The sequence below is a fragment of the Chelon labrosus genome (genome assembly GCF_963514085.1).
Source record: "Chelon labrosus genome assembly, chromosome: 11".
Taxonomy (NCBI): domain Eukaryota; kingdom Metazoa; phylum Chordata; class Actinopteri; order Mugiliformes; family Mugilidae; genus Chelon; species Chelon labrosus.
Genome location: NC_140344.1, coordinates 29,716,959 through 29,775,309, shown reverse-complemented (window position 1 = coordinate 29,775,309; position 58,351 = coordinate 29,716,959). Strand labels below are relative to the sequence as shown.

Sequence of the window (58,351 nt, the reverse complement as noted above, 5' to 3'; positions counted from 1 at the left end):
CACACCATAGTGGTCCTCCTCACATTCACACACTGGCACCTTGGTCTTTTCCAAAACAACACATTTACCTTTTCCTGGACCACCACACTGCAGTTTTTCACAGGGATCCTTTTTCATAATCTCTTCATCACTTTTAATCAGAACTCGATAGTGTCCATTAGGAAGGAATTTGTACTTTTTACATTTTCCCTTGTAAACATATGGTGTTGAGGACGGGTTGTCAAGGTACTCGTCTTCTGGTGCCTCCTTGGCATTCTTCGCATCAACGCTGTCGTGACTTTTGTCGATATAGGCGTGAACAGCTGTGAACGTTTCACTGAGTTTAGTTCCATCCACATTTTTGTTACAGCTCTTGAGCTTTTCTCCAACTTTATGACAGTCTGTACTTTTTTTAACGCACTCCTCTATGACCTTTTTAACCTTATCTGCTTTGGTGTGCTGGCCTTTCAGCTGCCTGGCTACAGCCACACTAACTTCTCCTATTGACACATTAGTGAATCCCTCCAAGACGTGCTTGTTCAAACCTGTCAATGTCTTATGCTTTGAATTTGTTGTTATAAAAGCGACAGCTATCCAGTCATACCGGTCGTATTCTTTCTCCAAAAACATGCGAACCTTCTTTGCTAGCTGTGTGCGATCCTTGCTTCCATCGATGAGGCCCTTTACATCCTTTTTAATGTACTCATCAGGGTTATCGATGCAGTGTTTGTGGATATCGAACATAACTGATGCAGCCTTAAAAGCTTTTTTAGCGAGTTCATCTACTTTGTTAACCCCCTTGAGTCCGTAGTAGATATAACTGGCACTGGTGCCCTTACGGAAGAGTATATTAATCAACAGAGTGTAGTCTATGATGCTCTTTTCATGACATCTGACATTGTCAGTCAGCAGCTTCCCAAAGTCGGTGGTAAAAGACGGTTGTCCTGCCGTCAGTGTGGTGTACAGCTTTTGAATAGCAGTGGGTTTATAATCCTCTTTAAATAGGTTTATATGATTCTGCTTCTCTTTTTGGTCAATCTTTGTGTTCTTACAAACATCTGAAAGTTCTTGTAACTCATTCCAGGCATTGTTAATTTTGGTTTCATAATCATGGTATACGGGGGCCCAGTTGTTCCATTTTATCTCTACGTGATATTTATCAATCTTTATATTGAGCTCATCAAACTTAGTCTTGATGAGCTCTTTTGTTGCATCTCTGTTACCTTTCATAATCAGTCCTACTGCTTTTAACAAAGCATTTAGATAAGGCCCAGCCACAGGTATGAGGCCAATAACTGGAAATCCTACAGAGTGAATCTTGTCTATATATTCTCCAGCTGTTTGCACTTTGCCTCTTTTCTGCAGAGCGTGCTCATCTCGCCGGACAGAGGACAGTTGAGTGCTGAGGCTGGACAGGACGAAGGACGAGGACATCAGCAGCAGCAGCAGCAGGCCAGCAGACGCCATAACTGACAACACAAGAACACAAAAGATTAATATTTCATTTCTCTTTCTCTGCAGAGACAGAATAGTTTTGACATTAAAGGTTCAGGGTTATAGTAGATGGCAGCTGATGAACATAAACATGTGGACCTTTCTAGTGTAAAACTGAACGAGAGTCTGAACAGAAAACTGGTTCATTAAGCTGCAGTTACTGTAATTATCCAACAACTAATTGATGCATTCAGTATCAACGTACAGAGCTGCTTAAAAGTTTAGCATCTTTCAGAATTTTCTGCTTTTATTCATTAAATTATTAAAAACATCCACAGATTTCACACAAGTCCTGAAAGTAGACAAAGATCAAATATGAGACTAAAATGAGCCAATATTACATATCAGAGAGCTGCTGAAGCCAGCCTTATCTTAGATAGATTAGTTTCTGGGGTAAAAAATGACATAAAAACCTTTAAGCTGCTGTAAATGAACTAAACATGTTAAGTTAAGTTTCATCATTATGTTGATTCAGTCTCATAGGAAACATTAGCAGCACAGACCTTATGTTAAGGAGACATTATCACAGAATTATTATGATCTGATCTGAATGTTAGAACTTTGTGTAACTGATGTAACTGATCATTAACAGATATTAGTTTCTAAAGAGTTCATTAATCATCTTCTACAGCAATGATGAGAAAGTGACTCATGTAACATGATGCATTATTAAGAGCAGGTGTTGAAAAGAAAAGAAACAATCTCTGGTCTCAATAAATGAATTAAAGCTCAGTTAATACATTCAGGAGGAATCTGTTCAGCTCAGAGCTGGAGACGAGGAGACGAGGAGACCTGGAGACGAGGAGACGAGGAGACCTGGAGACGAGGAGACGAGGAGACAAGGAGACAAGGAGACGAGGAGACCTGGGGCTCGTAGATGTCAGCAGGTTGGTTGGATCACGGTGAGTGAAGTCAGTCTGAGGGTGGATGGAGCTGACTAAGGCTGTTGTTTTTATGTAGGAGTCTGGTCTGACCCGCCTGATAGTCAAATTATTCTCATACGTGTTTGACCTGGAAAGAACGAAGACATTCATTTACTGTCATGTGTCAACGTGTCCTTTGGCTTCATTTGTTTAAATGTATGTGAATTAAAAACAGATGAAAGTAATTATTAACAGAATCTCAAGTCTCACATTCAAATCTGAGAATGAACTCACAGAGAGATATGATTCATTCCTGCTTGGAGAAACAAACTGTCACAGGTGTTCAGGTCAAACACTGCTGGTGTAGTAAGTGGGAAGAATGAATTCAGTGAATATCTGCAAAACACTTCTCCAACCTGCCTGTGATTCCTCATATATTCAGTCATTATAGCAGAGAACTCACCTGTGATAGAACATCTGGTTTATTTATATTCATTATCAAAGTGTCCTGTAGGATCATCAGCTGTATCTGGTATCATCATCAGACCTGTCCAGGGTGGACCCCCCCCCCCCCCTCTAGACCAATGACAGCTGGGATAGACTGGAGACCTGTCCAGGGTGGACCCCCCCCCCCCCCCCCTCTAGACCAATGACAGCTGGGATAGACTCCAGCCCCCATGACCCTTCACAGGACAAGAGGTTACACAAGGTGAATAAATGAATGAATGAATGAATGAATTGGTGTGAGTATATACCAACATATGGTGAAATAGAACTTTAGGACATTCTGTTTGTTCTGTCTATAAATGATCTGAAAACCTGAGGGGACGGTTGAGTATAACAGACAGCCTCCTTTCATTCTCTGAACAGACTTTACTTATCTGGTTGTGAAAAAGACGTTGGTGATAGAATGAACTGGAACTTAAACTGATCATCTCCACATTTGAATGCAGAGTTACAACGAAGCGTTCTATTCAAACTGCTTCAGAGATAAGACAGAGACTTCTTGGCTTCATGCCTTTGTAGAGTTGATTTAAATGAGGCTTTATTCTTTTATTTTCTAAGGTTTAAAGGGAATTTGATTCACCAAATGAAATTAAAAACTTTGTAAATTTAAACTCTGGTGTTCTGTGTCCTCATCAGTTTCAGCTGCTACAGTTTATGCCTCATGCTTTGTTTTAGGAGCTGTTACCAACAAGCTCTTGATTCACGTTTAGAAAAGATGGTGGTCGACTTTAAAACAGGAACAGACTCAACATGCTTAGTTCCTTTCTGTGTGTAGTCTGCATGTTCTCCCTGTGTCTGCGTGGGTTCTCTCCAGGTTCTCCAGCTTCCTCCCACCGTCCAAAGACATGCTGGTTAGGTTCATTGGTGATTCTAAATTGGCCGTAGGTGTGAGTGTCTCTCTGTGTTAGCCCTGTGATAGACTGGAGACCTGTCCAGGGTGGACCCCCCCTCTAGACCAGTGACAGCTGGGATAGACTGGAGACCTGTCCAGGGTGGACCCCCCCTCTAGACCAATGACAGCTGGGATAGACTGGAGACCTGTCCAGGGTGGACCCCCCCTCTAGACCAATGACAGCTGGGATAGACTGGAGACCCCCATGACCCTTCACAGGACAAGTAATGTAGTCTACAGTCACATAATGAATGTGTGCATCTTTAATAATCGTCTCCTTCTCTTGATTGAACACTGGACTCGTTCCTCATTGTCTTCATCAGTTAAACTGCTAGAAGGTCTGGAATAGTCTGGCACTTGTATTTTGAAACGTGTTAAAATGAATGTCTCTCAATGAAGAGTTATTTCCTGTTTTATTCTGTATTTAAATAGTATAATTTCGCTGTTATAATAAATTATCTTGTTATAAGTACACCTCTGCATAACGTTGCATCTTTATTAACCCCTTCATGAGCAGTGTCGCGAATTCGCGACGCACTGTTTCCGCTCAGACTGCAGCCGAAATAACGCATGTAATTTGTGCACATTCAAAAAATTCCTAGGAACCTTTTGCAAGCACCAGTTTCTTTATTAATTTTTTATATAATTGAAAAATCAATTCAGGCGTTAACGGGTCAACATTAAATAGCGCTAGCCAAGCGCTACATACGCTTCGTCATATTTCCTCGTCTTAGCTTTCGGGAGTCTTTCGGTTGTCTCATTATCTCTGTCTCTCTCTGCCTTTCTTTTCATCCTGTAAAATATTTTTCCATGGTGATTCTTGAGGGTTTGTTCACTACACTTCATATTTCCCGCTCTGTGCTGTGTGTGCGCATGCTCGCTGCAAAAAAACAAAAAACAAAACATACACCATAGAGCCAATACTCTCTGCGCACACTCTGACAATGCGAGCGTCACTGCCACCTGCTGTAGTGGATGTGCAATTACACTTTATTCTAGTAGAAGCATGTTCCCCGGGGTGTCACGCGCCCCCCCTGGCATCGCACCGTGCACTATTTGAGAAGCACTGAACTAACCACAGATGCTGGACTTTCCTGTGTTTATACTGAGATCTGACCTTCCTCCTCCTCCTCCTCCTCCTGTTGTTAACTGACCCTCTGACGACAGCAGAGACGTTTTTACAGATTTCTGTTCTTTTATTGAAATGTTTTGTTCTCTGTTGATCTGACTACAGGAACAATCTGAGACTGGAACTGGTCAGAATAAATAATAAAGCTGTTCTTTCTTCTCATGGTTCGTGTTCCTGGTCTCAGTCGTGGTCGTAGTAGCGTTTCTTCATGGCTCTGTACTTCCTCAGGTAGTAGAGCGCCTCCAGCTCTCTGGACACGAACTCTCCTCGGGCGATCAACTCCTTGATCCGCTCCGGGTCCTGGACCGACTTGTTTTTAGTGAACGCTGCTCTCAGACGGTCCCTGAAGTAGTCTCCACCTTTGGGATAGTCCCGTCCGAGGTAGAGAAGCTGTGGAGGACGACAGGATCACCGACATGTTACCTGGTAACAGCTGCTCTCTGATTGGTCACAGTGAACCTGAATAAAATGTAATCTGGTTCATTCATGCCCCCCCCCCCCCATGATGAACTGGATTAACTTTTAACAGATTCACCTGACAACAGAAATTTAATCTGCAACTATTTTTATTTTTAAAATCAACTCCTAAACTGATCTTTGCTCGTCGCTGCTCCTCCAGTTCAGGAGTTGAGCATCGTTTTGTTTTTTTAACTAGTTTACTAGACAAATTCAGTCATTTTCTGTGACCACTGCAAATAAAGACATAGTTAATTAATGCCAGTTAATAAAGATAATAATTATAGTTCATTAATAATGCTGATAATTATAGTTCATTAATAATACTAATGATTAGTTAAAGCTCATTAATTCATTAATTAGGTCTAATGCTGCGTTTATGACCAAATATCTGTAAAACTTAGCGACTATTAGCTGCTAACAGGCTAAACTAGGTTATAAGTGCAATGCATCATGGGAGATGAGTGACCAATCAGCAGCACAGCTGAGAGCTGAGGTTTCAGCTCAGACCTCAGATCAGATGTTAGTCTGATCTCCTGGAGGACCAGTTACCAGCTGAGTCTTATCTGAACCAACCAGCATCTGAAACCTCTCAGAGGAGACTTTAGAACTAAATGTTGGATATTAGTTTTATTTCAGATGAAACCTTAGAACTAAATGTTGGATATTAGTTTTATTTCAGATGAAACCTTAGAACTAAATGTTGGATATTAGTTTTATTTCAGATGAAACCTTAGAACTAAATGTTGGATATTAGTTTTATTTCAGATGAAACCTTAGAACTAAATGTTGGATATTAGTTTATTTCAGATGAAACCTTAGAACTAAATGTTGGATATTAGTTTATTTCAGATGAAACCATGAATCTGATCAATGAACTGAACGTCTTCAATCTGAAACACTCACGTTCTTGTAGAGTCGAACCACTTCAGCCCTCAGTGGGTTCGCCATCGGCCAGACGACCTGAAAGAAAGACGATCAGAGATCAGTGTTAGAGCAGCTCAGAGCCAGAAAGACTCCTCATCATCATCTTCATCTTCATCATCAATCATTATCATCATCATCATCATCATCATCATCCTCATGAAGCCAAATCAAATCCTTGTGAGTTTATAAACTTTATTTTCTTGTTACTAAAAACAGGTTGAGATTAAAGATTTAAATACAATAAGATTAAAATATTAAAATAAGATTATAATACAATCTGAGGAAATGAGCCAACATTTTTATTCATATTGTGTTTTAGAGAAAATAAATTTATAAAGGGACTAAAATCGACTGAATAAAAAATAAATGCACATACAATATAATTATTATTAAAGGTTTAACTGTTCAAATCAGATCAATTAAATAAGTTTTAAGCCTCATTTGATCCTTTTTTAGGTTTCTGTTGATGGATGTTATCTAATCATCACAGCACTGGGTTTTCACTCACCTGTCATCCAGGTGTTCTCACCTGATGTTCACTTTAACACATTTAATAAACTAAATATTTAGTTACATGTTTCTGCTGCCCAGTTAGAGTTCTGTTTGTCTGTGTAAATTAAATTAAATTACTTTGAAGACAAACTAATTAACTAATTAAAACTTCCGCTAGCATGGAGCTAACGTAGCTAGCTGCTAGGTAACGAGCTAATAACAAGAGGTTTAAAGGAGGAAAATATAACGAAGCAACCAGAGGCCTGTTAGAGAGCACAGCTGTTACCTGTGGCGTTAATAATAATCACATCAATGAACGTCTCACCTGTCCAGGTCCAGGTCCAGGTCCAGGTCCAGGTCAGGTCAGGTCAGGTCCAGGTCAGGTTCAGGTCCAGGTCCAGGTCCAGGTGACCTCTGCTCTGCAGCTGCTTCTAATCAAAGTTCTCTTCGTGAACTCGCTGACCGAGCTAACGGCAGCTAACCTTCCGGTGGCTAACCTCCCGTTAGCAAACTGCTAAACAATAAATATTCACCGTGTTTTCTACTTAATTAAATAAACAAATCTTTACGGAGATCGACGTTACATCGATTTATATATATATATATGTTTATGTATATATTTTAAAACGTTTAAAACAAACTCTGATTTTAGCTGCTAACATGTAAACAACCAAAGAGTCGCTCACGTCAAGATGCTAACCCCCACAAACCCTCTGATTCTGCACATGCGCACAACACCCCTAAACAGTAACCAGCGCAGCTTTTTCTTTGTTGGACCTTATCGATAAAAATGAAACTTTAACACGTTCATCATTTATCACTCGATGTTTCTAACACATGACAATGAAGCTGTGAACAGATATTAAGACTCTGAGATTCATCTTTTATATTTATTTCCTTAAATTAGTTCTTTGCATTCTGCCTAACCTCTGAACTTTAGTTTTATAACATTTATTCTTTTCTGAGGCACATTTAAAACATCCAGGCTGAGTGAAACATTATATTAATGTTTTGTTTCTCCTTCAGAGACAGAATCTAAAACGTTCATTTTATTGTCTGTAAACTGCTTTGATTGAATTCATTGTTAATTTATTTTTCTTAATAACTTCTTTTGTACAACACAATAATAATGAATCGATCATAGACGAACATTTTGTCCTTCCTGTCCAGTTACTTTTGGTCCAGTCTTAAACCTGCTCTTATCACAGTAAATGATTTTATCTCTGATTAAAACGCTGAAAACAAAAGAACAAATCAATTAGAACTGAACAAGTAAAATCACTGCCTGTAACAAGGAGACACTGTTGAGATTCCTCCGTTTAAAATGAAAACCAGACAGGAAATCTTCTTTAACTCGTTTTTATTCTTGAGACAAAACTTGAATAAAACATCAATACGTTCACACATGAAGCGAACACTTTCCCCACAGCTCCTTAAATTACATGTCCGTTAAATTATAAATCATTCATCAGTTTCAGGTTAGTAGTTGGCCTTCAGCCGGCGGTTCTCCTCTCTGAGCTTCTCGATCTCCTCCACCAGAGACTCGTTGACGGAGTATTTCTCCACCAGGCCGTGGATCTCAACCTGAAACAACAGACGTGAGGTTAGGTCCTCTGATTCTAGACGAGTAGAGATGCACCCAGAACAAAACTGATTCCAGTGGAAAAGACCTCATTTCAGTTAACATATCAATGAATGTCACATGATCAGAGACGACACTGAGCATGCTCAGGTCTGAGTGAGCAGATAAAAGAACCACGACGACACGGGCCTCGTACCAGCTGGATGTAAAACTGTCGGATCATTTCCATCTGGAGGTTGATGATGTCTTTGTGACAGGCGTCCCTGAACAGAACCAGACAAAACATCAGAGTCAGAAAAGATTCATCCGCCGCTGAAAGTAGTCCCAGAGGAATCAGGACGGGACTCTCTGCTGCTTCGTGTTTCTCAGTTTTCTCTCTAGTGTCGCTGTCTGTGCTGCGTTTAATGTTTAGATGTGTGGGAGGATAAAGTTCTCCCTCTAATTATTCACTGCTGGAGTTAGATGGGGTCAAAGGTCAGAGGCACACCTGAACTCTTCCAGAGTCTCGTGGATCATGTTCTGGATGAAGTGGATCTGCAGCGAGGTGAGAGGAGCAGCTCCCCCCCGTCCGACCACGTCTGCGATGTTCTGAGACAGAGACGACGACACGGCCGACGACGAGGCTGCACCTGAAGGCAACACAGAGCTGTCAGTCACCAGATGGGTCACTTCCTGTCTCTCACAGAACACGGGACACGCTCCGTCATCTTCTCTGTTTAGTTCACGTCTGTCAGGAAGGTGATCTGACGCAGACGTTCAACTGTCCCACGTTTAATACAGACAGTGAACTACCCACAGACACTGGACTGTCCTGCTGTTATCAGACAGTGAACTACCCACAGACACTGGACTGTCCTGCTGTTATCAGAGACAGTGAACTACCCACGGGTGAATTAACGTTGCCCCCTCTGAGTGGAATCGAACCCCCGACCCCAGCCGTGCGGTGCCTTGCTCTACCTGCTGAGCTGGTGGGCGGAGCTACATGGAGAGGTGAGTCGTAGCTCAGCTGAGCTTGAACGCCATTGGCTCTCCTGAGGCTGGGCTCTGGAGTGAAGAAGGTCGGCGCCGCCTGGCTGTGATTGGTCTGCTGGGCCGAGGTGGGCGTGGCCTGTCCCTCCCCCTCCAGACTGGAGCCGCTGGCCTGAGTCAGACATTAAAGGTGGAATCAGCAGCTGATCAGTGGCGTGTTTGATTTACGAGCGTGTTCATTAACACCTCATCACCTTTCTGGAGTCACATGGTTCACCAGCTGCTGCTGTGATTGGCTCCTCCGCGGTGACGGGCAGCGGCGACTGGAAGATGGACAGAGGGGTGTAGCACTTCCCTGCAGAGCCGAGCAGAGGAGTTCCCAGAGGCGTCTTCCTGTGGGAGCTGGTGCCTGAAGGGGCGTCTGAAACACAGGTAACCGTCTCCATGACAACGGCCGTTAAAGTGCATGACCACCTGAGCCTGAAACCTGAATCAGTTACGTTTCCTTTCACTGTGTTTATAAGTGGGATGGAGGTGGAGGATCACCATGGCAACGCCAGCTGAGATAACAGCTGAGCTACAGACCAACCAGCGCCACAGTCACTCTGAGAGGAAACCTTTCTGACCTTCTCTGACCGGGGAGAAGATGTCCAGACTGGCCCGGCCAATCAGCTGCTGACCCTCCCCTTCTCTGGACAGCATCTCCAAACTGGTAACTATGGAAACACAACAACATCCAGTCAGTCCCAAACCAGTGGCATCGCTGCAAACCAGCGTCCGTCAGACTGAGGAGAGACTTCCACCTGTACCGTGTGTTCGTGCAGGTAGAGCGTCTCTGGGCGTCCCGTGAGTCCTCGAGTCTAAAAGAAGAAGGTCCCATAAAGAAACCAGCAGAGACAACGTGGTTCATGTTTTATCCTCTGGTTTAAAGATGAAGGAGTTTAGAAGAGGCAGCATCAGGTCTGACCTTCTCGAGCAGGAGAGAAGATGTCCAGACTGTTTCGTCCAACGCTGGTAAACTTCTCCAGGACAGGAGGTAGCTCCGCCCCCTGCTGGCCTTCAGCCTCGCGGCTCGTCACCTCGCTGCCGGCGCCTCCTGCTGAGAAAACACGTTAGTCATGGACTGAGCTGCTTGTTTCAACTGAAGACAAAACACGTTTTAGTTCGAGATGGACGATGAGATCAGACTGATCAGATGCTGAACCAGATTAACTCATCATCAGTTTATTTCGTCTTCCTGCAGGTTAATCTGGATTAATGAACATTAACAGTGTCGTTAGCTGAGCAACAATAAAGCTAAACATCCCATAATGCAACGCTCCCTGTAGAAGCAGAGTAACAGTATTCAGCTGTCTGGATGAGAGTCATGCTCAGGGTCACATGAGGTGAACTGACCTGTGCTCGTCACCTGTCTGCTGGGGGCGGGGCCTGTGCTGGGGGCGGGGTCTGGCTGGCTGCTGCTGGACAGCTTGGTGGAAGATCTCTTAGCAGCCGAGAGCTTGGAGGAGCTGACTTTACTGGACTGAGAGAGAAACTGAATCAATCACCTCTTACACCATCTGACAGCTGCTTTATCTCAGTCGTATAAAACATGTTGTCACTGTAAACGTGTGAACCTTGATTCATAGATGTTAAAATAAGTCCTAATTATGTTTGAACTAAAGTTTATAATTTAGTGGTTGATTAAAGGATTAATAAACTAATCAGTAAATAGTGGACAGATTAAGCCTTAGTGAGGATACAGGTGAGCCATCAGTGTTTCAGTCTGAGGCCAGACCAGTATGACACTGTCCTCTGTCTGTCCTCTGTTTGTCCTCTGTCTGTCCTCTGTTTGTCCTCTGTTTGTCCTCTGTTTGTCCTCTGTCTGTCCTCTGTCTGTCCTCTGTTTGTCCTCCTTCATGTCCAGTGTGTCGGTACCTTGTTCCTGCTGGTGTTGCTCTGGAAGCGCAGGCAGGTGACGGATGTTTTATGGGCCACCGTCACCCTGGTGGGGGCGCTGGAGTTCCTCAGGTCGTACTGGTAGATCTTACCCTGAGTGGATCCAACCACCAGAGCCGTACCGTCCAGAGTGAAGTCCACCGAGGTCAGAGGACTGTCCACACGGATGGACTTGAGGACACTGGAGACACAGGAAGTTCAGTTTGACTAATGAACAGATAAACAGTCATGGATCTGATTTGACTTCTACAATATGAAGAGCAGCAGACAATAATAAGACGTTTAGACATGTTAATAAAATATAAAAAACTAGAGTCTGTAAATAAAATAAATGTTAAAGACAAGTGAATGAATGAAACGATAATCATCTGATCCAGTCCTGACTCACATCTTGCTGGCCGTGTCGTAGCAGACGATCTTCTTGTCCAGACCGACGCTGACCACCAGGAGGTCAGAGGTCGGGGAGAAGGCCAGGCCCGAGCTAGGAGCCTTGTGAGCGCCGTCGAACACGTGGAGTTCCTTCTGGGTGTTGGAGTCCCACAGCACCACGGTGCCGCTGTCAGAGACGCTGCCCAGCAGGGAGCGCTTCACCGTGGACAGCCTCAGGTCGTGGATGGGCTGAAACCAGAGGAGAGTCTTAATGTGAGTTTGACTTCCTGCTTCACCGACACAAGGCCTTTTCAGATACGCGTGGCCGGGCCCTGACGACAGGTAACAAAACACTGACTGGTTCCAGAGTCCCAACAGTTTGGGACAAAATAAAACTCAAAGTGTCACATTTAGCTTCAGATCTTTGTTTATTTGGTATAACCCCTCAAACCCTAATTACACTAATTAAACTGACACTGGGAATCCACTCTCTCCACAGAGACCAGGGTCCACAGAGACCAGGGTCACAGAGACCAGGGTCCACAGAGACCAGGGTCCACAGAGACCAGGGTCCACAGAGACCAGGGTCCACAGAGACCAGGGTCCACAGAGACCAGGGTCAGGAACATGGACCTGATGGTTCTGGAGATGTTCCTGATGTATTTGTCTTTTTAGGTGAAACTAAAGCTCAGTGTCACTTTATAAATGAAGACGTGGACGATCTGCACAGGATTAAGATCACAGACGACCTCTGACATTATCACACATCACCAGAGGTCAGATTAGACCAGTCCTGTGTGAACAGGGTTAATGAGGTTAATCTTAAAATATGAAAAAAGAAAAGTCTTGACTACCGAGCAGCTGCCAGTTAAATGAGCATCGACTGATTAGATTATTGACATATTTATTATTATTAATATTAATATTGGTGGTTTCCAGGATCCAGAGCAGCTGCTGACCTGGTTGCTGCCGTGGCCGAACGGTTTGCTGGACAGGTTGGTGGTCAGACTGTGGAGGACCAGGTCACCACTGGTGGACCCGGAGGCGATGTAGCTGTCGTTGGCGTTGAAGGACACACAGGTGACCTCTTCTTTATGGTCCTGAGAGACAGAGGGACACTCATTTGTACTCAGTATCTGGTGGTGTGTTTCAGGACGCTGAGCCACTGTCTGGTTCTTACTCTGAGGGAGCGGTGGAGCCTCTTGGTCTTCAGGTCCCAGATGTGAACACAGTGATCCAGACCTCCGCTGACCAGGAACTGAGACGACGAACTCAGACACACACGGGTCTGCTTCTTCTGCACACACAACAACACACAACTGTCACATCCAGTTTGAGTTTTAATTACTTGCAAAATAAAATATTACTTATGTGATACTGATGACGCCGGTTTAAAAGGATGAAACCGTTCTGGGGAAGCAGTAACAAAAAAAAAAAAAAAGATTTTCTGATTCAAACTGATCTTGATTTGATAAATCTGAGATCAGGACAGAAGCTCCAGCTCTGAGAGCAGCGTCAGGATTTAAGACGTCTGAGGAGATGGAGGAGACTCCACAAACCTCTGGAACCAGAGAGGACGTTAACTCTGAGAACTAACAGAAACTATTTCTAAACTGAAATATCCCTAAATAACTTGATACTGAATTGTAGTGATACCCAGCCCTGTGTAGAAGGTTTTAAAATGTTTCCCCATCATCAGAAAACATTGAGAAAATCCTCCTGTACATTAATTAATTCATTAATTAATTCTTAGTTAATCTTGCTCCTCTGAGCTGCTGTAGAAACGACCACCGTCACAGCGTCTTAGTCTAGAGATGAAGAACGACTCCTGACAGCGACAGTCACATATTCACCACTAAACACGTCCATCAGCAGAGACAGGACATTTAATATGTCAGCTCAGAAATGAACCTACAGCTGAGGACTCACCCCGTCGGCCAGTTCCACCACCGGAACAGGAGAGGACTTCAGGCTGGACACCACCAGTTTGTCTCCGCTGCTGCTGGCGCTGACCAGGTACTGGTCTGAGGGGACTGGTCAAGGATGGCTCAACTTTTACTGAGACAAGACACCTGACTAACGACGGTCAGAGTTTATCATCTAGATCTGCAGGTTTTAAAAAGCGTCTGAACTGAGCTCTGCTCCAGGAAACAAACGTCACCTCTGAACTGTTCCTCAGTCACACACACATTAAACACATTCAGATCTCTGTCATCATTATTATTGTCTCTACCAATATTCTTCTATCACATTTAACCCCCAAACCGCCCCTCAGGTGCTGCATGCTGGCTGCCTACAGCTGACTGGCTGCCTACAGCTGACTGGCTGCCTACAGCTGACTGGCTGCCTACAGCTGACTGCAGAGTAAAGATGTAATGTGATGTTTAATGTGATGATACAGCATCGTCTTCCTCTTTCTAACGCGTCGGTCAGGATACTGTTGGAGCTCCAGCAGGCCTGAGCGACGGGGTGACTGCTGCTGTGTGGGTTAAACTGCTCCAGCGGTGCCATGGAAACCGCATCCCAGATCTTCACAGTGTCCCCTGTGGACACCAGACGAGTCACCTCCTCCATGGCAACGGCTGCACAAAGACACAAACAGGAGAAAAACTAGTGGAGCGCTGAAATAGATCAGTAAGAGACTGATTTACATAAAATAATGAATTAACTGAAGAAAGGATGATCAGTGAGGTCAGTTATTATTATTATTATTATTTATTATAACTGACTCAGATTAAATGAACACACAGTCAGACTCTCTGGAGCAGATCAGGGTCTCAGCAGGTGAGCCAACTTAAATTTATAACTTTATAAAATGTTATGAAACCTGTTTCCTGGCACTACTTTTCATTATCTCAGGTGTGTTATACACAGTAATCCAATATTCTATAACCTGTATTTTATCACCTGGAGATTTTCTTCCTGATGAGCAACGTTGCTGATATTTTAAAAGCAACATTTTGACTAAAGACAAATTATAAATTAATATTAATGTAAAACTAAAGACTTTTTACATCAGGAAACTTAAAGCGGTGTTTTAGTGACACTATAGAAACAACATTAAACTAAACATAACTACTAATAACAGCTGGATGAACTTTTATAACAACCACCTGTTCACTTGTTTAACTTTATTCACATTAACCAGCAGCTCGAAGCTAAAGCTAACGACGCTAGCTAGACCTGAAGACAACATTAGCCCCGCCGGTTTCAAAGTTATTAAACAGCCGCTAAACACAAGTAAAACAACACCAAACAATCAGGAAACACTACAAATGTTTACATGCTCTCTGGAAGAGGAGTCACACACACTCAGGAAGATGAATTAATACCTGAAACTTGTCAAAAATGTTTTGTTTTGAGATCCGCCTGCAGCCAATAAACCGCCACTACGGAACACCGGGAGGGACAAACATGGGCGGATTCAGAAACGAGTTTTGAAACTTTATTCTACAAAAAAAACTTTGGACAATAAAGTTTATATTACTGAGTTTATTATTGCTATTATTATTATTTAAAGACTTTGTTTTGGTTACGTTTTATATTATATAGTTTATATATTTTTTCGTTTCAGGTGAGTCCGAAGTACTTTATCTTAATTTTATCATGTGATCACGTTTTATTTTAATATGTCTCTCTGGTCTAGTTATCATGTGTTAGCTATAGTCAGTCTCTTCTTGTCGTAAAACGTAAATAAGAGAAAACTGGACTAAAAACAATATAAAACAATATAAAGTGTTTAAAAGGAGGCAGGGAGTAAAAACTGAAGCGTTGCAATTACCACCAGTCGCCAGAGGGGGCGGAAAGATCGCTAGATGTCGTCACTTCCCAGAAGCGGGGGAAGAGAAGAAGAAATCTCCCGCCCCATCCGCTGTTCTTTTAAACCAAGGCGGGAGGTTTCACTGCATTCAGTCTGGTCGCTGTAGTTCATGTTGAAACATCATTAACTTGTACAGACCGCTGCCACAATGGTGAGGACTAAAGCCGACAGTGTTCCTGCATCATACAGGAAAGGTACGGTAACAATTTACAGACAACTGTTATGAATTCAGCCTTTAAATGTGAGTTTATGGAAGAACACGACGGGTTTGATATGGAGTCTGGCGGGGAGGGAGGACTGACACACAAATCAGACTAAAGAGACGATATTTATCTCCTGGACTATTCGTTAATGTTTGTTTCATGTGTTTTAAAATGACCTAAATGTTAGTATGTGACTGTAGAAGGTTCCTGCTCGTGTGTTAAGACCAGGTTCGGTCTTCTATCGACAGCCTCCCGCCAACACGGAGGCTGGCTCAGCTGTCCTCTCGGTTCCTCCTCGAACATTTTAAAGAAACAAATTAAAGTTCTTCTTCATCCACAGTATTAGCTCCAGCTTAGATTTGTGATCCGTCAAACGAGAGGTCATTTCACCAGGACTTTTCTACAGTTTGTGCGCAGCTTTCCGCAAACTGGCGCCAGTTTTGAGCGCCTCAGTGCGGCTTTGTGTGAATGCTGCACCAGACTCCATTAAACAGTTAAACTATTTTATTGCATCCATTAGAAGAAACGTGTATGACAGGACAAAACCGACAATATATACTTAATATACTCGCTGAATTCTGTCTTTTGTATAATTCGGCTAATCGTTCTTGGCTCAGGTTATTAAATACTTGATGTTTAAAGAGCAGATTTGAATCCTCGTCCTCCTACACCTGCAGACCATGCTGCTGTCTTCATGTTCAGCTTTTAAAAGGCTCGTTTGACTGTGAGCTTTTATCAAACTGCTCTCTGTCAGTCTTGCTCAACACACTTCCTCCACAGGTGGAAGTAGCATGTCTCATCTACATCTGACTTCCGGTTTTCATCCTTCTGTTTGTTTCTGTTTGCAGCTGTTGCAGCTGCAGCTCCCAGGAAGTCTCTGGGCTCCAGTTCAGCCAACGCGTCCTCCAGCAGTCAGTGCACCACGCCGGGTCAGTTTGACTCTACACCCTCAGTACGAACACACACACACATGACCAGACTCACTGAGCATGTTTGTGATCCACAGCTAAGGGCAAATACGCTGGAGGGAACCCAGTGTGCCCCCGTCCCACCCCCACCTGGCAGAAGGGCATCGGGGACTTCTTCGGCGGGCCCCCCAGGAAACCAGAGAAGGAGAACCAGAAGCCCCTGGAAGTGGAGGATGACGAAGAGGCTGGAGGCAGCGGGATGTCGAAGGCCAGCAGGAAGTAAGTCAGCAGCGTCACAAGATACTAAGATGAACTAAAACCTGGTCAAAGCGTTTACAGCCTGAGTGATGAGTGGTGTTTATTGATTACTGTTGATTGAACACGATCCGTCTGACGATGACGGAAACTCAGATCAAACCGTTTCCTCCAGCTTCCCTTCAAACCAGGACTCCAACGTTTTACTACATTTCTAATTATCAGCTGTTCATTAATCCTTTAGTTAACCAGTAAATTATAAACTTTAATTCAAACATATTTTAAGATTCAAACTTTTACCTGATGATGCTGTTGATTAGAAAAGATGAGTTCATCAGTTATTCTGACGACTGATCAGCTGCTTCTTTCACTCAGACCATCAGGGATGTTGTCGTACAGAACAAACGTCAAGTTGCTTTAATTTACTTTCCTCCACTTCTGGTTGGCCAGAATATGTGGTGTCCATTTTATTAGGAACAGACGCCCTGGTCCTCCTGCTGAGGCTCTGATGAGTCTAGACGTTAATGTTAAATGTGAACGTATCTAAAGGTTTGGAGCTTGAAGGGGACGACTGAGCTGATGCTTTAACGAATTAATAACTGATTAGAACAGATTAATGTCTGATTGTTGAGTTAAACATGTTTAAACTCTTGGATCTGTTTTGTGTTCAGGTCCCGACCGCTGCCTGCTGAGGACGAAGAGGAGGACAACTGAACGATGAAGACTTTGTCCCGTTTTCTGTCTTCTCTGTCCCGTTTTAATGTACATCTGTATATAATTCAACTCATTTCAGTTTGTATAGTTCATTAAACTTTTTCTATTGTTTTTAAAAACCTTCTTCTTTATCTTTTTATATTTTGGTTCATTTATCAGATTAACTGAGTTCTGATCATTAAAGTGTTGATCTGGTTCTGATCTTTATTGACCTGGTGGTTAAAACGAGTTTAGAAGAAATCTTCAGAAATAAAAACTAAATGTGAAAGTAGAGGCTTTCTAATGACTTTATTTTAAACTGATCAACAAATGATCAGCTGATCAGTGGAATATTAAAATAATAATGAACTTGAGACCAGAACAAGTTAAACTGAATCAGATCAGTGGCTATAAAACAGTTTGAGTTGGTTTAAAAGTGAGCTTTGAATCCAGATGTGAGCTAAAAGTGAATTATCTAATTATTTATCTCAGTTCTGATGTTTTATTTAAGCTTTGTAATAATGAGTCAGACTTTAATGAATGAACTGAACATCTGAAATGAGTCCTACATTAGATAAAGCTTTATAACTTTATATTTAATCATTCTGTTTCTTATTCCTTAATTTATTTTTTGACTTTTTAAACCATTTTAACTGAAGTTCGTTTGACTTTTGATTGACTCCGCCTCCTAATGTTCACCGGGACGTCCCGTTAAATAAATCGCTGCCTGTTTGTTCATAACTTCCTGAACTTTAACGTTGACTTTTTAATTTAATGGTTTAACTCGTTAAACTCCGCCTCGTCCAGACGTCCTTGTCTTGTTGCCTGTGACCATCACCGCTCCGCCTCGCCGAGAGGTCCAGAGCTTAAAATCCAACGCCACAGTTCGCATCCTACGGAAGCCTGCGCGGCCAAAGAGACGCGGACGGACGAAGTGAAAAGAAACAGAAACAACGTCTGAATTTATTTTTACTAAACTGTTTCACTTCAAAAAGTTTTAATTAAACTTTTACATAAACGGGGTCAGTTAGTTTTACTTCTATCCGTCTCCTGCTCCGCTAACTCCGCCCGCTGCCTCCGCGGCTGTAGCTAGCATTAACTGAGGTTAGCTAGTGGTCCGTGTCGCCGTTGCTGTGGTCGGTAACCGTTAACCGGAGATATCCGTGACCTCCGCGGAGATTCGGTTTGACAGTGAGCCGCTAAAAGATGTCGGAGGGCGGCGGGTTCCGGTGGACGGTGGTCGTTCTGACCTGCCAACACAAAGACAGCGTGTACTCCTTTCAGAGAGGTGAGGAGCATCTGCTCATTCTACGATCTTTGAGCCGTCTCCTCTGCAGTTACACGGATCCGCCTGCAGGTGTCGCTGATCGACAGGTTTAATGTAGATCAACGGGTTTTCAGGGAGAGTGCTGTGTTTTAGAGACCCAGACGACTCACAAAGGCGGAGTTTATGCTGCTTTAGTGACGTGAAAGGGTGGACAAAATAATAGAAACACCTGATAAACGATAAAACACCAGACAGAGGAGGAACAGGCTTTGATTCACGTTTGATTAAACGTTTTGAACTGTTTAAAATGTTGAATCAGAATTATTTAATGGAACCAGGCAGAATGTATTTGCTGTGTGTGTGTGTTTGTGTCAGAGCTGGAGCTGAGGCAGCAGCGGGGGACTCTGTCTCAGGGTGCGTTGGTTTTAACGGTGCGGGACCGCCAGGAGCCCCTGGGCAGCGGAGGAGCGACGCTGAACGCTCTGCTGGTGGCGGCTGAACACCTGAGCAGCAGAGCAGGACACACGGTGAAGTCCTGAGGAAACACACAAACCCAAACAATCATATTAAACCGTATATGTTTATGTTTGAGCCTTTCACTTCAGACTCCTCTCAGAGAAACAGGAACATTTTATTTGATGTCCTCCATCACGTCTCTGCTTATTCTCAGTTATTTGATGTAAACTTCATGACCTGCTGATTAGTTTCAGCTCCTCATGGACGAGTCCATGAAACATAGAAATGAAACACGCTAACTAGCCTAGCAAGGGCTGTATCTAGAGTCTAGTGGGGCCCAGGAGGACCGTCCTCACTAGACGTGGTCAAAGTTGGGGGTCCTTACTGAAGGTCTTATTTCCGTCGTCTCGTTTTGAAGGTGGTCACGGCCGACGTCCTGGACGACGCTCACATCCTCATCCTCCACACGGTGAGTCCAGCAGAGAAACGATCCGCTCTGATTCTCTGTGACGTTTCTTTTATTTTTAACGGTCCAGTTTCTCGGTGCAGGGTCGAGATTTTCCCTGGAGCTCCTGCAGCCGAGCGTTCTGCTGGCTGCCCCAGGACGAGCCCGACCAGGACGTCCAGGCCCCGGTCTGCGTCCTCGACCTGCTGCTGGACCGCCTCAGCTACCAGGTCTGCTACAAACAGATGGAATTATTATTATTATTATTATTATTATCATTATATAATAGAGAAGATGGCTCCTGGTGTCGAAACGTTTCTCCTCCTGCTCTTCATTCCTCCTTCTAGTCTGACATTTATCTTCTTATTTCTACTGTAGCTTAATTTATTTTATTTTATTTAACTTTAAATGACATTCAGGCTCTAAATGAGACATTGCAGTTTCCTTGAGACAAATAAAAACCTTGACCGTTGAATGTGGGGTACCTCAGGGTTGTATGTTGGGTCCTCTTCAGTTTTACTTTTTGTCTTTTGTGTCTGATTCAGATCTGTCCCGGTTCTCCTCCCGGTGTTTGGGTCTGCAGCACCGACATGATCCTCAGCGTCCCTCCTGACTTCGGTCTGTGTGCCGTCACTTCATTAACCGTTAAATCAAAGTGTTTTAAAGCAGAGTTGAAATCAAACCTGTGATGTTAAAATCCTTCTGTCTGCACTTCAGCTTTGTCCTGGGACGGTTTCTCAGGTGTCCGGGTTCTGGCGTTGCCGGGCGACGTCTCCTACGCCGCTGATCACGGAGTCTACCTGTCGGACTCACAGGTGCCGTCTCGCTTCGTCTCTGTCTGAGTTTCTCCTGTTGGTTTGTTCATGACGTGGTGGACTGATGTGTCACAGGGTCGGGTCAGAGACATCATCTACAGAGGAACCAGGGAGCAGATCCAACAGGCCGTGATGTCTGATGGGAAGGTCCCGCTGGTGTGTCCTCCTTCTTGTCCTGTGAAGTCAAATCAAACGCACCCGTAAGCCACTGGGACGTCCCAACGCTGTAAATGTCCTGTGTCCGTCTGCAGGTGTCTGGTCCGGTCTTCTTCAGCCGCTCAGTGTCAGAGAAGTTACTGCAGACTCACGTCACGCCTCCTCTGGACGGCTGCACCTACCTGGGCCTGGACTCTGGAGCTCCGCCCCTCCAGGTGAGCGCCACCTGTCCATGTGTGTCAGCGGAGGAGGAGTCAGACAAAATACTTAAAAGTCATCTCTATTTAAAAAAAGTGGAAAAAGTTTTAAAGAAATAAAAAATGTAAAATTATGAGTCAAGCTCATGAGAATAAAAGTATGAAATAAAACATCAACATTTAAAAATAAGAGAAAAGTTCAAATATAATAATAATAATAATAATAATAATAATAATAATAATAAATGGTCTCCTCAGATGTCTCTCTTCCTGGACGTGTTGAAGTGTCTCTGCTCCGATCAGAACCAGATCCAGTTTGTCAACGAGGAGCGAGTCGGCTGCAGTTCAGCGGTCGGACCACGGGGGGCGTCGGTGAGGAGCGGCAGGACGGAGCTGTGGAGGGTCCTGAGAGGAGCTCCCCTCAGTCTGGGTGGGGGTCCTCCTTGTTCTGGAGGCAGCTGATAGAACAGAATAATAAGAACAGGATTCATCCTCTTATTAAAGAATGTTGATGCTAAGCTAAGCTAAGCTAAGCTAAGCTAACTATCAGTTTCCATGTGGACTGGAGGTGGGGCAGCTGTCCCAGGAAAGTGAGCCAATATTACATATCAGTAAACAAGCAAATAATAAACAAATCTCTGGTCCTCAGCGTACGTCCCAGGTGGTTGCTATGACTACCTGACTCTGTCCGGGCGGCGACACATCGACCGACTGACGCGTGATTGGACGCAGAGGAACACTCTGTCTCACATCCAGGTGACTTCCTGTCCCTCGTTGTCGTCTCTGCTGCTGTCTCCTAAAGACGAAGGAGTGACGCTTCAACGCCGCTCTGCTTCCTGTGTCCCCTCAGAGAGAGAGCCGGGTCAGTGAAGGGGGTCGGGTGATGAACAGCGTCCTGGAGGGGGACGTTGCCGTGGCGACCGGAGCAGTGGTGCAACACTGCCACCTACAGGTCAGGATGTCAGCTGTCGGTTTGTGTCATGGAGGACGTTTAATTATTTATTTAACGAGCGGCTGCGTGACGTGTCACATACTCCTCAGATTTGTCTTTAAGTCCAGATCTACCTGTCCACCGTCCACCAGGGTCCTCTGGACGTCCCGTCGGGTTGTCTGCTGTCGGGTCTGGAGCTGTCGGCGTCGCCGTGCGTCAGGCAGCTGGCGCTCAGCAGTGACATCATCATCCAGGGACACCGCATTGAGCTGGGGGAGCTGAGGCTGACTGTGTACACGGTGATGGGAGCCCGGGACGAGCTGCAGGTAAAACAGAGACACGTGTCCTCTCTATATGAACACATCAGAGGCTTCTTCTAACAGACAATACGTGACTCCTTCCTCCTCCTCCTCCTCCTCCTCCTCCTCCTCCTCCTCAGGTCTCCCCTGACGACAGTAACGCCTCCTTCCTCAACCAGACATGGAGTCTCTTCTGCAGCAGGACAGGGATCCAGTAGGTTCAGTTATCTTCAGTAATCCAGACCATCTGTCCTCCTCCTCTTCATTACTGTCCTCTCCTCGTACCCCCCCCCCCCCCCCCCAGACCTGAGGAGCTGTGGCTCAGAGGAGAACAGCGCTCCCTCCTGGATGCTCGTCTCTTCCCGGTCCTCCACCCCAGAGGAGGTGCTGTGAGTCTGGAGGGAGGTGTGGGCTGGCTCCTGGGGGGCCCCGGCTGCGTGCGGAGGTGGAGGGAGGCGTGGAGACTCTCTCTGAGGGAGGTGCTGTCACTCACCCACCAGGAGGCGGAGCTCCAGTGGAGGGAGGAGTTGCTGTTCCTGGCGGGGCGGAGGAGAGTGACGGACGCTCTGAGGAGCCGCTCGGACGCCTGCCTGCTGCCTTGCTTCAGGGCCGCGGTGCTGGGGGGCCAGCAGGGGGCGCTGCTGGAGACTCTGGACAGGAGTGAGTCTTTTAGGACGGCGGGGGTCATAGTTCAGTTTAGAGCAGTTAGCTTAGCTTAGCATAAAAACAGAGCAAACAGCTAGACAGCAGTCTGACCAGTCTAAACATTAAGACCTGTGTTTATAATAATAATAATTATAATGACATCTATCTGTGATGTTCTGTGTTTTCAGTCGCAGCGGGGAGCAGGGAGGAGGGGGCGGAGTCTGGGGCGGAGTCTGGGGCGGAGCTGGGCGTGGCCGCTCGCTGTCTCTCCTGCATTGCTGATGTGTTGGTGTGCATGGCGGGGGGGCAGGGAGGTCTGAGGAGCGGACCGGCGGCTAACGAGGCCTGGAGCTCCGCCTACGTCCTGCTGGAGGAGGGCGACCTGGGGGGCGGAGTCTGTGCCCTGGCCCAGCAGAGGCAGCTGTGGCTCAGCAGGTGGGGGTCCCGCTCTGTGTCCCTCTGCTCCGTGTGGTGGTCGGGGGGTGTAATGATCCGCTGCCCCCTACAGGCCGGACCTGCTGGTGCGGGCGGCGAGACACTACGAGGGCGCCGGACAGGTGCTGCTACGACGGGCTGTGATGTCATCGCAGAGGTTCATCTCCATTGGCCAGGGGGAGGCCCCGCCCCTTGGGGAGTGGCAGGAAGTGCAGTGTCCGGCCAGACTGGACCTGGCAGGTGGGATTTATTTTACACACATCCCTCGTGTTCCTAAAGGATCATGTTCTAGATACAGATCCTGATGATTTACCTCCGTCCAGGCGTCTAACCGCAGCCCCCCCCTCCCCCCCCGTCATGGGACGGTCTCACTGGGTGTCCTTGTGTTTCAGGCGGGTGGAGCGACACTCCGCCCATCGCCTTCGAGCACGGCGGCTCTGTGACCAACGTCGCGGTGAAGGTTGATGGGAAGCGTCCTATTGGTGCGCGGGCCCGTCGCATCACAGAGCCCTGCCTCCGGCTGGTCAGCTGCAGCGGGGGGCGGGACAGTGGGGTTTCCACGGAGACCGTGTGTGAGAGCCTGGACGACCTGAAGGACTACTGCCAGCCCCACGCCCCGGGTACGACGCCGGCCGTTTACTGGTCACTGAGGGAGGGAGGAGCTTTCTGATGTGTGTGTGTGTGTGTGTGTGTGTGTTACAGGAGCTCTGCTGAAGGCCGTGTGTGTCTGCAGCGGTTTGGTGTCTCTGACTTCCCAGAATCCTCTGGGGCATCAGCTGATGCAGCGGTGGGGGGGGGGCGTGGAGCTCCACAGCTGGTCTGAGCTGCCGACCGGATCTGGACTGGGTGAGACACAGAAACACGATGTTTGTCATCTAATCATCTACCACTCTGCCTCAGTCAGCTGGAGCTGATGAAGACGTTGTCCTCCTCTTCCTCTCCGTCCTGCAGGTACCAGCAGCATCCTGGCGGGGGCGCTGCTGGCCGCCGTCTACAGGTGCACCGGTCGAAGCTACGACACAGACTCTCTGATCCACGCCGTCCTGCACCTGGAGCAGGTCCTCACCACAGGTGTGTCGTCGTTGTGATGAAGATGATTCCAGAGCCTTCATCTTGTCAGCTGTTGAGTGTCATGTGACCTTCAGGTGGACTCCTCCCACCTGCTCCTGATAAAAACCTAAACATCAGTCACTTAGAGCTCAACTCTTCCTCAGAGAAGTATTCTGGTTTATTATCTGACGTCACCTCCTCCTCCTCCTCTTCCTCCTTCTCCTCCTCCTCCTCTTCCTCCTTCTCCTCCTCCTCCTCTTCCTCCTTCTTCTCATCCTCCTCTTCCTCCTCTTCCTCCTTCTCCTCCTCCTCCTCTTCCTCCTTCTTCTCATCCTCCTCTTCCTCCTCTTCCTCCTTCTCCTCCTCCTCCTCTTCCTCCTTCTTCTCATCCTCCTCTTCCTCCTCTTCCTCCTTCTCCTCCTCCTCCTCTTCCTCCTTCTTCTCATCCTCCTCCTTCTCCTCCTCCTCCTCCTCCTCCTCCTCCTCCTTCTCCTCCTCCAGGTGGGGGCTGGCAGGATCAGGTGGGAGGTCTGGTGGGTGGAGTTAAGGTGGGTCGTTCCCGAGCGTCTCTACCTCTGCAGGTGGAGGTGGAGCGTCTCAGTCCTCCGGAGGACTTCCTGGTTTCTCTGGAGCAGCACCTCCTGCTGGTTTACACCGGGAAGACTCGGCTGGCTCGAAACCTGCTGCAGGTCAGAGGTCACTGCTCCCATCATCAGACTACTGTGGTGTTATTCTGGCTCCTGATGATGATGATGATGATGATGATGGTCTCGTCTGCAGGACGTGGTTCGTAGCTGGTACAGCCGTCTCCCCTCCATGGTGCTGAACGCCCAGCAGCTGGTGGCCAACTCTGAGGAGAGCGCCAGAGCCTGTTCAGACGGTGAGACGTTCACGGACGTTAGTCAGCGTCTGATTAACTTCTTTATGTTTACAGGGACGCTTAGGAGTAAAAGCATCCTTCAGAATTTTCTACATTTCTGCATAAAATCAACCAAGAACATTGTTAGATAAAGAGAAACTGATCAATTCAGAATTCATTGGTCCATCAATGAGGACAAGCCGTCCTGGTCCAGATGCAGCAGAACAGGCCCAAACCAGGACATTAGCACCCCCATGTTTGATGGAGGGATGAGGTTCTGATGCTGGAATGATGCAGTGTTGGTTCATCTCATTTAAACCAAACTATTCTACTTTGGTCTCATCTGTCCACTAAACATTGTCCCAATAGTCTTCTGTCTTGTCCACATGATGTTTAGAAATGTTCTTCTTGGAGAGCAGTGTCTTTGTCCATCACACCATGGTTGTTCAGTGGATTCATCAACATTAACATCAGCCAATGAGAGAGAGGCCTTTAGCTGCTTAGAAGTTCCCCTGGGTTCCTCTGGGACCTCTCAGACTGTCATGGAGTGATCTCTTTGTCTACTTTCAGGACTTCATCTGATGTTTTGAGTCATTTTTATTCAGAAATGTAGAAAATTGTGCAGGATCCTAAAACCTTTAGGTTGCTCTGTTTCCAGTTCCAGATGTCAGTGTTCCTTTATAATATTAGAAGACGTCTCTTTATCTGACACTGAACCTTTAACTAGAACCAGAGCAGCTGCTGTAGTTCCAGTTAATCATCGCCTACATTCCCCAGAATGCCGTTCAGACGGTGCTCACAGACCTGTCCCTGTCTTCCGGTCCAGGTTCTCTGTCCAGACTGGGTCGGTGTCTGGACTGCTCGTGGCAGCAGAAGAAGCTGATGGCCCCGGGCTGTGAGCCGGCCTCCGTGAGGGCCATGATGGAGGCCCTGAGGCCCCTGGTCCTGGGTCAGAGCCTGGCCGGGGCCGGAGGAGGCGGCTTCCTCTACCTGCTCACCCGAGAGCCTCGACAGCAGGAGGCCGTGCTGAAGGTCCTCCGTGACACCCCGGTAAGAGACGGGACGGGTCGGGGTCAGAGGTCAGAGTTTATTAAGAATTAGTCTCAAAGAGGAACAGAAATAAACTGTAGTTGGGTTAAATAATGACAGAAGAAAATAATATAAATGATTTAAAATATGAAACAGAGACAGAGATCTGAATCTACAGCTATAAATAAAACTCTGCTCCACCGTCACAGGATCATTTAAACCAGACTAACTACGACTGTTCTTAATTAACACCCAGCTGCTGACTCATGGTTCTGTGTTTGTGCTGAGTCATGATGAGCGGTGTGTTTCAGGGTCTGGGAGACTTCAGCGTCCACTCGGTGCAGCTGGACATGGACGGTCTCACGGTCCCGTCTCCGTCCACGGTCTGATGGACGAGGTCTGGAGGGAAACCACGGGTTCATCTCTGACGTCTGTTTGTAGTTCACAGTGAATCATGATAGAACCTGAACCAGTTAATAATGTTGTTATCAGTTATTATTATTATTATGAATCTGTTTCATAATGAAGGAAGTGATTGTCATCTGTCAATCACCATGACATCACTTCCTGTTTCTAATAACTACCTGAACTAGTTTAATTTGTTTACTGATGAAAATAAAAAACAGTCCAACATTAAATCACTGATTGTGAGACAGGAGACATGTAGTGGACATGTACAGAAGGTTTATTAGTAAATGTGAACTTTTAATCAAACGTCTTAAATGATGTAACTGTGACTCTGTTGATTCATTAAAAAGTCTCAATGAGGACGAACGTCTTCCTGGTCTGAGCGGCGTCCAGCAGAAACACACAGATCTTAACGGTCACAGCTTGAGTCCAGACTACAGACGTGAAGCGCCCTGAACCAAGATGGCCGCTCATGTTTCCACCATCAGTGGGAGGAAGCAGTGACACGTCGGCCATCTTTAAATGGTCCAAACACTGAATGATGTCCTCACTTCCCAGCGACCACAGACAGCTGGTCTCTGATGCGTCCCAGTCCGTCCAGGATGGTGTCCAGAGACTCCCGGCTCAGCTCCACCGTCACCGCGGAGACCGACTCACTTCCTGCCGTCGGATCCTCCATCTGAAAAACACACCACAGGTTATTGCTCTGCTGGGAGGAAGACTGACCGTCACTAATTAGAACAGAAGAAGAAGAAGAGACGACGTGGACGGTCTGTGAAATGATGAGGCCAGAGGTCACCAGAGGTCACCAGCGGTCACATGACCTCACACACACCTGAAGTCGAACCAGGCAGGTCGGCACCGACATCCGGCTGACTGAGTCTGAGCCCGTCACCATGTCCACCCTCCAGTCCAAGTCTGTCAGCTGAGGGAGGGAGACTGTACACACAGGGTTTAAAGTGTTAATGCATGTACACACACACACACACACACACACACACACACACACACACACACACACACACACACACACACACACACACACACATCTTCAGCAGATAAAAACATGAGATGAACTCACTCTGATCACTGACAGCCTCCGTCCTCCACGTTGGACTGAAAGACAGCAGAGACACGTCTCACGGGTTTGATTCAACAGAAAACATCCTCTGGTGTATTTATGATCATTTCCTTTTATAACAAAACCTTTATTTCTCTTTAATTAATTAAGAGTCAGATTCTTTCCCCCCCATGCGTTTGTCAGGAGGTTGGAGCAGAGGTGACTCCTCCAACCAATCAGAGACAGAGGTGGTTGTTTGGTATTTAGATCAGTCCCCCTTCAGGACTACACTAGAGGCTCCACATCAGACAGAAACCTGATACGTGAGGAGGATTTTTTTTAATTTAAACTAATTTCAAGCCGTCTGCTCAGCTGAGCGACCTCCAGCGGGACCCTGAGGAGGTTTCTGTGGAGCTGACCTGTTCTCCAGCAGGATCTTGGTGATCATTTTCTTCAGACTGGAGTGGAAGGACTCGGGGAAGACGGCGAGGATCTGCTCCGGAGCGCTGAGGTTGTAGAAGAGGACGTGACGGGACAGACGGTGGAGGGACTGGAGCAGCTGGAGGACGACACATGGCTCAGGGTCAAGTCCCAAACGGATCATTTAGTTCAAGTTCTTCTTTTAACACAGAAGGTTTATGAAGTCAAGTAGTTTTCAGCTTCTATTTACATCTTTTAATGAGATTCTAATGATAGAAAATGGGTTCCACTGACTTCTACTCATTTCTTAAAGACTTTGAGTTATAATGTAATGATGTGTGAACACATGGACAGTATTTATCAGGACTGGGTGGTTCACATTCAAACTGATCTACATTTAAAGTTCTGATTTATTTTAAAACCTTCCTCCTCTGGTTAGAAATCTTAGTCCAGAACCAGACTCCATCTGTCTGAATGTTCCAGCGTTTGTTAGTTTCCATTGATTAAATATCTGGAACATTATTCTTGTACAGTAGCTGCTCATCTCTGTCTCTGAGAGCAGCGTCAGGATTTAAAACATCTGACGTCAAAATCAAAGACACACGAAAGACGAGGAGACGGAGGAGACTCCACAAACCTCTGGGACCAACGAGGACGTTAGACCGGAGGAAAAACTGTTTGACAACTAAGAGAAACTGTTTCTGGATCCTGAATGACTCTACTGAGCAGCTGAGTGACAGTCGGCCCTGGCGCCTGTAGGACAGACAGGTGAGCTGTTACCTGTGCAGCCTGGGCTGCTGGGACGCTGAGTGCTGCTGCAGTGCTCTCCACCAGCCGGGGACTGGGACCCCGATGACTCTGAACACAAATGTCTCTCACTGCATCTTTAGACGGAGCCTGAGGAGACAAGAGACACAGAGACAGAGAGACAGAGACACAGACAAGAGACAAGAGACAGAGACATAGACAAGAGACAGAGAGACAAGAGAGAGAGACAGAGACAGAGACATAGACAAGAGACAAGACACAGAGACAGAGACATAGACAAGAGACAGAGACAGAGACAGGTCAGTCCACAACAACAGTCATGTGACCATCTGAGACACTAGTGAAACAAACTCACACTGAAACACTTTAACTCAATAATATTCAGTTTGTTCTTATTATTTTTTAATCAAATATTAACCTAAACATACTACATAGTTTAATTAACTGATTTAACCTAAACTGAGGAAGCAACACACCGATGCTAACAGGCTAATGCTAACTCTTCATAACGTTCATATTTGTGACTTTTCCTTCTTTTCTGCGGTGAACGAGTAAAACGCTGCGGAGCCGTTTAACCTCCGAGTCTTTACCTTGAGGAGAAGCTGCAGGTTGTTGAAGTCTTCGCTGGAAACAGCTGCCGCCGCCATGTTGACACGTGACGTTCACCGCGACGCGTCATGTGACAGAAACGTGTCGCTAGTGCTCATGGGAAGTGAAGTACAGTCTGGGAAACGTCACTGATGAATGATTGAACCAGATAAAACTACAAAAATAAATACTTTAAATGTGGTTTTATTTAATGTGAGCTTAAACATTTACAACATAATAATAAATAAACAAATAAATAAAATATTTGTAATTGTTACAGCTGATTTTACTCCATGTTCACTCAGAGCTCGTTAATCCCACATTTCTACAACACGTGAAGGCAACACCAGACCAAAGGCTTTGTCATAAATTAATAAAAGTCATTAAATCTGGAATAAAACACTAATTATAACCACACGTCATCAATAAATCTACTGATCATTAAGGTAAAATAAATATAATAAATAATAGAAAATGTGATTCAGGACACTTTTAGAATAGAAAACATTTAGTTTATTATCAACAACAGCAATAATAGTAATAGTTTTTATGCTAATATACCAGCTATATACTAGTAAATAATATTAATCTATTTCTAAAATAATAATATATTATTTATACTCTATTTAAAGATGTAAAGGAACATATATATATTTATGTGAGACTGGACTGAACGGAGCCTCCCGGTCCCGGTCCTGGTCCTGGTCGTGGTGTCCGGGGCGGCTCGTTGCAGTGACTCTCCGGGGGACGGAGCAGCTCAGACGGATGGAGGCTGTTCGGTAACCGGCGGCGGGCCGGTGAGCTGCAGATGTCCGTCTCCGGGATGAAGAAGCAGCTGCATAAAGCCAGCCAGGTGAGCGGGGGAGGATGGAGGGATGGATGGAGGGATGGGGCTAACACCTGGATGTCCTCTGAGCTCTGACTGCGACACCAGGCCTGGCTGTCCGCACGGGTACCGACCACCGGTACCGACCACCGGTACCGACCCATGTGATCAGCCCTGAGCTCTGTAGTGAGGGACAGATCACTGCTGCTGCTAAAAATACTTTCACCTTCATTCTGTTAGTGACGCAGCCTGATCATTGTTCAGAGACCACTTTAAATACACACACTGGCCACTTTATTAGGTACACTAGTGACAGCAGTCCTGCATTAAGGTTCTGGTCTTTAGCATTAGCAGCATGTTCGTAGTGTTGATCAGAGTTCAGTGACCTGCTCTAGTTACAGATGCTCGTGTTTCATCAGCTCAGACTGAGCCGCCATGTTTCTACAGAAGCCCAGAGAGGACAAACCAAACACACACTCTAAACACCTTCCATGTTTTTATGCTGAAGCCGTGTAGGTTTGACTCCATGACTGTACGGGGAGGGGCGTCCAGGGGGGGGCGTCCAGCTGGTTGCAGTCTGCAGCCTCACCCCTAGATGGCGCTAAACTATACACACTGCTTCTTTAATGGAAATGACTTCTGTTGCTGCAGCTGCTGAACGAGCGGCTGATGGGCGTCGAAGGAACGAAGCTGGACGGAGACTTCCTGAAGATGGAGAAGGTAAAGAGTGAATTCAGCAGAACGCTCAGAGAGAACGTCCGTCTGGTCAGAGCTGACGTCTGCTTCTCTGTGTCCGTCAGAGCGTTGCAGTGATCCACGCTCTGCTGGACGAGCTGCTGACCAAAACCACAGAGTTCCTGCAGCCAAACCCAGGTACTGGTCCACAGCTGGAGGTCTGATAGGACCAGACTAGACCAGACCAGACCAGAACAGACCAGGACAGACCAGGACAGACCAGACCAGACCAGACCAGATCAGACTTTATTGTAGTTATTACAGTTGTAGACACAGTAAAAGCACAAGTTAGATAAAAGATAGAATAAAGTTGAAAAAAAACGTAAATATATTAAATGTACAAGAAACGTTTCCAGTTGCTGTATCTTCTGGTTCTGATGGATTCATTCTAACAGGACAGAGGAGTTTCTGGTATTTCGATGAAGGTATGAAATGATTTTACTGTAGGTTTTAAAATAGACTACCTGCGATAGACTTAAAAGACTCTTTGAACCAAATGAAACAATCCAGCTGTTCTCTTGGACTAGTTGTTGACTCACTGACGCAGATTCAGAGGTTTGAAGTGTTGCTGAAAAGTCAAACTCTTAGTTTTATTTTTTTCCAGACATTTTACAGGACTTAGAAACCTCCTCCATCCTCCTCCTCCTCCTCCTCCTTCTTCTTCTTCCTCTCCTGTATCTGCTCTAATTCTTAACGCGAGGCCTCGTCTTCTTGCTGCAGGTCTTTGTTTTGGTCTTTGTGTTTCTGCAGCGTACAGAGCTAAACTGAGCATGCTCAACACCGTGTCCAGGATCCGAGGGCAGGGCAGGACGACGGGTTACCCACAGACGGAGGGCATGCTGGGAGACTGCATGCTGCGCTACGGCCAGGAGCTCGGAGCTGCTTCTGAGTTTGGTACGACGTCTGTAGTAAAGAAATAAAAACATCAGTTATGAAAGGGTTCCTACGTTCTAGGGGGCGGTGAGACGATACGTCAGCTGATCTGAAAACAACAGGAAGTGACTTCACCAGTTTCTAATGATTATGACATGAAAGAGAAACATGGAACGTCTTTGGTTTTTAAATGAGCTGAAACTTAATCATTTAACTAATGTGCTGCTGATCTCCTCCTCTGGTTCCTCCTCTGGTTCCTCCTACGGTTCCTCCTCTGGTTCCTCCTCCGGTTCCTCCTCCGGTTCCTCCTCTGGTTCCTCCTCTGTCAGGTGGAGCCCTTTCTAGTGTGGGTGAAGCGCTGCAGCAGGTCGGTCAGGCCAGAGATGTTCTGGATGTGAACATCAAGCGCTCCTTCGTCGACCCCCTGCAGGAGGTCCAGAACACGGAGCTGAAGGAGATCAAGGTGAGGAGAAGAAAACACAGAAACACAAACTGACCTGAGAACGTTTCATGATGAAACAGGTTCAGGTTTTTAGGACGTTCATGTTCTCCAGAGGATCAGTGTTCAGTTCATCAGGTTGGGTAGAAAACATGTCCAGACGTAAAACCTGCAGGACAACATTAGCATGCTAGCACACTACGCTAAGATGGTTATTATTGTAATGATTATTAGCATGTTAGCATGTTAGCATGTTGGAGACACTTTATCTACAACATTTAACAAAAACAGGAATGAGAGAAAACAGAAGCTGTTCAGATCTGTTCATGTTCCCCAGAGGATAAAAACCTTTGAGTGAATCACATGTGTGGTTAAAACCAGCTAACGTTAGCATGCTAGCACACTACAGTGTGATGGTGATGATGATGATGAAGATGACAGCTGGAACCTTTGACGTCTGATCGTTTCCTCAGCACCAGCTGAAGAAGGTGAACGGCCGCCGGCTGGATTTCGACTACAGGCGCAGACGAAGAGGGAAGGTCCGAGCAGACGACGTCCAACTGGCCTGGGACAAGTTTCTGAGCTCCAAGGAGCTGGCGGAGAGGAACATGTTCGTCCTGCTGCAGAACGACGTGAGGTTTAATGTCGAGACGTGATGTTTCCTCCAGGTCATCAACAGTCTGCTCTCAGCACGTCTGACCTTCCATAGATTCAGGTTTAGTTCTGATCCAGAGAAGAAACTCCTCCAACCAATCAGAGACATTTAAACTAATCACATGACGTCTATGACTACTGTTACTCTTTTGTCCATCACCACATTAAGCCCCACCCACAAAGGATCTGATTGGCCCAGCAGAACCAGTTCCCAGAGAGGCTCAGATGAGTTTCTGGTGGTCGGTTGAGGATCAGCTGATCGTCTCCACAGACTCATGCACTAATCACCGGTTCCTCCTGCAGGTGGATCAGCTCGGCCGCCTGGCGGCTCTGGTCGCCGCTCTGCTCAACTTCCACCGCAGCGCCCACCGCGTCCTGCTGGGTCTCCATGGCAACCTGCAGGCCAGGTGAGTCCCGCTTCATCTACTGGGACCAGCTCCAGAGGGCTCCTGGTGACCCGAGCCGCTCTTGTCTGGTCTTGACAGGCTGACTGCTGCCAGTAACAAACCAGAGCGACGCTTCAGGTCTAAAAGGATCCGGGTGAGGAGCGACCACAGCGGGACACTTGGCTTTCACTACCAGCCGTCTGTCCCGTCTACGGTTTCCTCAGGTGACTCTCAGACCTGAACAGGAATGTGACTTTTCGTTCCATCTAATGCTGTAAGAACTAAACGTGGTCTGTGTTCAGGGGAGCAGGTCACAGAGGTACCGTCCAGACCCGGCAGTCCCATCTCCTGTTACGGTGAGAAAACACACCGACCTTGTTTTAATGATCCTACAGGTGACCTCCAGATACTACTGATCCTCTCTCTCTCTCTGTCAGCTGACAGTCGGCTGGTCCTGGATCAGCCTTGTTGCCGGGCGATGTACTCCTTCCTCCCGAACCACGAGGGCGAGCTGGGCTTCAGAGAGGGCGACGTCATCGTCCTCACGGGCCAGGTCGACGCCAACTGGTTCGAGGGGGCGCTGGACGGCCGGGCGGGGCTCTTCCCCATCAGCTACGTGGATGTGCTGGTGCCTCTGCCGTTACCATGACAACGCTTCAAAGCATCCACAGACAGATCCACGCTGAAGTGGATCTGGACTTAGTGGTGGATCATATGCAGGTTTTCAGCTTCTTATTTGCACTTTTTCACGGGTGAATGAGCCATAGGTCTGGAGCAGGGGTTCCCAACCAGATACAGGCACCTCAGCTAGGATGAGAAGCAGCATCCTGAGACATCTGGTCCAGGTGTGAACACTGATCTGGTCTCTAGAGTCCAGGTTAAACAGGTCCAGGTGTGAACACTGATCTGGTCTCTAGAGTCCAGGTTAAACAGGTCCAGGTGTGAACACTGATCTGGTCTCTAGAGTCCAGGTTAAACAGGTCCAGGTGTGAACACTGATCTGGTGTCAGTCCACATGTGGAGGTGGTCTGGGACACATGTTGTTAGTACTAAGAGCAGAATGAGCTGAATCTAACGACATAAAAACAAAGAACTGTGGCGTTTGCTCCACGGCTCAAAGCACAAAGCAGGTCAGATGAGAGAACGAGACGTAGACGGGACAGGAAGAGAAGAGGTCCTGGAAACACAGACAGGACACCCAGTGAAAGCACAAGGTTAAATACATGTGGTGTCTTCTCTACGCAGACAGACTGATGAGGAACGTTGATCTGTTAGCACTGATGCCTCCCAGCCAGAAGGTTCTGGGTTCTAATCCAGGCCCACTGGTTCCTTTCTGTGTGTAGTCTGCATGTTCTCCCTGTGTCTGTGTGGGTTCTCTCCAGGTTCTCCAGCTTCCTCCCACCGTCCAAAGACATGCTGGTTAGGTTCATTGGTGATTCTGTCTCTCTGTGTTAGACTGGGATAGACTGGAGACCTGTCCAGGGTGGACCCCCCCTCTAGACCAATCACAGCTCCGGGTCAGACCCAGAAACCTTCTCCTCCGGCCTGGGAAGGCCTCGGCTGTCAGCTCATCTCCTCATTATTAATCCTTCATTGATTATTAATCTGCTGCTGATGGATGAAGGTCAGACTCAGGTTCTGGATGAAGGTTCTGTGGTTTGGGAACCGCTGCTCTGGATCAGACCTCGGTCTCAAGTTGTACTTTAAAGAATTTAAAGGTCTATGTTTTTATTATAGTCAACAAATCACACAAAAAAAACTGATATGAAAGAAAATATATTTAGAAAAAGCTCCAGAGACGTTTAGAGACGTGATGGTTATCACCTGTAGAACTGAAGAGACGCCGGTCTGTAAAGATCTGTGACTCTCTGGTGTTTCAAGTTTGGTTTTTGACTCTAAAACAAAAAATAAATTAGAGTTGATTTGATTTTCAATTTAAAAAGCAAAAAAATGCTGAACAGGTAAATTTACCTTTGGTCCTTTAATCTATGAAACCAGGAAGAGAAGTAAAGAAGAAACCAGCTGTTATTAGAAGAAGAAGTTTCTATCAGTGATTTCAGATCTTTTCTGTCTAAACGGAGCACGGACATGACTCTGGAACAATATGCAGGGGTAGTTTTAGAGGCTACTTCCTGGACCAAGGAGACCTGGACCAGAGACACCTGGACCAGAGACACCTGGACCAGAGACACGTGGACCAGAGACACCTGGACCGCTATAATATACATATTAATGATATTAATATGAGACTCCAGTGACTCTGTAAGTCTTGATAAAAGCATTTCCCTAACAACTACTTCCTGCTTCATTAAAGGACAACTAATCACCTCAGGAGAAACAACATTAGACTCAGATTAACTTCAGACGACACAATAAATTGGGTTTAAAACTAAAAATCTAACAACAGCTGTTTTTCACAGTTTTTGTTTCTGGTTTTAAAAACAAACTTGAAATACTAGAACAAGCACGGAGCAATAAGTATTAAATATTGTAATGTTCTGACACTGTTGCGCGTTCTCCCTTTAAACTTTTTAGATGCACATGTAGACACTGAAGCTGTAAATCTCTGTTCTTTGCTGAGAACCAGTAAAACTTCAGCTCTTTCTTCTCGTGTCCTTCTCTGTGTTTCTCTGCTCCGTCTGATTGATCAGCCTCAAACCGAACCCATCGACGCCAAAGCTTCAGAGGAAATAAAAATAAATAAAGTAAAGACAAAGACCTGCCAGTAGAACAAGATAATATATTATAAACCAATAAATCTACCCAGCCTCAAACTTTAAAAGGAGAGTTTCAGATCAGAACAGTTTAGTCAGTAGCAACAGTTTCTACTTTCAGGTCAGTACTGACAATAAAACAATGAATTACATTTGGTCATTATCTGTTTTTAATATGTTCAAATGCTGGAAATCATAAATTCTAACTTTTAGAGTTGTGGTAGTTCTCATTTTAAATATTAACTGAACTAAGAAGCAGAAATAAAACCTCAGTAAGACATTAGAAATGTTTATTACGATCAGGAACAGAACACTTAAAGAGTCAAACCTGGGAGACAAATAAAAACGAGCAGTTTTTGACCTTAATTAAAGATATTTCATGTTAGATTTCAGTCTGGAGCTCTTCCTGTTCTGGTAAAAACAGACAAAGATTCTAGAAAGCTTTGATTTAACGACGCCACAGGGTCAGACCTTATTCATCTTCTGACAGCTGGTGAAAACTAAACCAACTTCACCTGAGTCCATGGATCAAAACGTGATAGTTGCAATGGACAGAGCGAGGTCAGAGGTCGAGGACGTCCCCCAGACTCCAGCGCACCGAGCAGTGGACATTTCCAGGGACCCAGTATGACACCACTGATTTCATGCTGGCAGATTCACTGAAGGATGTGACTGCACTCGTCACCAAGTCGCTGCTGCAGGACATGAAAGGTGGAAGTGTTTCATCTGACGCACTTCCTCAAACCTCTGTCCAGGTCCTGGACGTCCCAGAGGAGGTCCACTCTGACAGCTCACAGGTTTTAATGAGTTTAACTTCCCAGGACGATGCAGAGAATTATTTCTGTGTCACAGGTTAGTAAAAAACACAACATACAAACAAAAAACTAATTAATAAATCAATGCAATAAATATATAAAAATGGATTTCCAAAAGTCTTAAAAACAAAAATATAAATGTTGAGAAATGTTTATCTGTTTTTCCTTAAAGAGTTTGTTACAGTTTAGTAAAATAATTAAACAAACAATAATAGTGAATTATTTCATTAAATATAAGTGGCATATTAACATGATCAACGCATTAAAATCATAAAAATATAAACGTTTACGATCTAAATGTTCTAACAGTTCATGTAAATCGAGGGTGTCCATGTTGTTGTAGTTCCGGTCTCCGCCTGACAGGGGGCGCTGCTCATCGTCTCAACTTCCGCCTGAGAGTTTAAACTTCCACCGGAAGTCTACTCGTCCTCTTCTACCAGGCCGATCCAACATGGTGGGTAACATTTATATAGCTACACGAGAAATCTGTGTTAATCCTGCCGCTATACCGGTTTATATGTCCCGCTGATCTCCTCCAAGGAGACCGGAGTCTTAGTTTTACAGGATGGCCGCAGTATTGATGATAGATGACAGGAGCGGAGCCTTTTATTGACACTTTAATGTCGGAGCGCTGCTGCTAACAGGCGGCGTTTGTCTGAATGAGCCGCGGTCCCTGTTCAGCTTTTTATCGGTTCTCTTGATCGACGAGGGCGAAATATCACCGTTATTATCTGTGTTTACATGCGAGCTTTTAATATTATCTGTGGATAATAAATATCAGTGGCCGTTAGCTAGCTTTGGAAGCTAAACCTGGTTAGCTTGTGAGCTGTGAACGCAGCTAAGATCAGAGAGGGGGGGGGCTCTGCTTCATGTTTCTGCTCTAAAGGGCTTCAAACTACACGAATGTACAGCTGCGTGTACTAAACTAATAATTCATTAGTTTCTTACTGTCTGAATGCAGATAAATCAGGCGTGACGAAGCTGGAATCAGGTTTTTAGTTTAACCATGAGGCTGCAGATGAAACCCTCAGTTACATCTAGAACCGTCTTTATCTTTATACTTTTAGTTAAACATTAAAACTCAGATTCTAAATCTCGTGTCTCAGCAGATTCATTTCATCCTCAAACAGTTTAAAGACGTTTAGAAGCTGAGGCAGAACCAGGTTCCTGTTCAGACTCGTTCAGTTTTTCAGCGTCTGTGTCTCCGTGTCTCCGTGTCTTCAGGGACGAGTCAGGACCAAGACGGTGAAAAAGGCCGCCAGGGTCATCATCGAGAAATACTACACCCGGCTGGGAAACGACTTCCACACCAACAAGAGGGTGTGTGAGGAGATCGCCATCATCCCCAGCAAGAAGCTCCGCAACAAGATCGCCGGGTGAGTCCAGCGCCGAGACGCCGAGCGCAGAGACGCCGCCCTGCTTCGAAAGTGTGGCCGCGGCTTCCTCGTAGCCCGGCCATTTAAACTGCAGGGACATGAACCTGGGAGCCTTTCCCGTGTCTGAAGGATGAACGGTTCCTCTCAGACCCTGGTCCTCCCAGACACTCACTGTGTAGACGAGCCGCTGGTTCTGAAGCTGATCTCTTGACTTGAACGTTTGATTTCAGTTCTTTATGAAGACGATCTTGTTGTTGATGACCTCCTGCAGGTATGTGACGCATCTGATGAAGAGGATCCAGAGGGGTCCCGTCAGAGGAATCTCCATCAAACTGCAGGAGGAGGAGAGAGAGAGGAGGGACAACTACGTACCAGAGGTCAGTGAACGCACCGCCACTGGTTCTCTAGGGGTCATGGTGTGAATGTTGACGGGGTGTCTGTGGTGATGAAGGGTCACGTCTCTGACCGTCCTCCGTCTCAATCTGCTGCTGCATCACGTCTCATTAGATGATGATGATGATGATGAAGGTTATTTAGTCTGTCAGACATCAGGAGGCTTAGAACATAGAACATGAAGGGAACATGGTGAGAAACCAGAGATAAATACTACGATGTAGTGGAGGACGGATAAACACTGGACATGATGAATATCAGGAATAATGACAAACTCCAACAGGAGGATTGATCCTGATTAAATAAAACATGACACTGCTCCTCTTCATCAGTTTAAAAGGACTGAACTGATGTCAGACGGTTTCTCAGGACCTGGTTTCATCTGAGCCGTCCCTGCGTCTCGTCTCTCTCTGTTAAATCTGAGCTGGTCCTGATGTGATCAGCTGTAGACGTCTCTGAACCGTCAGTCTGGTCGTAGAAGGCCTCGCGTCGTCTCCTGTATCGAAAGTGATCATGGTGTGTGTGTCGCCAGGTCATTGATAGTACAGGAACATCAACCTGAGAGCCTTTCCCGTGTTTGAAGGATCTGTTCCTCTTGAACCCTGGCGCTCTCAAACACTCCATCATGATGATGATGATGATGATGATGATGGAGAACGTTTGGTTCTTTCTGCTGGAAAATAAAAACATGACGATGTCTGGACGCAGGATGGAAAATGAATTAGTTAAATAAGATGCTGAGCTTTGGAAACGTTAGTTCTAGGTTTATTTTCAGGTCATTTAATAATAATTTATTTAGTCCAGCTCTTCATTCACCTGTTAACACCTTGAGTCACTAAACGTTCAGATCGTCTTTTACTGAAACACAAATAATCTGTTCATCTTTTAATAAACTTGTTCATGTGTGTAGAGACCAGGTTCTGATTTCATGCAGCACATGTGACAGAGGTTAAAGGTCACGGTGCAGAGGTTAAAGGTCACGGAGCAGGTGTGGTATCTTAACACCGATGGCTGACGCTGTGTCTGTGTGTGTGTGTGTGTGTGTTTACCTGTACAGGTGTCTGCTCTGGACCAGGAGCTGATTGAAGTTGATCCCGACACCAAGGAGATGCTGAAGCTGCTGGTGAGTCTGACTCTTTATTTAATGTCTTACACTGTTTAGTCCATCTGACGTTGGAGCAGCAGGTGTTAGCGCTGCTAGCTTTCACCACCGTCTCTGAGACGAGCTCCTCCTCCTCTGGTTCCTGCTGAGTTGAGTTGTTTTGATGCAGTTAGATCTACAGCATCTGGTTAATGAATCACTGGAGGCTGCAGCGCGCTGACCGGCGTCCGACCGGTGGACGTCTGTAGAAAAACAACCTCAGAGGAACTTGATCGGGACTCTGGAGCTTTAACGTCAACGTGTCCTGTCTCTGTTAACGAGGTTTTAATGGATCTGGTTCTGAACCAGAGAGAACGAGCTGAACTCAGACACCTTCACTGGTTGACATGTACCATCCTGTAGAGTCACATGACCTCAACACTCGGACGTCAACGTGAGAGTAAACACAAGGAGAACCTAGAACCTAGAACCCACAACCTTCTGATGTGATGCTAACCACTGCTAACAGTTGCTAACGCCCACTTAGAGCAGAACGTTACTGGGTATCTGCCTGGTTTAGTTTTAGTCTGAGGGCAGCACTGACATGCTAGCTGTTAGCACTAGTGTTAGCATCTGCTCTGGAGTCTTTCAGTTCTTAAACACAACAATGACTTCCTGGTTCTGACCCAACAACCAGCAGAGGATTCAGTTTTAGTTTCATCATCTTAGAGCTTCAGTCAGGTTTCATCCACTGGTCGTTTTGTTCTGCACCAACAAGTTATGAACAAACGTCTCTTTAATGTTTGTGTTCAGGTTTATTTTTATCCGTCAGCGAGTCGAGTCAGGACTAATAATAAATCAGCAGCTGGAGCTTTGAGGAGTGAATCTATTAACTTAAATAATCAGGAGTCAGTTTGTTGATGTTCAGTTCAGTTTTCCTCTTTAGTTTCTTACTGAGACTTAATTGAACCAAACATCATGAACACAGATCTTATTTTATTGGTGAGAACCTTCAGAGAAGTTATTTATTGTGTCTGATGGATGTGAAGTTGTTTTCATTTCCCTCCACCCTGTATCGAAAGTGATCATGGCGTCCTCGTGGCCAGGTCATTGATAGTACAGGAAGATGAAGCTGAGACTTTTCCCGTGTTTGAAGGACGTCTCTTCCTCTCAGACCCTGATGCTCTCAGACAGATTTGATCTCCAGTCAGACCTGTGAACGTTTGTGCTTTAAACCAGCTCTCACTCAGTCGTCTCTTGTCCTTCAGGACTTCGGCAGTCTGTCCAACCTGCAGGTGACCCAGCCCACCGTCGGCATGAACTTCAAGCAGCCTCGAGGAGTCTAGACGTCTGTAAAGTATCTTCCTAATAAAAACCCTTTGGGATAAAAACCAAACCCACCCTCTGCTGTGCAGGACTGTTGATTTGTCTCTGACCTCTGGTGTTAAATTATCTTTTTACTCTTTGAATAAACGTCGATGGAAGACGAGTCGGCTGTTGAAATAAACCAGGAGAAAACCCAACGCTTCATCAGTTCTTGGTTCGAGAGCTAAAACTGACCGACCAGGAACAGCCTGGTACAAGACTGGACCAGGAACAGCCTGGTACAAGACTGGACCAGGAACAGCCTGGTACAAGACTGGACCAGGCTGTTCATTAGAATAGAAAATAGAATCTGGTCACTTTATTACAAACAACGCTTCATTTAATTCCCTAGATGTTTTCACTTAGTTTCCAGAAGTGATTTTAATCTGTAGAACAGATTTTAATCTGTCGGTCTAATTCACACGTCACAGGGTTATTCTAAAGTTTAAACATATCAGTAAAAAGCAGAGTCGTCATTTGAAACGCCAGAAAACTCTTCTACCCCACAATCCTCTGCTCCACTGTGACATGCTGGGACTCATTAGAAACTAGAGGAGCTGCTCTTTCACATGGCTGGAGCTAACCAGCTAGCCTCAGCTAACCAGCTAGCCTCAGCTAACCAGCTAGCCTCAGCTAATTATTTTATTATCCACATGATTCTACATCAACTATGAACCACATGGTGACTGGACTGATAGAATCTTATTTCATTCATGATCCTTTACCTCCATCTAGTGGTCTAATGGTGGTACTACAGATAATAAACACAATACAGTCATCTAGTAGTGAAAGTTAGCTTAGCACTGATATGTAGGAACACTTTGGGTTCTTTGGTTCTCCACATGTCCAGATGGAGAGTGGGCCTGGTTCTGTTGTTACTAGAACCTTTGTGGTATTTCTCTAAACTCTTGGTCCAGGTCTAGTCAAGGGGTTGCTGAATGAGTTCAGAATGATATCATTGCTATCAGGGTGTTTTCAATCAGAACACGACTGAACCAGAACGTTGATCACATAAAGGTTTATTCACACTAACAGCTACTTTACAGAGTCACATTTATATATATTTATATATTTGTAAAATCTACAGCTGAGCTCTTCTCGTGGCCGTGGTCTCATCGGCTCATAAGCACTTGAGCAGGAAGAAGTTACAGAAAGCTCCTCTGGGACAGTCGCACATCTTCCCGATCCGAGACCCCTTCCTGACGGCGCAGTGTTCCCCGAGGTCGCACTAGAACACAACAGCACCCGGTCACTTCACAGGATCATAGAACACTGAGACCAGCTTCAGACTCTAGATCTGGTCTGACTTTAACAGTGATCATGGTTCTCTGCACTCTCTGGTGTTTCAAGTTTTAGACTATAAGTCTGGATCTTGTTCGGATGCCCCCTGGGCTCCTCCCTTTGGAGGTTTACGGGACACGTCCAGCCAGGAGGAGGCCCCGGGGGCAGACCCAGAACACCCTGGAGAGATTATATCTCGTCTGGCCTGGGAACGCCTCGGGATGAGCTGGGATGTGTTGATGGAGAGAGGGACGTCTGGAGTTCCTTACTTAGCCTGTTGCCACGGCAACCAGACCTCAGGTAAGCAGATGGAAAATGAAGGAATGAACTATAAATTAAAAAAATTCAAGAGTTGATTTTGAATTTAAAAGCCTTTTTTTAATTAAAAAAATAGAATTAAGTTCATTTCTGGTTTTAAAGCAAACTTGAAACATCAAAAACTACACGGACTGATCATCAGTTATCTGATCATCTGAGACTAGACCACTGAACCAACCAGCACATCGTGACCTGTTGGTCTGGTGCTGATTATTTTTATGTTGGTCAGTGATTTAAACCCTCGTTGATTGGTTTCTATATTAGTTTTAGTATTTTTGTTCATAAACTACCAGACAGACTCAAGTTAAATGCAGCAGATCTTCCTTCTTCACATTAATGTCCGCTCAGGTTTATCTGGCGACCCCAGAGAGGGCCTCCATCCAGGGGCTGAACCTCAGTGTCTCCTGGTCTTTACTCACAGAGGGAACCTGTCCATACTTCTTCTCCCAGGGGTTGATCCTCTTGGTCTGCAGCTTCTCCAGGACTTCATGCAGAGCGCCGAGCTGAGGAACGAGACACAGACATGAAGCTGAGAGCTAAACGGGACGATATCTGAATGGAGTTTGGTTGAGGAGGGGTTCACTGATCAGTCAATGAGTTGATCAGCAGTAGACTGATCAGTGATCTTAATTAATTATCAATAAATAATCTTTTAAATAAATGTGAGACAGGAACAGAATGTCTATCTGCTTCATAACAAACTGATCCATCAGTGAAGACAAAGAGAGTTAGAGATGAACCAGAGGTTTAATTAAATCACTGATCTGATCTGATCGTTCTTTTCTTCTTCTATTTCTTGTAATGTCCTGATTTATCTGATCTATTTAAATCAGTGAATCCTTTAAGAAACGAGTCACAGATGAACTGACGGAGCAGAAACAGAGTCAACGTTTAACAGCTGATCACTTCGTTTGGCTGAAACCTTCTTTTACGTGTACATCTTGTTATTGGTTCTTTACTCGAGTCAAATATCTGAAGAAAGAAAAGTCACATTTAACCTGAAATGTTAATAATGACTCACTTTTAATAATTATTTCATTTACATAATGACCTTAAAATGAAAAACAATGTCATGATGTCTCTACAAACTGAAAAGAAATAATATCTAATGATAAAATATATATAAAAGACAATAAATACTATTTATGGGTTGTTTTTAATACGTTTATATTTTACACAGATACTACATATTTTAAATTAAATTTCATTTATTGAGTTTCCATCATGACCTCTGAAGACAAGATCAGAAATATAAAAGTGTTTCATTTGTACTGTTTAAATAAAATAAGATGTGAATGTGTCTGTGAACTAATGAAAACATTATAAACATAATTTACTAAAAACATTTATGGCCAGAAAAATACATGTGACATGAAGATGCTCCAGAAATGTTTGAATAAAAACACGTAAAAATAGTTTTTTATTCAATATAATGCACTAAATTATTATCTACATGTTTTTATAATATGTTCAAGTAGTTTTTATACTTTTTAATTATAACAATTCACAGAAGAACAGCAGATGGAGGAGGCTACTAGTGACATTTTAGTATATTTTTAGAACATATTTCCACTAAAACATTATTATTATTATTATTATGATGATGATGATGATGATGAAGAGACAGCCAGCCTCTCACCAGTCTGTTGGAGTTGTACGGATACTCCTGAACGTCTCTCTCGTCCCTCTCGGCTTCCGTCCTTCCCGCCGGACACAGGGCGGACAGCAGCGCCGCGCACAGCACAGCTCGCGCCCACATGTTGACAAACAAACAAACAAACAAACAAACAAACCGCGTTTCTTTTAAAGTTAAAAGTCCCCGGAGTCCGCGCGCTGCCTTCACCTCTCTACAGGTGTTGCACCTCACGCGCTGTCTGCTCGCTCCGCGCCGGGCGGGATGTTTGGATGAGGAAGCCCCGCCCCCTCCACCAGCAGCTGACGGAACACAGGTATGACGTAGAGCGGCTGAACGTTTTAATTAACTTTATTAGTGATTCTATGTAATTAAACTTTATTGTCTCGTGTACAGGTACAACCAATGAAATCAAACCAGAAGAAAACATCAGCAAGTACAAAAGTGAGCAAGCTACGGCGACAACTGTATACTGTAAGTAGTTAATATTAATAATAATAATAATAATAATAATAACAATGTGATAATAATAATATAAGTACAGAACATGAATCTTTTACATTTCTGCATAAAAATGAGTTGAACATGAACATCAGTGGATTTTCTGTGGAACAAAGAGAACCAGTCAGACACATGGGACAGAAACATGAGACTAAAGTGAGCCAGTATTACATATCATGTCCTCCTTGTGTCCAGTATCTGCTGTGACCTCCTGGTAACTAAATGTTTCTGGTAACAGCTGATCAGTGGTCTACAGCAGCTTGGAGGAATTTTAGCCCATTCCTCAGAACAGAACCACTTCAGTTCTGAGATGTTGGTGGGTTTCCTCACATCAACTGCTTGCTTCAGGTCCAACAACAACATTTCTGTTGGACTCTAAAAGTAAATGTCAGGACATCTGTCCATGAGCTGAATGTGATGCAGCACGACAACGAGTTCTACAACAGAACAACTTATTTCCAACAAACAGCGACGAGTCAAAAACTCTGAACAAGCAGCGTCTCATCAGGTTCATCTTTGTTGGATCTTCTAGAAACATCTCTGTTGTCGTTTATTCTCTTTGTATTTGCAGCTGATTCATGTGTTTCACGTTTCCTTCCTCGTGTCTGGATCTGTTTTCTGCAGCCGCTCTGCGTTGAATCAGTCAGATTAATAAAAGCTCTTTAACACACATGACAAACAGGTGAACACTTCCTGTTTCCTGTGGCTTTAAGAAGCAGAGAGGATCTGACACGTGTTGATATTCCTCGTTAGTTTGGAGGGATGAAAGTATTAATGTCAAATAAACACAACTTAAACCCGTCTGACTCACTGAGACTTAAAAACCTCACGTGGAAAACAAACCAGCAGCAGATTATTAACAGACAGGAAGTGATGTGGAAATAACCACAACTCAGTCAAGATGGCTGCTGATACTAAGATGGCAGCCAGCGTCCATTCCTGCTGCGCCCTGGCGGCCATCTTTACATACAGTCTGTACATGATAAGTTCTGCAGGTCAAGCTCTGGGTTTAAAGCAGCTGTTACGTGATCATGGCTTTTTATTTCTTTAGACTCTGATAAGTCGACGAAGAGCTGACGTTTTATTTACGAGCAGATTCAGTTTGAGTAGAGTCGGACGTTTTAGACTCTGGTGTTGTCAGCGAGGTTTAAAGTCTGACAATCAGAGGAAACCTTCTATAAATAAACCTGCAGAGAGAAGTCAGGTAAGAGGTTTAGAGGCGTGATTCAGTCTCAGATTGTCTCTTTACAGGATCAGCTAATCCTGCTGACTAGTTGTTGAAATGAGGATGAAAGAGGTTTTTTTTTTATTTGGATCTTTTCATCGTGCCTTCTTCTTCTGTGGTCGTTTGATCTGTCTCTTTTAACGCCACATCAGACCACTCGCTCAGATTCTTTTTAGTTTTCATTCTGTTTGAGTTTGATTCGTTTAGGGAACAGTTCAGGACAGTCAGGACCAGGACAGTCAGGACCAGGACAGTCAGGACCAGGACAGTCAGGACCAGGACAGCAGCTATGCTATGCTGCTCTAAGTTTTAGGGGACGTGTCTGTTTTGATTGACAGGTGGGTGTCCTCTCAGGTTGCTAGCTGTCTTTGACCAATGCTGAATCAGCTGAGAGTCAGGAGGAGTCAGATAAAGATGGGACGACCAGAGAGGCCACGCTGAGCTCCACATCTCAGGAACAAGTTCCTCCATCTCCATATAGAGTCAGTGATCAGATAGAAAGCCTCTGGAACTACTGAAATAATCCAGATGAAGCAGTTTAATGTTCAACACACCACGCCGTCACTGCTGGAGCTAAACTGGTGAAGTCCTGACCTCGATGTCGGCTCCTCAAACGTCATCGTAGCCAGAATATTTGTCCTGTTTCTCTTCTACTGACACTGAAGAGGAACGAGGCCGAGCTGAACAGAGACACCTCAACTCAGAATCCCTCCGACTAAATCTGACCTTTAACCCATGAGCATCAGTCCATCCTCTGTTTCCTCTAATCTTCAGCTTCATTAAGTCAGACCTGATAAGTGATCAGTGTCTGTGTGAGCAGCTCCTCCTCCTCCTCCTCCTCCTCCTCCTCCTCCTCCTCCTCCTCTATCTTTTAATTGCTGTGACTGTTTGTAGAAGGTCAATAGAAGGAACCTCCAAAACCAAAAACATCCTGCAAAGAGACGAAGAACGAGGAGAAGACACACGACCATTTAGCAAGATGAGAGACGGAGACCAGGAGCTCTTCTTCATGTTGTCTCCGTCCGTCCACGCAGACAGGACTTTGTGTCATTTATGTCTCTGACCACAGAGATGCTCCAGCTCGGAGGATTTAAGTTTTTACGACGAGGCCTCTGCAGCCTGACAGCAGCTCTGACTCTGACGTAAAGCTGCTGATCTGAGCTCAGAAGACGAGACTCAGCGTGAAACATGGAGACTGGAGGAGGAGGAGGAGGAGGAGGAGGAGGAGGAGGTGGTTATGTAAGGTTCTCAGTGGAGATAAACCCAGCAGAGCCTGACGAGCAGAAAGTTTGTTTGCAGCAGAAAATGAATCAGTTTGAGGAGGAAGCTGCAGGAAAGCTGAGCTGCTTGATGCGTTCATTATCCTCCACGCTTTCATGTCAGCGCTTTGAAGCTTTTAGTTTGAACCAGAGGAAAGTGAGGCTCATTAACGCTCCACTGATAACTGATGCTAATGAGCTCCTGGTTCTTATCTGATCCATCCTCAGCTCAACACACATGGAAATAAGAAGCATCTGAGAACAGACGACCACTCTGCTCATCAGCTGATTCTTCTTCATCAGTTTAACGTCTCATTAATCGTCTCAGTTATTTTCTGCTGCAGCCGAGATTTAAAACTTTAGAAACAGAATCGTTCTTCAGGTCATTAGTTTTATCTCTAATGATGCCACGTTGAACAGATTAGAAGATAAAAGATAAAAGTCTTAGTGTGGACAAGACCAAGGAGCTGGTCCTGACCTCAGGAGGAGGAGGAGGACACCAGTGGAGCATCACCATCCAGGACCTGGAGGTGGAGGTGGTGGACCACTATAAGAACCTGAGCGTCCCGTCAGAGCCACAGCAGACCCTCCCACAGCGCCACCTGCTGACTGTCATTACTCCTTCATTTAACGTCTCATCATGAATGATTCAAAACTGCTGCAGAGCTCAGCGAAGACATGAAGAGTCAACCACTCACTTTATTTATGGAACAGTTCATTTAATCAGAGGACAGAGATAAAAACAGGGAGCCGTGGGTGAGGAGGTTATTTCCTGCTCTGAAACCCTGAGACTCTTTTAAGTCTTTAAAGTTCCTCAGACATATGTTTCTACGAGTGACATGAATGAACAGGAGCTTCCTTCATCCTCCTCCTCCTCCTCCTCAGTCCTGTCAGCCTGCAGCCTGTTGAAGCCTCCTCAACACCTCCTCCACGCTCAGAGAGGAGTCCACTCTGATGAGTTTGTCCCTGGACCTGGAGCCCTGAAGGAGACCAGAGAGATGAAGATGAACTGACAGACAGATGTCTTCTACAAATCCACATTTACACATTAACACTGATAACGCTGCTGAGCTCCAGGGACCTTGTCCAGAGAGACGTGACTCTTCTTCAGGTCCAGAACCTCGGCCAGGTAGCGGATGAGTTCAGTGTTGGCTTCTCCGTCTGTGGGCGGCGCTGCGATGGCGACAGCCACCGCCTCAGCTGAGACTTCTACAACAGAAGAGGAGCAGTTAGAGTCTGGGTCCGGTCAGGTCCGGTCGGGTCCGGTCAGATCCTGGTGTCCTGGGGTCAGAGCAGACCTGTGATGGCGCTGTGTTTGGAGCCGGGCTTGGCGTGAACCGCCACCGTCACTGCACCGCTTCGGTCCCGAGCCACCGGCCCAGAGGCCTCGGGCTCAGCTGCTGCTCCGCCGGCCGGACGTCCTCTCACCTGGTGGACCGGGACAGAGTCACACATCACCGGGACAGAGTCACACATCACCGGGACAGAGTCACACATCACTGATTCACTGACAAACTGTGACTGTTCACCGCCTTCTCAGTGGCCACTTCATTAGGTACACTAGAGAAAACATGAAGGTTCTGGTAACAGACAGATGTTGATTCAGCTGTTTTCATTGTGCAGAAACACGACAGGTGTTCCTAATGTTTTGACATTAGTCAGAGGTCCAGATTAAATAACAGTTAAATCCAGATTAACACAGTAATCATCAGGTCAGTCACCACCTCTCTGCTTCTACATCAACTCAACATTATTTACATTAGAATGACTTCACTAGTGTACCTAATGAAGTGGCCAGTATCTGTATTAATAAAGATCTTTATTCATTTATTTGAGACTAAATAAAGAATAAATACTTCTGTCTTCCTCTGTAACCAGGTGACATAATGACTCTGATCAACATATGAAGGTATTTTATTAAAGTTTCATCAGACTGACCACCTTCTCTTTTTTCGGCATCTCTCTCGTTCTGGAGCAGAGTCTCGGTCCCGGGCTGGGACCGGACAGAGGAGCCGGTCTGACCCGGAACAGAGACGTGAACCGGCCGCTGAGAACCGGGACAGAGTCACGTGAGTTCAAAACGTTTAAAGCTGCGGACCGAGTCTGATGAAAGGAAACAGAAGACCTGATAAACACAGCGGACCGCGTTAACATCGCTCAGCTACATGTTAGCACTGCTAGCTGTTAGCAGGACCGTAAACAGCCCGACTTCCGGTTTCGTAAATGCTCATATCCGCCCTTCTTCACAATAAAAGCTCTAGTAATGAGTAAAGCGACGTTTTTATTGATTTTAACCTCAAATGTCTCATTTACTTTACACAAACTGATCAGAAAACACAGGGACGAGGAACAGGAAGTAAACTAAACTTTTAGAGCCTTTTTAGTTGGTCAGAAATATACTAAAGATCTCAGGTAAGAGACTTTAAGCTCCCTCTCAAGGTGCTCAGGAACTTTTACACCTGCACCATCGAGAGCATCTTGTGTGGGAGCATCACCACCTGGATGGGAAATTGTACCAGGCAGGACGTCCTGGCCCTCAAGAGGGTGGTCCGTTCAGCGGAGCGGACCATCAGAACCCCCCTCCCCAACCTGCAGGACATTTACACCAAACGTTGCAGGTTTAGGGCCACAAAGATCCTGGATCAGCCCAGTCACCCCGGACACTCTCTCTTCTCTCTACTGCCATCAGGCCGGCGTTTCCGATGCCTGAGGACAAAGACTGAGACGCTGAAGAAGAGTTTTTATCCCCATGCCATCCGCCTGCTCAACTCTGAGCCTTAACTGGACTTAAATATCACTGCACTTTATTCATGTAGCTGCAAATACTGTAAATTTATGTACATATACAACTACCCCCCCTCCTCTAAGTTTACCAGTCTATATTTTTATTCAGTCTATATTTTTATTTTTATTTTTTTATTTTATTTTTTTTATATTTTATTTCTCTATCGGTGTACATTACACTTATATCGCTTACCTTGTGTGGAAACTACTGTTTACTGTAGTACTTATATATTTTTTTACTACTGGCTGCAGGTACAACAGTACATTTCACTGTGCATTGTACTATGTATAACTGTGCATGTGACAAATAAAAACCTATCTATCTATCTATCTATCTAGGTAAAAAGAACTGATGCAGTTAGCAGAACTTTACGCATACACACTTCCGGTTTTCTTAACACACTTTTTCCAAAATAAAACCTTTAATAATAAATAAAGCCACGTTTTTCTTAATTATCACTTGAAATATCTGAAGATCAGGAGTGAAAAGTTGCTAAAGCAAGAACATAATAGTCTGAGAGGAACCAAAGGAACCCAGGGGAACTTCTAAGCAGCTGAAGGCCTCTCTCTCATTGGCTGATGTTAATGTTGATGAATCCACCATCAGGAGAAGACTGAACAGAACAAGACCAAATAATGAACATTTATCTTAAATCGTTGCTTCAGTTTATTGCAATTTAAATTCCTAAGCATCTGATGATGTTTATATCTAATAATAATGCTCAGTAAACTTTCTAGTGACCTTTACTATTAATCAGGATACAGTTCTTCTGTAGTTAACACTGACGACCAGAGGAGGTCAGCAGTCAGTCACAGAGACAGAGAATGATTTTAATTTCATGGTCAACACATAAACAACTTTATTTTTAAAAGGATTTGGGACTTGGATCTTCTCTCCACATGTGGTTCTTGTTCCTGGACATAAACTGTTTCTGCTTCCTTTTCTGTCTTTGTTGTGTAACTTTGGTTCATTCATTGTCTTAAAGATGAAAACAGGTTTTGCTTTTGAGACATTTTGAGACGTCAGCAAAGATTTAAGAAATTCTTTCTGGGACATTTATTCAGGGTTTTCTACTTGTCTATAAGATTAAATAAAACCCTTCAGTCATGTCACCTGAAGACTTCCTGTAGAGTACCTGGCCGGTACCTGACTCAGTCTAACTGTAACTAAAACATTAATAATAGTGGAGCTGAGAGAGAAACATTTGAAGACGTAATTATGCTTAACTTTAAGCTTTGAGAGGTGAGTTATATAAAAATGAATCTCCTTACAGTTACTTGATCGACGAAATCAGTTATAGAGACAAAACAGTTTTTTGTACCAGGCTGAAAACATGTTTTATTATTCTGCAGTATGTTTGGGACGTATGAATGTGGAGGTCCATTTGTGGACATTTATGGACCAGCAGATTTGTCTCTTCTGCGCTAGCACATCGTTTTTCTGAAGCTTGTATCTGAGACACATACAGAGGGTCAAAGGGTCAAATAACCAAATATTACATGTTTTATATTTTATGGTGTTTCAGTTCTTTTAGACATGAAACTCACAAATGTTTTTATTAATGCTGAACTGAAATTCCCTGCGAGCCAAGGAGTTCACAGATGAGTCTTTCAGTCCAGACTTTAATTAAAAGCAATAATTCACCACCTCAATGTTTTTAGTTTTATTCAACTTACTTCAAGTCTGTGCAGCTAAAACATTCTAAAGGATTTCTTGTAATACCATAACCTCTCTCTCTCTCTCTCTCTCTCTCTCTCTCTCTCTCTCTCTCTCTCTCTCTCTCTCTCCCTCTCTCTCTCTGTCCATGTCTCCCTCTCTCCCCCCCCTCCAGCTGCTCGGCCAGGGGGGAGGGTGTACTGCCCTCTCCCCCCTAGATTTGTCTTTCAGTCTCTCACAGCTCAAATCCTTGTGGAGCCACTAATGGTATAAGCCCTCTGAAATCCCTAATGTTCAAGTTCTTCAACACCTTGAGATGCCTGAAGTTCCTGAATACGGGACGACCTGAGGACTTCACGTTATAGACGACCGACGTAGTCTTGAGTTAGTTTGTCGACTTGTTCTTGACTATTTGTTTCATAGCAGAGTGGTTGTTGGTGATATCTGCTGGACACTGGATGTCAAACAGGATGAGCTGTCTCAATTTTCCACAACTGCTTCATCTGGAGTTCATCACTGTGGAATTACTTGTGGATTAAATTATTTATTTTTTTCTTTGTAAACGTGGAAAGAGACATTTATTTCTTCCTATTTTTGGATTTCAAGGAGAACAGCCACATCCAACCACCACAACAAGTACAACAGTTTACGAGTGTGACTGAAGACAGGACTAGGTGTGTTCTGTGTATGTCTGTGTGATCTGTGTACATGTACAGTATGTGTATGTGTTTTTAAGGCCATGTTGGAGCAAAAGAAGGCCCAGGGTTCTCAGCAGCAGAGCAAAACACTGAAGACCACCAGCAGCATCAACCCCCGTAGCTCTGCAGCCAGTAAACCCATCTCAGACGACAGTCATGCTGTCGGCCCTGCACAACGGTGAGGACGGACGTCTGTGTGTTTGTTCTGATGCAAGAAAGAAATATAACAACGCATGATGCAACACAGTGACTAGACTCATTCTCCTTTTTACACCTGACTACAGCACAGACATGTTGTGACTGTTCAGTCAACAGCTGATTCATTTTGTTAAAGTCAGTGCTTATAAAATAAAAAATACATTTAGACATAAATTATACACACAGTCCCATTTTCTTTTCTGAACAGTTTTCTATGTTTGCTAATAATACATTAATATTCAGCTACAGACTGACTCTGCTCACATGTTCATCTTCTTTGTGATAAGAAAATGAAAAAGATCTAAAAGAACAATAATGGTTTATAGCTAATTTTTGCATGATAGCCATTTTAACAGATGTATTAGCTTAGAATACAGTAGCTAACCTTTGCTAGCTAGCTATGTAAACTAACATTATGCTAACGTAGCCATCTTTCTCCTGTCTCCAACAACCTGTTTCTCTGCTCTCTTTATTAATTTAGCTAGCTACAGTTAGCATGTGTTAGCTTGAGGTACAGTACAAAAACAACCTATCATTAGCATCATTAGTCTCCTGTCAGATTAAACTGGCAAGCTAACATACGATAGCTAGTGATGTGAATTCACATTCAGCAAACATTACCATTAGCTTATAATAATAATTTACTCTTCACAGAAATAAAACACAGAAATTGAAAATAATTTTTTTATTTTATTGTTTAACTGAAGAAAACATATAACTAGTCAGCTTATAAATCTGTTTGCTAAAACAATGATAGAAAAGCAATGCAGCAGATTTAAGAGATGACTTTATTGATTTTATTAAAATGCCTTCACATTGACTTTTAGGCTTTTTCTCCTTGTACAAATATCTGCAGTAGGCTAAACAGTGAATTTAATGTTTTTTTCTCCAGCATGTATAAAGTGACTACATTTTAGGCTCATGTGTGAAAACGGAGCAATTAGCAAGTGTGAAATAGTCCCCAGGTATTAACCCTGATTACCCAGCTGACCCTAAAGCTGAAGCAAGATGACAACTGTATGTGACATGCATGACAGGCATGAATGTGTGGGTGTCTCATCTGTCTAAATCCAAGCTTTCTCCAGCTATGTGTGTGTGTGTATATATATATACACACACACCACACATGCACCAACAGGTTTCTGTAGATTTGTTGAAGACATCGTTGATTTGGTGTTTGTGTCCGTCCTGTTTGGATGAAGACTGAACAAACTTAAATATGTTCAGTTATATTGAGGTCAATGATCAATCAGACAAAGAGCCATAAAGTTTTATGAGAGCTTCATCATCATCTTTACAGCTGTTTGTAGTTTGACCACTGAAGGTCAGTCAGAGCTTCAGTCATAGTTTCTTCTGCTTTTAGTTTTTAAGTTTTTACTTCTTTAGTCTTCATCATAGACGGTTTTTATTCACCCATCCATTCCTTCCTTGTCTTTTGCAGCCATTCCCTCATACAGTCACTCATTCATGTCCTTTGGTGAATCCTATTCATTCATTCATTTATACATCAACTAGTCATTTGTTCATCTATTTCTGCACCATTTGATTTGAATTTATAATATTTCTGTTTAAATATAATCTTGTCTGTACCTATAAAGAATATTTGTCTTGTTTTTTACTTAGTGGAGATAATTTCTGAGGTTGAACAAAGATTTGATTCCAAACTACGTCTAATAGTTTTCTGCAGCCAGCCGAGACACTGCTGTGGCATTTATTACTGTGATGTGTTAGTGTGAGCGGTTGTTATCCAATGCCTCGAGGACATTATGGTCCTTGGCTGGACTTTGATGGAGTGATAGTGATCACAAGACGACTCTTCACTCAAGAGAGGAATAAACCTGGAGCAATAAACAGGGAACGTAAAGGTGGATAAAAGAGACGAGGAACGGTCGAGTGGGACAGAGAGTAGTTTTTATTAAAAGGTGTGAAATAGTTTTGCTTCAGTCTGAGCTCTCTGCTGCTGTAGATATAGTCTTGTAACTTTATGTTGAAGCTATGCTACTAGCAGTCGTGGCTAAGCTTACGTAGTTACGCTACGTAGAAGAATAAACCACCTATAGTCTGGTTAGGTTTAGGCACAAAAACAACATGACTACTGTCTGTAATGTGTTGACCCGTCCATCCACCCTGACCTCCACCCTCAGTAGACTTTATGGCTCTTTAAAGACATCACAGTATTTCCAGCAGTCAGTCGTGTGCTCTGTATCCATCAGAGCTTTAGTCCTGAATGTTGTGAGCTGAAACGACTGATGCTGTCATGTCCTGATGGTCTTTTTGTTTAGTTTTGTCCTCCTCTCACTCCTGCGCCAGTCTAATTGGTGATGTTATCTGCTATTTGGTGATGGGCCGTAGTGTGTAACTGACACGTCCCTAAAACAAAGAGTTTACTTGAGTTGAGTGTATTTCCTGTCAGAGGATGTAACCAGGACGTAAAAAGCTCCTTGAATTCAAAAACACTCTGACCTTGTAGCGACGTAGCCTCACATTTAGCCTACACTCTCACCATATGACCAAACACCTCGTAAATTTTTGGGAGGGTTTTGGTTTTCAGAATGTGACGGCTGTGATTGTCTGAACAGGTGGATTTAAAAGTGCAGCTGAAGCTTTTTTAGTTCACTTGTCTTTTCTTGTTACTAATGTTTCCTATAGTTTATTTTATGTTAAATGTACGGCTCTTGTTTTGTTCAGTGTACTGTTCTCATGCTGACCATTAACACTTTAACAGGACGTTCCAGACGGTCTTTGTCCACTCCATCTGATTTAACTGGTTACACTGGTTTAAGTTTAGCATCACACACAGCCCTGGACTATAATAAGACTCTAACAGTCTAACAATGGCTCGATGGCAGAGATCAGGGTGTTAGAAATGAAAAAAGATGGTCATGGGGACTTTTTTAATTGCTGACAAGTCTCCTCTTTGTTCATTAACTTCCTCATGTCGTGTCTCATGCAGCTGAAACATGTTGGCTTGGTGCTTCCTGGTTTTTGTTTTTCCTCTTTGTACAAAGCAACACAATGTTTTAGTCAGACATGATGATTGTTGACATTTGTGAATGGATGAACATGCTGAGCTCAGGAGTTGACATTGACAACCCACCAAGAGTTCAGTTTTGGATCTGTCTTAACTTTATGTTTGGTCTCTACCAGATATGGAAGGAAATGTCTCTAACGTCATTTGATATATATATATATATATATATATATATGTGTGTGTGTGTGTGTGTGTGTGTGTGTGTGTATCCTAACCCTATTAATCTCATGGATGGTAACACCTGGACAATCACCAACCTACTTTTGAAATTGACCTTGGCTCATTTAATTTCCAGGACAGGACGTACATGCGTATGGGACAGTGCCACTGATGAATGATGAAGGTGGTGGAAGAGATGACAGAGAGCTCTGTTTGTCTAACTCCATTAATATCAACATTACTTTCTTTTATTAGACTAAACGAAGAAATAGCTATGCTCAGTAACTGTTCTGTCAGGTGACATGACGGTAAATGACCCTCCCCCCGTCCACTGTCTCAGGTGTAATCATAGATTTATGGTCCAAATCAGAAACAGAAACCCTGTAGTTGTATGTACAGCCTGGTGCTTTGGAAATAAACCGACTTCATTCGTTATAGATCCATAGAAAACTTGGCACAGTCTTGGTTTTGGAGCAGAGCGATCTCAGGTCACTCTGTGTCGGACTCCATTAGTTCATCCACTGGTGAAAACAGTTTCTGGGTCATCCAGCGAGTTCAGCCTCAGATCCCTGACGTTAAATGTGATAACTGTGGACAGGACATCAGAGTACGAAGCCCTGGCTCAGTGACAGCGGCTTAATGGCTGAAAGAGGACAAAACAGGAGGACCATCTTTAGTGTTTAAATTATAAAAAGACACGAGAAAGGAAAGAGCTTCTCATTTAAAGTATAAAGTATAATGTAAATAGTAAATGGGGTATCTCCTAAAATAGTAAAGGTGTGGAGGCTGGCTCGGTATCAGCTGATACGGTGTCAAGCATTGAATGACGTGATGAAAAGTTTCTGCTGTAAACGAAGCTGAGCTGTGATGATGTGACCACACATTCAGCAGCGCTATCGATTTCCACTTTTCATCACGTTGGAGCGTCAGTCTGTGAGGTCAGACTGGAGCTGCTTCACATCAGAGGATTCCAGTCAAGAGTTTGTCTCTGTGACAGCGGTCATGACGTTTGGAAGTGGTCGAGCACCAAAGGAGCACTCCAGCAAAATCTACTTTGTAAAAATCAAATATTAACTCCCTGCTTGGATTAAGGGTGTATTTAAAGGACTTGTATGCCAGCATTAGCACTCAGTCTAGACGTCAGGGTTTCACCTCTGAGATAGTGTTTTCAGATTCAGTATTGTGTTTTATCTTGGGGTATGTAGTCAGTGGTTTACAAGCCTGTCCACAGATACACACGATGGTCTTAAACTTAAATGATTGGGGAGCTTTCTGTCAGGTTTCATTCAGCCTCATCATATCATCATATTACCTTCTGACCAGTTTGCACTACTTGCACAACCTCCTGTCTATTTATTTATTGTCATAGTACGTTCTTACTGAGCTTAGAACATCAGGTGAACCCAGATGATGACAGCAAGAAGAACAACTGTAGCTCCGTCCATTAACCAGCTCTAATGAGATCATTTATTTTCTGTATGAACTCTTTTTTAGGGTTTTATTAATTACTGTATAGATGCTCCTGACTCTTAGCTTTTAAAGACGTCTGTTGTGGTTTGTGAGGTTTTGTACATGTAGTAGTTTCTGTGTTTGACTTGTTATTTGTTGACGTAGACATTTCTAGCCACTAAACTACTTTTGAACTTTTTTATAGCTTTCAAACAGCTGCAGCCCAGAGACCTGGACAGTTGTAAAAACCAAGGCTTTAAACTGTTGGACTTGACTGACATTAGATTTAAACACTACAAGTTGTACTCTATGAAATTACAGAACTATAATTTAATAAAGACACAATGGCGTGAGTGCCATGATGAATCCAGTCCTCCACGTCCAGACTTGGTGGTGCTGAGTGACAGCAGCTTTCTGTTTGACACCAGCGTTTATTAGACGTGCTGCTAACTCCTCCTCAGGGGATGACAACAGATCTTCAGCTGTCTGTTCACACCGCTGAGACATGCGAACATAACTGTTATACTTCCACATTTTAATCAATCAGTCTTGTCTTTTAAAGCTTCATTTCTGCTTTTCTTAATTAAAAACAACACTGTAGAATAATTAAAATCTAAATATGTAGCTGATGTAATATCATCATCTCCTTGTGCATTAAAGTGCCAACGCTGCTGAGAGATTTATGAGCTGACATGTGGAGCAGCAGGGTTCTCCTGGTGTGGGTTTCCGTGTGGACTCTGTGTCCTCCCTGCCTGCTCATTTAAACCCATCCGTCTGTTGCTGGGCATGTCGCAGCAGACGCCGAGGTAACCCCACACCCATGTCGTATGATCTGTCAGGAGAGCAGGGCGTCTTAGGTGAAGGAGGGTGATGATGAGGGTTTTCACAGCCTCTCTGACTCTAATGTAATCTGTACAGTCAGCTTCAGTCCACTTCAGTTTTATTTCTGTAGCGTCGATAACAATATAAACTCAAGACGCTTTGCAAAACCAGCACGAAGGCGACAGTGGAAAGAAAAGCTCCCTTTTAACAGAAAGAAACCTTAAACAGAACCAGGACCAGGACCAGAACCAGCTCATACCATCTGCTTGAGGCCGAGTAGAGACAGAAAAAGAGAGAGAAGAGAAGAGGAACGAGATAAACATACATCTGTAATCAGCTGCCATTAACTCCACGATGCTCAGACGATCTGAATGA

The 58,351-nt window shown here is 44.6% G+C and overlaps 9 protein-coding genes across 12 annotated transcripts; 4 read left to right on the top strand and 5 right to left on the bottom strand.

The window, feature by feature from the left end:
- Positions 1 to 4,415: 4,415 nt before the first annotated feature.
- On the bottom strand, positions 4,416 to 7,339 carry lyrm5b (LYR motif containing 5b). Of its 2 annotated transcripts, none has more exons than XM_084554769.1 (3): positions 7,074 to 7,339; positions 6,227 to 6,286; positions 4,416 to 5,254 (listed from the first exon to the last, which is right to left on the bottom strand). In XM_084554769.1, the coding sequence occupies exons 2-3, from the start codon at positions 6,269 to 6,271 to the stop codon at positions 5,045 to 5,047; spliced, it is 255 nt and encodes an 84-aa protein (XP_084410895.1). In that variant the 5' UTR covers positions 6,272 to 6,286; positions 7,074 to 7,339; the 3' UTR covers positions 4,416 to 5,044. The 2 variants fall into 2 exon arrangements, with proteins under 2 accessions (XP_084410895.1, XP_084410894.1); XM_084554768.1 differs by having other exon boundaries at positions 4,417 to 5,254; positions 6,227 to 6,283; positions 7,065 to 7,339.
- Positions 7,340 to 8,082: 743 nt separating this feature from the next.
- Positions 8,083 to 14,997, bottom strand: nedd1 (NEDD1 gamma-tubulin ring complex targeting factor). Of its 2 annotated transcripts, none has more exons than XM_084555723.1 (16): positions 14,930 to 14,997; positions 14,036 to 14,179; positions 13,527 to 13,621; positions 12,778 to 12,894; positions 12,557 to 12,697; positions 11,617 to 11,846; positions 11,208 to 11,409; positions 10,686 to 10,812; positions 10,258 to 10,389; positions 10,100 to 10,150; positions 9,917 to 10,006; positions 9,545 to 9,711; positions 9,279 to 9,462; positions 8,809 to 8,950; positions 8,518 to 8,584; positions 8,083 to 8,323 (listed from the first exon to the last, which is right to left on the bottom strand). In XM_084555723.1, exons 2-16 carry the CDS (start codon positions 14,169 to 14,171, stop codon positions 8,219 to 8,221), a joined length of 1,986 nt encoding a protein of 661 aa, XP_084411849.1. In that variant the 5' UTR covers positions 14,172 to 14,179; positions 14,930 to 14,997; the 3' UTR covers positions 8,083 to 8,218. The 2 variants fall into 2 exon arrangements, with proteins under 2 accessions (XP_084411849.1, XP_084411850.1); XM_084555724.1 differs by having other exon boundaries at positions 10,258 to 10,386.
- Positions 14,998 to 15,474: 477 nt separating this feature from the next.
- On the top strand, positions 15,475 to 18,217 carry pclaf (PCNA clamp associated factor). The gene is made up of 4 exons (XM_084554649.1): positions 15,475 to 15,611; positions 16,469 to 16,549; positions 16,627 to 16,807; positions 17,455 to 18,217. The coding sequence occupies exons 1-4, from the start codon at positions 15,566 to 15,568 to the stop codon at positions 17,495 to 17,497; spliced, it is 351 nt and encodes a 116-aa protein (XP_084410775.1). The 5' UTR covers positions 15,475 to 15,565; the 3' UTR covers positions 17,498 to 18,217.
- A 149-nt stretch (positions 18,218 to 18,366) lies between these two features.
- On the top strand, positions 18,367 to 26,830 carry fcsk (fucose kinase). The gene is made up of 23 exons (XM_084555213.1): positions 18,367 to 18,764; positions 19,119 to 19,270; positions 19,618 to 19,668; positions 19,749 to 19,874; positions 20,190 to 20,262; positions 20,362 to 20,459; positions 20,535 to 20,615; positions 20,711 to 20,830; positions 21,071 to 21,242; positions 21,462 to 21,568; positions 21,663 to 21,764; positions 21,896 to 22,069; positions 22,183 to 22,256; positions 22,347 to 22,702; positions 22,876 to 23,122; positions 23,196 to 23,362; positions 23,515 to 23,742; positions 23,825 to 23,968; positions 24,074 to 24,193; positions 24,674 to 24,861; positions 24,953 to 25,052; positions 25,858 to 26,081; positions 26,372 to 26,830. The coding sequence occupies exons 1-23, from the start codon at positions 18,683 to 18,685 to the stop codon at positions 26,447 to 26,449; spliced, it is 3,264 nt and encodes a 1,087-aa protein (XP_084411339.1). The 5' UTR covers positions 18,367 to 18,682; the 3' UTR covers positions 26,450 to 26,830.
- commd9 (COMM domain containing 9) lies at positions 26,478 to 29,378 on the bottom strand. The gene is made up of 6 exons (XM_084555214.1): positions 29,307 to 29,378; positions 28,729 to 28,845; positions 27,948 to 28,087; positions 27,550 to 27,584; positions 27,304 to 27,407; positions 26,478 to 27,147 (listed from the first exon to the last, which is right to left on the bottom strand). Exons 1-6 carry the CDS (start codon positions 29,361 to 29,363, stop codon positions 27,016 to 27,018), a joined length of 585 nt encoding a protein of 194 aa, XP_084411340.1. The 5' UTR covers positions 29,364 to 29,378; the 3' UTR covers positions 26,478 to 27,015.
- A 734-nt stretch (positions 29,379 to 30,112) lies between these two features.
- Positions 30,113 to 33,866, top strand: sh3gl3b (SH3-domain GRB2-like 3b; the record flags this gene model as incomplete). Its single annotated transcript, XM_084556108.1, has 10 exons — positions 30,113 to 30,157; positions 30,782 to 30,850; positions 30,931 to 31,003; positions 31,616 to 31,759; positions 32,068 to 32,201; positions 32,651 to 32,809; positions 33,135 to 33,238; positions 33,317 to 33,441; positions 33,520 to 33,573; positions 33,655 to 33,866. The coding sequence occupies 10 exons, from the start codon at positions 30,113 to 30,115 to the stop codon at positions 33,864 to 33,866; spliced, it is 1,119 nt and encodes a 372-aa protein (XP_084412234.1).
- Positions 33,867 to 37,157: 3,291 nt separating this feature from the next.
- Positions 37,158 to 40,996, top strand: LOC311495846 (small ribosomal subunit protein eS17). Its single transcript, XM_084555475.1, has 5 exons — positions 37,158 to 37,200; positions 37,971 to 38,122; positions 38,394 to 38,499; positions 39,573 to 39,638; positions 40,865 to 40,996. Exons 1-5 carry the CDS (start codon positions 37,198 to 37,200, stop codon positions 40,940 to 40,942), a joined length of 405 nt encoding a protein of 134 aa, XP_084411601.1. The 5' UTR covers positions 37,158 to 37,197; the 3' UTR covers positions 40,943 to 40,996.
- Positions 40,997 to 42,016: 1,020 nt separating this feature from the next.
- cart2 (cocaine- and amphetamine-regulated transcript 2) lies at positions 42,017 to 44,319 on the bottom strand (the record flags this gene model as incomplete). The annotated part of the gene is made up of 3 exons (XM_084555064.1): positions 42,017 to 42,189; positions 42,980 to 43,063; positions 44,200 to 44,319. 3 exons carry the CDS (start codon positions 44,317 to 44,319, stop codon positions 42,082 to 42,084), a joined length of 312 nt encoding a protein of 103 aa, XP_084411190.1. The 3' UTR covers positions 42,017 to 42,081.
- A 3,467-nt stretch (positions 44,320 to 47,786) lies between these two features.
- cUnh15orf40 (chromosome Un C15orf40 homolog) lies at positions 47,787 to 49,850 on the bottom strand. 2 transcript variants are annotated; one of them, XM_084554647.1, is made up of 4 exons: positions 49,117 to 49,850; positions 48,477 to 48,606; positions 48,260 to 48,387; positions 47,787 to 48,158 (listed from the first exon to the last, which is right to left on the bottom strand). In XM_084554647.1, exons 1-4 carry the CDS (start codon positions 49,330 to 49,332, stop codon positions 48,069 to 48,071), a joined length of 564 nt encoding a protein of 187 aa, XP_084410773.1. In that variant the 5' UTR covers positions 49,333 to 49,850; the 3' UTR covers positions 47,787 to 48,068. The 2 variants fall into 2 exon arrangements, with proteins under 2 accessions (XP_084410773.1, XP_084410774.1); XM_084554648.1 differs by having other exon boundaries at positions 49,120 to 49,849.
- Positions 49,851 to 58,351: the final 8,501 nt, after the last annotated feature.

Bases quoted from the DNA above. Each gene is read 5' to 3' on its own strand.
- pclaf (XM_084554649.1), top strand. From the start codon at position 15,566: ATGGTGAGGACTAAAGCCGACAGTGTTCCTGCATCATACAGGAAAG. The intron at 15,612-16,468 runs GTACGGTAACAA...TTCTGTTTGCAG, and splicing joins TCCTGCATCATACAGGAAAG to CTGTTGCAGCTGCAGCTCCC. The intron at 16,808-17,454 runs GTAAGTCAGCAG...TTTTGTGTTCAG, and splicing joins ATGTCGAAGGCCAGCAGGAA to GTCCCGACCGCTGCCTGCTG.
- commd9 (XM_084555214.1), bottom strand. From the start codon at position 29,363: ATGGCGGCGGCAGCTGTTTCCAGCGAAGACTTCAACAACCTGCAGCTT. The intron at 27,585-27,947 runs GTCAGCTCCACA...GCTGTCTTTCAG, and splicing joins AAGATCCTGCTGGAGAACAG to TCCAACGTGGAGGACGGAGG. The intron at 27,148-27,303 runs GTGTGTGTGAGG...TGTGTTTTTCAG, and splicing joins CCTGCCTGGTTCGACTTCAG to ATGGAGGATCCGACGGCAGG.
- cUnh15orf40 (XM_084554647.1), bottom strand. From the start codon at position 49,332: ATGTTAACGCGGTCCGCTGTGTTTATCAGGTCTTCTGTTTCCTTTCAT. The intron at 48,388-48,476 runs GTCTGCTCTGAC...CTTCTGTTGTAG, and splicing joins CAAACACAGCGCCATCACAG to AAGTCTCAGCTGAGGCGGTG. The intron at 48,159-48,259 runs GTCCCTGGAGCT...GGTCTCCTTCAG, and splicing joins GTCACGTCTCTCTGGACAAG to GGCTCCAGGTCCAGGGACAA.
- nedd1 (XM_084555723.1), bottom strand. From the start codon at position 14,171: ATGGAGGAGGTGACTCGTCTGGTGTCCACAGGGGACACTGTGAAGATC. The intron at 12,895-13,526 runs GTGAGTCCTCAG...TTGTGTGTGCAG, and splicing joins TGGTGGAACTGGCCGACGGG to AAGAAGCAGACCCGTGTGTG. The intron at 10,390-10,685 runs GTCAGTTCACCT...GTGTTTTCTCAG, and splicing joins CAGACAGGTGACGAGCACAG to CAGGAGGCGCCGGCAGCGAG.
- fcsk (XM_084555213.1), top strand. From the start codon at position 18,683: ATGTCGGAGGGCGGCGGGTTCCGGTGGACGGTGGTCGTTCTGACCTGC. The intron at 19,875-20,189 runs GTCTGCTACAAA...TGTCTGATTCAG, and splicing joins TGGACCGCCTCAGCTACCAG to ATCTGTCCCGGTTCTCCTCC. The intron at 20,616-20,710 runs GTGTGTCCTCCT...GTCCGTCTGCAG, and splicing joins CTGATGGGAAGGTCCCGCTG to GTGTCTGGTCCGGTCTTCTT.
- LOC311495846 (XM_084555475.1), top strand. The intron at 38,123-38,393 runs GTGAGTCCAGCG...GACCTCCTGCAG, and splicing joins CTCCGCAACAAGATCGCCGG to GTATGTGACGCATCTGATGA. The intron at 38,500-39,572 runs GTCAGTGAACGC...TTACCTGTACAG, and splicing joins GGGACAACTACGTACCAGAG to GTGTCTGCTCTGGACCAGGA.
- lyrm5b (XM_084554769.1), bottom strand. From the start codon at position 6,271: ATGGCGAACCCACTGAGGGCTGAAGTGGTTCGACTCTACAAGAAC. The intron at 5,255-6,226 runs GTGAGTGTTTCA...CGTCCTCCACAG, and splicing joins TGGTTCGACTCTACAAGAAC to CTTCTCTACCTCGGACGGGA.